The sequence below is a fragment of the Sceloporus undulatus genome, chromosome 5 (genome assembly GCF_019175285.1).
Source record: "Sceloporus undulatus isolate JIND9_A2432 ecotype Alabama chromosome 5, SceUnd_v1.1, whole genome shotgun sequence".
NCBI classification, from domain to species: Eukaryota; Metazoa; Chordata; class Lepidosauria; order Squamata; family Phrynosomatidae; genus Sceloporus; species Sceloporus undulatus.
In genome coordinates, this window is record NC_056526.1 from 41,223,915 (window position 1) to 41,296,003 (window position 72,089).

A 72,089-nucleotide genomic window follows, 5' to 3' on the forward strand; every position below is an offset into this window, starting at 1 on the left:
TTCCTTGGTTGAATCAACTGACTTGGATGCTGTGGTTAATACAGGCCCAGTGGATGTAATCTTAGCTCCCACTTATCCTGTGTTATTGGTGCAGACTGCTGTATTGGTACAGACTGCCGAAAAGCAGTGGCCTGCCAGTGACTGTTTTTCCTCTGGAGGGAAGCCACAGCTGCCAAACTGCGCAGCTTCCCTCCAGCGAAAAAAGAACCCGCAAAAAGCAGGTTCTTTTCAAGCTTCAGGGGCAGCGTTACGAGTGCGCCACTGCCGCACTCATTACATAAGTACCGCGCGGCAACATGCAGACACTGCATGGCACTTACGTAATAATGGAAGCACCTGTGTATACAGGGCGCCACCATTATTACACCACCGCCACATAATAGGGCTACAGGGCGTGCGGTCGCTCCGCCCCCACGCAACCCTAGTACATGGCCAGGCTGGCTGGCACAAAGTGTTGGTGTGGACCACACCATTGGATTCCTTTGCACAGCCTGAGGATATGGACAAGATCCTTGGAAAGATAAGAGCCACCACATGTGAACTAGGCCCATACACTTCCGGGCTTATAAAAGCAGCCAGAAAATGAGTAAGGAGAGTGATGATTGCCTCACTGCAGCAAGTCAGAGTGCTATCTTGTCTAAAAGAGGCCTTTATTGGGGGGGGGGGACTCCCCCTGAACTCAACTACACTAAATCATTACCAACTAGTCTCACAAAATCCCTTTTGGGGCAAGGTTCTAGAACATGTGTGGGTCTGTCAGCTTCAGGTTTTCTACACAAAATGGATTATCTAGATCTATTTCAATATGGCATTAGGCCAGGCTATAATGTTACAGGCCAGGTTTATTTGGTTGCCACCATGAAGCCTGGGAATATGCCTATGAAATACAGAAAGTAACCTGTAGAGTATAGCATACAGGGTATAATATATAATGTAGAAGGCTAGATGTATTAGAATGCATGTGTATGCATTATTGGAAACCTAGCAGCAGCCTAAATCTGGGCAAAGCATATATTCAAACATAAATAAGGGAAGAAATGAGAATATCTGCATTTCTAATAACACTGAGATGTGAACAGATGTAACCGATAATAACTTCCTAGCAGGTGTAATGGCTGATGCAGTTAGGATGGCAGCCAGCCAAAGACCCCAAGTGCCATCATATCTTTAAAAAATATTTGTTTTGACTAGCTATCATAAATGATATCTAGCACTTTTCTTTTGAATTATTTTGATTAGACACTGATAACCTGAGCAAGGCTAGAGAGAGAATGAAAGGACCAAGATAGAGCTTGCAATTAGACTGCTTTTGGCAGTCTGCAATACATGCAGCAGGCTGTTCATAACAGCTGATAACTTTTAAACTACCCAGACATGCTGAAAGACATACTGAGAGATTGTAGTAGTAAGAAAACATCTAAGCTATGCAAAAATAGATATATGTTCCATTATGATAGTAAAGGATGCCCATTAAGATGCTTATGGATATAACGGATGCTGTTAGCTTTAACAATGCTTAAGGAGATTAACCCATGCATGCCTGTATATTCACAGATGCCTGTGTAGAGATGTATAGTTTCTCAAAATAAGATATGTTATTCTTAGTGGATAAACTAGATTGTTTAAATTGATAGTAGTCTTCTATGGCTTCATCTGCACTGCAGAATTAATGCTTTTTGTCACCACTTTAACTGACATGGCTCCATACCAGAGCTGTCTGACAGAGAAGGCTGATTATCTCACAAAAACTGCAAACCCCAGAATTCCATAGCATTGAGATGTGGCAATTAAAGTGGTTGTTAAACTGCATTAATTCTGAAATGCAGATGAGGCCTTAGTGATCTATACAGAGACACCTGTTAAAGAGATGAGGAGAGATAAAAGGTTCAGTCCTTATGAAAGTGTAATATCCTAATGGCTCTATGATGTAATGTCATACAGTATAATACCTAACATTCAAGGTAATGTAACATGATGAAAGAAAGCACCCAAACATTGATATAGCTGTGTTTCTCCATAAGGGGAATGTATAATTTTGTATATTTATGATTGCATAAAATAGCCTTTAAAAATTACCAAAGAGCTGCTCATTATGCCTTACAAATATCCTGAGATCCTGATACATAAAAATGCTTAAGTAGAATGCTGGTGTTAACTCTGCCTGTTTGGTTTTAACCACCATCATGAACTGGTCTCCTAGATGGCTAGAAGATGTTAATGGGGCCCCAGACAGAATCCAGATTATCTGACAAGTGGCAAGGGCCTTCATTGTAAAGAGATAGCAATGGGGAACCACGCCTGTTTCAATGGGACTGAGACAGCTTTGGATGGCTTGGTGGATGAATTAAACAGAGAATTGGACAGGGGGGGTGTGCCCCTGTTGATTTTACTGGGTCTCTCAGCAGCTTTTGATACCAACAATCATGGTATCCCTCTAGGATGCTTCTGTGGGATGGTACCTGAGGGCATACAAAGTAATAGAGAGTATAGGGCAGGAATGTGACTGTTCTACTGTAGTTTCAGTCCTTTTTGGAGAACTCAGAAGGTAATGCTGGAGGATCCATGGTCTACCCCTGGATGCTGGCCTGTGAATTTTGCTATATGTTAAGTGTGACTAGTAAACTGATGACATCCAACTCTATCATTTCTTATCTTCTTAAATACTTGCTGAGATATATTTGTAAGAATACCTCAAGAAATGCTTGAATGTCAACCAAATGGAGAAAACACCCAGCATCTTTTCCAGAAGCCTGACAGCTTATGAATTACTAAGTGGTTTTCTATCTAAATGTGATGGGCTATTATTAAGCACCCATTTTTTTTTTAAAGAAAGCAGTGCTTCCTAAATTTGTATGGGTGTAACTGCTTCTATCATAAGTGTAACTTTGTGGAACAAACTCATAGCTTAGCTGTCGAAAATTATTGCCAAAGAGACAACTTGAAAAACTGAGGTGGCACACACATGCGTTCTATTGAAATGGGTGTTTACTGCTGGTAATTTAATTTTTATTTTATTTTATATTTTTCCTTTAATAATGTACTAAAAGGGAGTAGAAATACCAGTCGGACAGGCAAATGCACACATTCCCTATTCAAGGAACAGTCATGCATTTCAACCCAGAAGAAATGCAAAAGGTCCCTTTTGAGACATTGGCCTGTTACAGACTGCCAAAATAAAGCTGCTTCGGGTCTCTTTGGAGGTATACTGTTTAAATGATGCATGCATCCTAAGAATCCGGAAGCTGCACCAAAGCTGCACTCCAGTTCTTAGGAATGGATTGTGGCTTTGGTGTGACCTCCGGACTCTAAGGACCCATGTATCATTTAAATAGCATACCTCTACAGAGAACCGAAGCAGCTTTATTTTGGCAGTCTGTAACAGGCCATAATTTCAAGATGCAGGAAGACTGAACACACTCTGGTGTCTGCTGTTGTGTGTTAACTGCCTTCAGGTCAGCATGAATTATGGCCACCCTATAAATGAGACATCTCCAACACTCCCTGTCCTCAATAGCCCTGTTCAGGTCTAGCCGACCTGATGGAGTTTCTTAGCCTTAATGTCGTCTTCCTTTTTTTCTGATGCCTTCTACCTTATCTAGTATTGTTGTCTTTTCTATAAACCCTTCTCATGATATGCACAATGGACTCAATTTATTCATTTTGGCTTCTATGGAGAGTTCAGACTTGATTTGTTCTAGGACCCATTTATTTGTCTTTTTAACAGTCCATGGTATCCACAGAACTCTTCTCTAGCAGCACATCTAAGATGAACTGATTTTCTTCCTGTCAGCTTTCTTCAATATCAGCTCTCACATCCACGCATAGTGATGAGAAATACAATAGCATGTACAATCGTACCTTTAATATTCATTGAAATATCTTTGCAGTTCAAGATCTTGTCTAGTTATTTCATAGCTGCCCTTCCAAGTCCTAGTCTTCTTCTGATTTCTTGACTGCAAAATATGGGGGGGGGGATTAACTATTATAATGTCCTTATCATCTGCATTAAATTTAGGTATATCATCCATGGTTATTATTTTTGTTTTCTTCGTGTTCAGACTATAGGCCATAGTTTTGTTTTGTTTTCATATTTATTGACAGATTTTAGTCAGACCTAGAGTGGATTCTATTTACTGCATCATCTTCTAGCTCAGCAATCCTGCCCATCATCACCACCACTCTCCAGAGTAAATCTAACCCATGACTTCTATGTCACATTATCAGAATTATCTTCTACTTAGCTTCACTCTACTGCTGCACTTATGTTCAGTATTAGCTTTCCCCAGTCTGGTGCCTCCAGATATGCTGTGTTGCAGTTCCCATCATCCCCAGCCAGTAGCCATTGATGCTGACTGGGGATGATTGGGAATTGTAATTCAGTCCATGTAGTGAATGCCAATTTGGGAGTGACCATGGTCCAAAACACACTGCAGAACTCACATCCACATCACATTCATTATGCTCCCAATCGCCAGTGAGGTAGGACAAGACATTCATACCCAAAGATGTTGTTAAACCGTGATGGAATTGGGGGAGGGGGGTCATTAACAGATTATTTCAAGTGGGAAAAGAATTGATTTACAAATGACCCAATGTACAGCATGGTACAGCTTAGGGGAAGTTATGAAATCATGTGATAAACTCAGGCAAAGATACATTAATGCAGTGGAATTGCAGTGTAACAGTGTTGTGTGATAAGTTCCATTGTGCTGGAGGGGAGTTCTGTGGATATCATAAATTGCTGAAAAGACAAATAAATGTATCTGAAACAAATTAAGACCAATTTAGCCAAATTAGCTAAACTGAGGTGATTGTACTTTGGAACTATCATGAGACAACATGATCCACAGGAAAGGATGATAACACTTTAGTAAAGTTGAAGGCAGTGGATAAAGAATAAAGCTACACTACAGTTGGGTTGACTCAGTAAAGGGAGCCATGACCCTGAGTTTGCAATGCCTGAGCAAGGGCAATGATGACCAGGGTTTATGGAGTTCTCCCATTTGTAGAGTCACCATAAGTCAAAGCTGAATTCACAATATACTGTATAACAGCAACAATAATGCTCTGATCCAGGGTATAGGAGAGCCAGTGTGATGTAATGGTTTGAGCACTGGACTGTGATTCTGGAGACCAGGGGTCAAATCCCCGCTTAGCCATGGAAACTTACAGGATGACCTTGGGCAAATCACACTCACTTAAATTCAGAAGAAGACAAGGGCAAATCCCCCCTTTGAAGAAAGCTTGCCAAGAAAGCCCTGTGATAGGTTCACCTTAGGGGGTCCATAAGTCGGTGAAGGCACCCAGCAATGCACAGCCTATCAGTGCAGCACAAACATGCTGAAATGTTACTGGAACACACTTTAGTCTGAATCTTATTAGGTGTCTTAACTAGAGTAGATCTCTTCAATCAGTAGGACTGTCCATTAAGTACCATTCAGTAATTAAGTCAGTGAGTCTACTCTTGTTTTGTTCTCCATATCCTAGTGGTGTGTTACAACGCCAGACTGAAAATGCAGAAAACTTTAAGGTCAGTGATCTCTTCAAAGATCATCTTGTGTGAGAGAAAGAAAAGCACTGCTGCACAGCATGGTCACCTCAGCATCATCTTGACTTTCGTCCATGCTTGTTAACATGTATTGATTCCCCATACCCACACAAATATTAAAGGGCATGAGTTACCTGTGTACCACCTGTCCTTGGCTTAACAGAATAATTTGTCCTCTCTTGTTTGAAGACAAAAGATGGCAATTTAGTTGCAAAATAACACTGGCATTCTGTAGAGCTATTTGGCCTACTTAATTAGCACCTTTGTTCATTTTCTTAGCAAAAGAATAAATCTCTCCATTGTTCAAACACCTGTTTTAAACAGATATGTGCATCAGGCAAAAAGCCCAAAACAAAGAATTTATACTATGTACCACTAATTTACTAGATGTACTGTAGATTAAAGAAAAAGCCAGTCAGCCTTGCGCAGTTGCTATTGTCTTTTATTTAAAATTACATCCTATCTTTCTCTCTGGTGAGTTCAAAGCAGCCTGTGCCAAGTGGAGTGCCACAGATTTCTGTCCTGGGTCAGCATCATTCACAACATGGATGAACAAGTGGAGAGGATACTCAGCCAGTTCACATATGACAACAAGCCAGAAAAGGTAGCTAATATTTCAGAAGACCTCTCTTCCAGGATTCAAAGGATTCAAAATGACCTCTCTTCCAGACTGACTGAAAGAAGTAAAAAAATCCTTGTAATATAGCTTCTAAAGGTTTGCCAGGTTGTGTCGGTTGTCACCGACCTTGCATCTACTTTTGGGGAGCTGTTTGTAGCAATTCAGTGGGTCTGGACTAGAAATCTTCCAAATGTTTCTAAAAAATAGGGGCATGATTTCCTGAAGTGATCCTACTGTTTGAAGGGCAAATTTGCTCATGAGTTACAATGTTACTAATATATTGAAGCAATTTAATGCTAAGGGGGGGGGGAGATCTAAAGCAACAAATAACAGAACTTCCCAACACATTTGCTCCATCCGAGGCAAATCAGAGGTTGGATGGCTATCAGTCAGGGTTGCTTTGACTGTGTATTTCCTTCATTGGGAGTCACAGCAGATGACCCTTGAAGCGCCTTGCAGCTCTAAAATTCTCCCCACCATCACCACAAAAAAAAACCTCTCCCCAAATTTGATGAGCAGCATCACAGTGGCAAGTTCACTGTATATAACTATATAGATAGCATGTCTCAGTGAGGCAAAAGACTAAGCAAAACCCCATCTTCACATTAATGATAAAGGGATTTGAAGTGGTGGTAACTATCCTGGAAAAAGATGATGATGAGGATGATGAGGATGATGATGTATTTATATTCCACTTAATCACTTGGAATCCAAGCGGATTACAAGAATAAAACAAGATACAGTAAAAATTCCAAAAAACCTATCCTCCCCCCCCCCCCAGTATAAAAACATAGTAATACTAAAAGGAGATTAAACCAGAAGGACATTAAAACAATAGTATAAAATAACAGTTAAACTAGGTAGGAGATTTGTAGGAAGTTTATAGCAGGGTCCAGATAGGATGGAAATGAGGATGGAGAAAAGAGGATAAAAAGTGGAGGGGGGGAAGGCAGGTAAATTGAGGTGGTAAATGGAGATCTTGGCACTGTGGTGCTCAAGGAAAACATCAATGGACAGTTATGATGATAGTTGTGAAAAATGTAAATTCCAAGCCAAGGATGATTACTAAATAGGTATATAAATGAAGCACTGTAACACCTTTACACAAATCTATGATATAGCAACATTTAGAATTTTGTGGACAATTGTGATCAACATAGTTTTGAACAAACAAAAACAGATCCATCTCAGAAAGGATAGTGGAGAACTGGAGAGGTTTTGGAAAAGTGTAACCATTGAGCACTTTCTCTCTCTGGAAAATGAATGCCTTTAAAAAGGTTTATGGGGAAAGGCGACTAAAAAAGGACAAAAGAGGAACTTCTAAAATTGTGCATAGAAAGAGAAAGAGTGCTCCCCTCTCATAACAAAAAATAGGGGTTAGCACCTATCTAGATTGATTGGTAGAAAGGTCAGAACAAAGAAAAGGATGTGTTTCTTCTAACAATATACAGTTAACCTATGAAATTTATTGCCACAAGGTATGGTGATAGGCAGCAGCTTAGAGCTTGTTCCCACTAGGGGAAACCCCGTGTTCTGAATCGAATCCAAGGAGTGGCGTTCATATTAGGATCCGATTTAAACCTAGAACGGTTCTAGAGCAACCCGGAATCGTCCCCACTAGAAATCGAATCCAGAAGCGGGATAAAATTTAAATCCGTGTTTTCCTCATTTAACGCGTGTTAAAAAAACACTAGGGTCCTACCTAGTGTTTTTCCCTTGATTCGAGTTAGGAACCGGAGTATTTAGATGAGAACGATAGCATTGGAATCGGGCTAGAAGGATGGGAGGAGCTGACTGCGATGGGGGCTGTCATTGGGGGAGTTGCCCTTTCTGTCCCCATCCATCATGGCTGTCGCCATTTTTTCTTCCCTCACCCCTTTGTCCGCTGTGGTCTTTCAATAAGAGATAAGGATTATTTTTATTTTTTATTTTAATGGTTTACAGGCGCTTAATCTCTTCAGCGCTTTAAGCGCCTGAAGTCTCGGCTGCTCAAGCGCCTGCATCTGCAAAGGACTACAAGGCTTCTCCCGGTGGATTGCAACCTCCCCTCTGTGTGGGGAGAGCCCATTTCTAACGGAGGAGAGGCAGGAAGGGAAGGCTCCTCTCAAAGAGGCATTCCCTGCCCGCTTGGGCTCTGATCTCGCCCAGGCAGGGAAGGGAAGGCTCCTCGCGAGGAGGCATCTGATCTCGCCCAGACAGGGAAGGGCTCTGATCAATGGGGGGGGGGGGATAGAGCCTTTCTCCCTCTCTTTCTCAAACGGAATCTGCCTTCTCCTCCAACCCTGGAAAGAGAATCTTTGGGAAGAGTGCTCCCTCCCTGCTTTTCCAGCAGCCTCCTTCATTGATCTCTGTGCTCTCTGAAGGGATTCTGCCTGGCTGTCTTAGGAGACATGAAGCAGGGATGCTGCCCTGGAAAACCTATCCCATAGTTCCTCTGGAGAGAGCTTTGGTTTCCTACTAAATTCGCATTGCCAGAAGCATCCCCCATTGATTTCTGCCTGGCTGTCTTAGGAGACATGAACGGGGATGCCTGCCCCTGGAAAAACCTATCCCATAGTTCCTCTGGAGAGAGCTTTGGTTTCCTACTAATTCGCATTGCCAGAAGCATCCCCCATTGATTTCTGCCTGGCTTGTCTTAGGGAGACATGAAGCGGGGATGCTGCCCTGGAAAACTATCCCATGTCCTCTGGAGAGAGCTTTGGTTTCCTACTAAATTCGCATTGCCAGAAAATCCCCCATTGATTTCTGGCCTGTCTTAGAGAGACATGAAGCTGGGATGCTGCCCTGGAAAACCTATCCCATAGTTCCTCTGGAGAGAGCTTGGTTTCCTACTAAATTCGCATTGCCAGAAGCATCCCCATTGATTTTGCCTGGCTGTCTTAGGAGACATGAAGCAGGGATGCTGCCCTGGAAAACCTATCCCATAGTTCCTCTGGGAGAAGCTTGGTTTCCTACTAAATTCGCATTGCCAGAAGCATCCCCCATTGATTTCTGTGGGCTCTCTTAAGGAGACATGAGACGGGAGGCTGCCCTGGAAAACCTTCCCATAGTTCCTCTGGAGAGAGCTTTGGTTTTCCTACAAATTCGGAGGGAAAATGTATATAAGGCTGACAGCGCTTATGACGTTTGATCGTTTAAGCGCCTTGATTGGTTCATTTAAAAAAAAACCGCCAAAAATACATCATTTCACAAACGGTCATGAAATGGAAACGCTGACGAAAGTTAAATCGCTTCCAAATAATCCGGGTTAACGTTACGTCATTCTGACGTACTATTGATTGACAACTCCAAATAAGGTATGGAGGAGAAGAGTCGCTTTATTTTAACACCGATTTCATGCCAAGTGAGAACGCTTAATGAACGCTTGCAAGTAAAAAATTTGATTTAAATAAGCAGATGGGAACGATGAATAAAGCGATTCTGAAAGCGGGATAACAACTGTGTTATTTTAATTCGATTTTATTAAAAACGTTTTATTTTAATTCGTATCAAATCCTAAGTGGGAACAAGCTCTTAGACAACTATAAAAGGAAACAGTCCAATTCCTGGAGTATATAGGACAGCCAATGACAGAACATTAGCTATGATAGCTTAGTGACACTTTGGTAAATTCTCTCAAAACCAATGCTACCAATTAAATCCTAATGTGCAGCTACCTTGTCTTTTCTTCCTTAGCAGAATTTTTGATGGAAAGAAGAAAGGAAAATGGAGTGATGGTGGAAAAATCCAAAGCATTGCCAAAATAAGGTCATGATGACTGGGCATTCACACAGCTCAAACTGAGTGAATGAGTGAGGCAATTACATATTAAAAACTACATCTGGGAGCACTTATGGTTGCTTGCAGATAGGGTTTCTTTTTCAGTAAATTATCCAGGTGTATAAAATGCCCTCTCAGACACCCATCCATCTTCCACACAACAAAAGTCTGAATACAGAATGTGTTTGCTTTGTTCGTACCATCTATCAATAGCAGTTTCTTCACTGAAGTCAATAGTTCTTATTTAAAAGACACTAAGCATTTATTCATGAATCGGTCTTAGTTCAGTAACAAAGGTATCTATATTCCTGGTGGCTCATCAGACCTAGACTGCCCAAAACTGGTACCTCTCAAACGGAGTTTATTTCTCCCTAAATTAATGATAACTTTGGAATGCTTTTACAGCTTTTGCAAAGGTTACCTCATTCTTCTGCTGTTATAAATTTTCATTTCAGTCTCAAATTCATAACAGGTTTCCTTTTTTTCCTCTAACTGCACAACTATCAGCTTGCCATCTGTACAGTTTTTTGCAGCTGCAGATTTTGTACCCAACCTCACAGGAAAAAAATTGCAATAGCAAGTACATTTCCATACCACTTATCAGTGCACTTAAGCAGTCCCTAAGCAGTTTACAATGTGTAAGCTAATTGCCCCCCACAATCTGGGTACTCATTTTAGGACCTACAGAAGGATGCCAGGCTAAGTTGAGCTTGAGCTCTTGGCTGGGATTGATCTTGCAGCCTTGCGGTTTGAGTGAGTGGCTGCAGTACAGGCATTTAACCACTGCACCACCAGGGCTCTTTTAAAAAAATGGAAGGAGATTGCTGTCATCCTGCTCTGGTTGTGAACTTCCAGGAATCATCTGGTTTTCCACTGACAGAAAGAAGACGTTGGGATCAATGAAGCTTTAATCAGGTCCTGGAACTATTGCTTGATTATGTCCCTTTTTAAGTATATCTGCTAGAATCTGCCAACCAGGGCCAATAATGGCCATGTGACTATTCAAGAAGATAGTAGTTTCCATTTCCAAAGTCATGTGGTACCATTAATGATAACTTTTATTTAGCATGAACTTTAGCAGATTGAAATACAAGAAATCTCATGCTAAAATAAACCTATAAAAATTGCCATAAGATCTTTGGTTGCTTTTTTTGAACATACTAATATGGCCACCCTTTGAAAAATGGGTAAGGCAAAAAAAAAAAACTTTTCCAAGATCTATTAAGGCAGACTCTCTACTTAATTTTAATCTCCAGAAGGAATGAATTACCAAATTTAAGCCATGGCCTAGACATCATTCTAATGTGTGGTTAGATGCATTTAATGAATGTGGGAAAACTGTGCAGTAGGAAATTGCTGTGTGTGTGTGTGTGTGCGCGTGCAGTTGTCAATATGGGCTTTAATCAGGAATGATTACTTTTTCAAAGAAATAGATGAGAAAAATACAAAGAAACAAAACTAAAGAGAGTACTGTTCCCTCTTTTTAACCTTATATTAGTATATTATTGAGACTAACTAGGTAACAGTTCCATCTGTGACCATAAAGAACATAAGCATAAAACTATGTCCAACTGATTTGGATCTAACTGTTTTGCTGTAGGCACTGACACTCCTTTTACACCATGGCTATAATGTTCACTGAGACCCAGAAGGTGTTGGTATTCATCTCTACATTTTGCAATGACTTTTACTGTTACATAAATTTTGTCAGTTCTTTTTGGTCCAATCAGTTTAAGCAGTTCCTCCTCATAAATGGACAAGGGGAGTATTTGGGGAGATGTAATTGAAAATAAGAATACTATCCTTTAATTAATTAATTAATTAATTAATATCCTACTTTTCTCCTAGTACAGGATTCAAGGCAGCTTACAACACTTTAAAAACACAATATAGCTTTTTTTTAAAAAAAAACTATTAATCCAAAAGGTAATACACAATTAAACTAAAGTTCTTATTTTTAAAAAAAACATTTAAAACATAATAGACTAATGGTTTGATATGGTAAAAAGTAATTTCATATGAGTGAAGAATGGAAAGATCTGAAGTAAGCACAACTGGGTATCTACCCTTTTTGTCATGTGAGCAATTCTTAGGTTTTTCCCCACTGGTTGAAAAGGGGCAACAGCAGCTATATTTAGAGCCAGCTGTGTATAGAGCCAAGATTGACAGTAGTAAAGCTTTAGGGTTTTCCCCTGTACTTTAATACTTTAAAGAGGTGTGTCAGTATGTCCACCTATCAGAGAAGGAAGACATTTACATTCAGAGTTTAGAAGAACCCCAGTGTTCAAAAGAAGTCCATTGGTCTTGTTACTGAACAGACCAGCCAAATTGCCAGGATGCTCTATTCATTTTCATCCCCCATCAGTCATTGGGGTAAAGAGCAGCTGAGTAGATTTTGCGCCTGGACTGATCAATTTTCATGGTAACTTTGGAAGACTGCTGCAGGGGTTGCTGGACTGTAACCCAACTGTAGTTGTAAGTCACAGCAGTTCCTCCCCCCCCCCCTTTTTTTTTTTTTTTTTTTGGCAATAGGATTATCAAGTGCAATTGCTTGCTCTTCAGAAAGAGCATTTCAAGTACATCTATCTAAAAAGCATCAGTTCCAGGCTGTAAGTAGCCAGAGATGTATAACACCTACTCTAAAGCTGTTCAAAACTCTAATTTATTGTATCAGGATCATTGGTAACAACAGCGTCCTTGACAGAAATAGATGGAATGCTGCTGGTCTAGGTGCTCCATCTTTGCCGGTTGTTCACCCCAGCCACAAACCATATTTGGCAGCTCATTCATAACCTTTCTGCTTCTCTCTGAACAAAGTACATTGTGCTGAATGGGTCTTGTTATTGCTGAATTCTTGTTTCCTAATCTTTAGCTGTAAGCACAGATCAGCCTGTGCAAAAAATCTATTTGATTTTCAACAGCTTGTAAACATATTAATTTTTCTGTGTATGTATTATACTACTTAAATTTATCTATATTTAATTGCAGAGGCTGGAAACCTGTTGGTGATGTACACTGGTATAGTCTGAGATTATGGCAGTAAATATAATTGTAGGGATATTGTAAAAGAAGCTGTCCCAGCACCATGACCATTTAGAGGACAGGCAAGTTGCTGGCTGCATTTCCATAAATAGGATAAGGGAACAGACGTTGCTTTCCCAGATTTCCATCTATGCTAGCTGTCTCACTGGAGAGTAGCATCTGTTCTTGTCTTGCAGGTGCAGAATTCCACTTGGACACTGCCTGGACACTCACTTGCCCTTCCTGGAGGGAAAATGTTCCAGTGCTGGAAAGCTGCCTTCCCCTACAGGTAGAAGGAGGAGCCCAATGGAAGTGTGGAGTGGAATGTCATATCCTGCCTACATGATGTATAAACTTGGCGATTGTAATATATTATACTATTATGGTATATTATTCAGGAGTGGGGGAAATTACATTTTTGGACTATAGATCCTACAATTCCCCAGCCAACATGGCCACTGGATGGGAGATTTGTAGCCCCCCAAAAGTAACTTTTCCAAGTTCTGATTACATTTATTTATTATTTATTTATCCTGTACAAGATTTGGGGGATTTGTAGCCCTCAAAAGTAATTTTTCCAAGTTCTGATTGCATGTATTTATTATTTATTTATCCTGTACATTATTTGCATTACAGTATTTGTTTATATTACATTGATCACATTGTAATATTTACCACCATATTCCCCCCCAAACTTACTTGCATTTGAGGTTTCCTTTAAAGATTTTCAAAAGATCATCTCCCTACTACCAATGTGAAGCTGTTCCTAATCTTTAGTAGGAAAAAGGAATTGAAGCATCCTTTTATTGCATTGCTTTCTTCCTAATAAAAATATGGAATAGTTTCAATGATAGTAGGAAGAATGCCATTTCCCCTCAAGAAATATTGGCAGAGATTAAGTAACTGTTGCATGCTCTTTGTAGTGAGCTTGTTAAATCAACCTCTAATGGACAGCTGAAATCCTTTTCCAAAACATAATGTAATTTAACCAAAGTATAATTAAATGTTCAGTAAAGCCAACACAATTAGTCTAATGTGACATGATAGTGCAAATTTGTAATTTAAAAAAAAAATTCAAACATGGATGTGAAAAGCACCAAGAGCAATGGTTGTGGCAGTGATGCCGATTTATAATTCCTTTCTATTTCCTTTCATCTGAAATTAATACATTATTTATGTAACATAAAAGATGTAACTAAAGCACATGTTATCATGGCCAAGTCAGATGTCCCAAGGTATGGCCACAATTGGTTCACTAGTTTCAGTTGTGCAAATCCACTTGTTTACCCTCCATTCTGAAAGTGTCCTGTTTGGACAATGTACGGCCCAGACCACAATTCTGGAGGGAACAGTGTGGATGATATCATGTTCAGCACATGGACTGGGATATTCTGACCCTTAACATGAATCTTAAAAACCTACCTCTTACTCCAGATCTGTTGCTGCACCAGGGTGACTGTCTGCACAGGTGTCCCACTGAGCCACCCTTCACGTCTGCCATTGTCACCAGTCATTCACTCGGAGGTCAAAATGAGAATCATAGTCATGTGATCATTGCTGAATGCCTTATTCTGACTTCAGAAGTGAGTGACCAGTGGCAGCAGTCAATGCACCAGGCGGTTCAATGGGAGACACATGCAGATAGCCATCGTGGCACGGAAACAGTGAGCCAGGTAACATGGGAGCTTGGGGCAGCTCTGAGGCCAGAATGCTGGCTACCTCCAGAATATCCTGGCCAGTGTAGAAAAGGCTCTAGCCCACACTGAAACCTGAGCATCAAGGTTTAAAGCTAAGTCCAGCAGTACATCCAAACTGTGAACCTGTATTTTGAGATTGAGCACAACCCCATCCAGCACAGGTTCAGTCACTATTTTGATCTGCCTTGCAATTGACCAGAATCATGACCATTACTGTTGGCAGGCACCAGTTTAGAATCAAAACAATTTTCTTTGATTGAGATGGAGAAGAGAGATAGAGTTGGGTGTCATCAGCATAATGATGGCACTGGGCCCCAACACTCTGGACAGCCTCTATCAGCAGTTCCATGTATATGTTGAATAGCATGGGGAACAAAACACAACAAGGAGTCAAACAGGAATCCATCAATAAAACCATATAGATTTTCCAGGTAGAAACAGAACCATTGCAAAACTGTCCCTCCCCTAGTCCCATTTCATCAATGGGGCCCAGAAGGATACCATGGTTAAAAACTGCCAAGAGATCCAGGAAAACCAACAGGGACACACTCCCCATGTCCAGTTACCAGAGAAGATCATTTATCATGATGACCAAAGCTGTTTCTGTACCATAACCAGATCTGACACCAGACTGAATGTATCTAGATAATCTATCACATCCAGTAGTCCCTCAAGCTGTGGGGACACTATATGCTCCAGTACCTCATCCACAAATTGAATATTAGAGACTGGCTGATAATTATCTGATACTCAAGCCATTGTGGAGGCTGTAGTACAAAAAAAGTAATTTTTGTCAAAGCACAGAGGTGTTTCAGCCTGGCTTCCAAAGGTGTCCAGACTTTCCCTCCTCTGAATGAGTTTCAGTTGTGAACCCCTGGAAAAGCAGACAAAATCTTGAATTCAATTAGCCCCATATAGAATAGACCCAGTGAATTGATGAGATTTGTGTTGGCTCAATCAACAGTTTATCTAGGGCTCTGCTCTAGTTGGGACTAACTAGATTCAGGCCTACATCACCACATATTGGCTTTATAACACTGATCCTTTGCTGAGCTTGGAAAATAACTTTTTAAAGGTAAGCTAATCATGTTACTTCCAGTGTTTAAAAAAAACCAATATGATACTAGCCAAAACATTGCATCTTTCTTTCTTTCTACATGCATAGACTACAAATACTTATCTTGACTGGTGCAGATCTGTCAAAGGAAGCTGTTACCATCTATTTTGATCATCATTAAATGTGTCACTGTAGAGAAAAATAATGGCTCTCAAGGGAAAATAACTGCTCTCAATGAAGATTAAGTGTATGTATGTGCTTCAAGTTGCTCATTGACTTACGGTGACCCCATAAATTTCATAGAACATTCTTAGGCAAAGAATACTCAGCGGTGGTTTTGCCAATTCCCTGCTCTGAAATATAGCCTACAGCATTCAGTATTTGTTGGTGGTCTCCCATCCAGGTAGTAACCAGGGCTGACCCTGTTTGGCAACTGATGCTTTTTAGGTATCAAAAGCAGGTTTTCTAAATTAGGGTTTCCTTGATCTCCATGTTATAGGTAATGACACTCTTGGATCTTTGGCTCATAATCAAGAGAGCTTCTAGTACATTAGGATGAAACAAATACCCCTTTCAATCATGGTTGCAGCCAGTGTTTAGATTTACATTACACAATGGTACACATCTTGTATCAGAAAGGCTTTTTCATCCTATGGGAATTCTTTACAAATACACACTGTATTTATGGTGAACACCCCAATGTACATTCATGTTTTAAACATTAACATATAAATATACCTTGGGTGTTCACCATGAGTACAGCATGTGTTAAAATTTAAAGTGTGTGTTGTAGATAAATCATTTTTTAAAATCACAAAAATGAAAATGGTGAAAAATGTGCAATTAAAAATACATGACCAGACTATCAAGTAAAGGAATTTGTTTCTTCAAATGACCACATTGGCTGTGGTGGAACTAGAATAGGTGTGCCTTCTTTGATTTTTCAGCTACCTTGGGAGTGTGTTGGGTCCCCAGCAACTCAGAAGTAATACAACTCTAATAATAATGGTAGCATTTTTAGATTTGGTCCTTCTAAGAGCTGCTCAGGCAGGCTCATGACATTTGCAAGGACAGACAAGATCAAGGGCTGTTGGGACTTCTGTTTTCTCTCTTCCTGCTGGGCAGCTTTGTAAATTTCTGATTTTCCCATCAACAAAACCTCACTTTTCAACCAGATCACAACAAAGGTAAGCCAAAGATGTTAAGCCAGTGATCTTATTTCTTAAAATAGTGGAAGAGGGTTCAAGAAGGTTGCTTCCCTCCATGAATCATTTATATGGAAAATTCATATTTTCGAAACTCTGTCCACAATAATATGAAGAGAGAGTTTGCCTCTTTTAAGAACAAGTTTCTATCAACTCTACCTTCAGTTTCATAAATATGCTTATGGAGGGAAATGGACTTCTACAGAGAACAGAAGCAGCAAATGTGCTTTAAAAATCTGTGAGTGCATGTCACAAATAAAATGCATAATGTAATTTTTCTTATCTTGTTCCCTTCTGAAAACTGGTACTGTGATTTCAAGGGCTCTATTTAATAATAGTAGTAATTCATTTTATTTACCACATTGATATACTGTCTTTCCTTCAAGCAGCTCAGAGCAAGATAATCCCATGTTAGGTACATAACTAACAGTGTGAAGCTGCTTAGACTATAGAACAGTGATGTACCCAGAAAAATCTTGAGATTCACAGCACTTTAACTGCGTTTCACAGCTAAGGAGAAACTGGAATCCAGATATTCCTAATCCCATTACAACTACGATTTCTATCCTATTTAGGCTACATCAGCACTGCAGAAATAATCTAGTTTGACACCATTTTAACTCTATGGTTCAATGTTATGGAATTCTGGGAACTGTAGTTGTGTGAGACATTTAGCCTTCTCTGTCAGTGACGTCTGGTGTTATAACAAATGACAAATTCCAGCATTCAATAGCATTGAGACATGGCAGTTAAAGTGGTATCAAACTGGATTATTTTGGATGTCTAGATGCAGCCTCAGGAATGGTGTTACCATGTATCCAGACATATTCAATTAGCATTGCTAATAGCATGTGCTATTAAATGTTAAACAGGAGTCCAGTTGTACCATAGTTATTTAGCCCCCCAGAATCAACAAATGGATTGTTGAGATTGCATTGTTTTGATAGTGGAAATGGTGATTATTCGATTAATCCTTATTTTCTCTAGTTGCATTCATAGGACTTTATCACACGGGGGAAAGTGGGGGAAAGTGTTTTAAACCAACATTATCCCATGAAAATTGCTCAATCATGGTGAAAATTATCACACAATGTCGCGATTAAAGAGGACTTATCCTGGGAATAACCAGGTAATAACCAGCAACAAATCATGAATGGGGAAATCCCATGAATGATTTGTTGCTGGTTATTGCATGGTTATTGCCGGGATATATCCTTGCACAATTTGCATGGGATAATGTTAGTTTAAGCCCCCAATTTCCCCCCATGTGATAAGGTCTATAGTTTGCCTTTCTTCCAAAGAGCTCTTCCAACTTTATCCTCACAGCAAACATGTGAGGTAGGTCAGGCAGAAAGAATATAATTGGCCCAAGGTCACTAAGTGAGTTTCATAAACCTGAATCTCCCAAATCTCAGCCCAAAATTCTATTATTCCCACTGCTGTTCCTGTCACATTGTGGGGACATCACATGGTGGTTTTTGTTCTTTGTTTGTTTGTTTGTTTTTTAGTTCCTCACAGTATAGGGTGATCAGATGTCCTTCTTTTCCAGGGCATGTCCTACTATTCAATGTTCTGTCCAGGAGGAATTCCAAAATGTCTTCCATTTTGAGCATGACTAAAAAGCATGATTATACATTTCTATCAGCATTTTTAGCTTTTGTGTTGTACCGTCCTACATTTTTCTTGAAATGTTCTACGTTTTGCAGGGCCTTGTCCTCCTTTGTGGTTATGACATCTGGTCACCCTGTCACAGGATAAAATGCGTTGGGCCATTCTTGATTGAAACAGTGACCCCGAACTGAGTGAGGAGCCAGACGCTCATTGCCTCAGAGATTTGTCTATAATAAAAGCAAGAGCAGAATACCTTAAAACTATTGGGCATCATTTTCCTTGGGAGAGAAAGAAACAACATTAAAGTATAGTTTTCTTTTGAAAGTCACCCCATGTCAATGCTAATTTTAACCTACCAGTAAAATTAAGATTCATTTACCTGCCTGATAGCAGCATTACACATCAGTGTCAGTAATTGCACTCAGATTTGAGGATCACCGAATTCTATCACAATTTCTTTTTCTTTCCCAAAGTTACTCCCCTCAATTAGGGCAGCTGCATCATTTGTCATGGCTACCACGATGGCACCTCCTCCCCCTGGTTGTGGCAACATTGACCCTGATTATTATTTCCTCTGTGACATCTGTGAAGCCTGGGGCATTGGACTGGAGACTGTGGCCACTGCAGGCATCCTGGTCTCTCTGGTACTCCTACTGCTATTCACCATACTTGCTTGCAGGGTCAAAGACAAAAACAAGAAAAACATGGTGCCCATTCAATTCTTCTTCATCCTGGGCACCTTGGGAATCTTCAGCCTCACCTTTGCATTCATCGTCCGACTCAATAAGGCAACTGGCCCTGTCCGTTTTAGCTTACATGGGGTCCTATTTGCCCTCTGTTTCTCCTGCCTTTTGACCCATGCCTTCAACCTCATCAGGCTGGTGAGAGGAAAGGTCCCTTATTCACAACTATCACTGTGTGTCCATGCTGTTGGCCTCACATTTGTTCAGATTATCATAGCTGTCAAATATGTTGTCATTACAGTAGAAAGAGATGGCATTGACTTGGCTAGAATGGAGAGAGAACAACGCAACAAGGACTTTGTCATGCTGGTCATCTATGTGGTTGTTCTAATGGTCCTCGCTTTTGTGATCTCCATGTTCACCTTCTGTGGACCATATAAAGGCTGGAAGAAGCATGGGATACACATTTTTCTCACTCTGTTCTTCTCCATAGTCATTTGGACTGCATGGATCAGCCTATTGCTTATGGGCAGCATGTCTGATGAGGGTGCTCAAAGCAAGTGGGATGACCCACTCATTAGTGTTGCTCTCGTAGTAAATGGATGGGTTTTCCTGATGATATATACAGTGCCAGAGATCTGCTTTCTTGCTTCCCCATGCAAGCCCAGGGACTACCCACCAAAGAAATCCACAACCAGACAACAGAGTGTTGAAGTAGGAAGTACTCAAGGTATGTAGTATTATGTACTCTGTAGCTATTCTGATGTGCAAAAATAGATGAGTAAAAATTATCATAATGACAGATATTTTTAAACAGGGAAATCAGAAGAACAGAGAGTACATTACCATTTTTGCCTTATGAACACTCAAGAGAAAAATTACTCTGGCTTAGATCCAAACTAAGTTAGTTAGGCCTTAGTCCCATCGAAAACAACAGTGTGCTAGTCATGTCCCACTCAATTTAGTGGAGCTAAAATGTGACTAAATCTGGATCTAGCCTTTTAAAAAGTAACAAAAACACCCTGTAAAATAACTATATTCATTTTTAAAATGAAGGGGACAAGAAGTGTGCACATTTGTTTTTTTAAAGAAAATATGCATAGGATAATTCATACATCCTCATTAGTTAAAACATATCTGTTGTTAATGTAAGAAAATCAAGAGAGTGGAAAAAATAAAGTGCTATTGTTTATTTATCTAAAATGGTTATTTAAGTTTAAATTATGTTTAGAATGCTACCCAAATGTCTTGGTAAAATACAGTTTCTGGGTGGGGCACAATAAAGACTAGTCAGCTCTTGTCAGGTTGAGTACATCAACCTCATGTGGTTAAATGTGCATCATTCAGTGAATGAAAAGAATGAGTCAGAGAGCAGCCTCTTTGTTAAGTGTAGCCTCTTAACGAAGGATATTGTTCGACTTTTTGATCAGGAGCTACAGGATTATCCAGCAAAAGCTAAAATGCAGAAGTATCATGTTTCAAAATGATTGTTGGCATAAATCCTTGGTCTGGGGCCTGCACATTGATGCCAGCTCTGACATGGAAAGGAAACAGTCTTGTACCATCTGAAAATGCAAGAGAAAAATTACTTTGACTTAGATTCAGACGGAACTAGTCTATAGTTCCCTAAAATCAAGGATATGTTAGTCTTCATCAAGACTAGAAAAACATCCCCTTGGGTTCAGCCCAAAACTTGCTGGACTTTCCTATGTCAGTGCCCTACACCACTTCAATGACACTGCTTTGTCATCACTGCCAGTCAGAGGTGAGCAATTCTACAGCAACCACAACACTGCTGTTGGGAAATATGAGAGACCGTAATGGATCTCTCAAGTGAGAAGCTGAAGAAGAACCTGTCCCACACCTAACTACCCATATGTACTAGTAGAGAAAGAAACAAGCTTAGCCTTATTTGTAAAACATAAATGTAGCTTTACTTATAAATTACTTGTAAATACATAATCTAATGGACGGGAGAGGCGGAAAAAGAAAATAGCTACAGTGATTTAAGATGAGAGTAGGTATGGAAAAGCAAAACAAACAGGAAGTCAGCAAACATGTAAAGAAGCAATGAATTAGCAAAGTTTGCTAATTCTGAGTACTGCAAAGTCAACACACACATAAAAATAGGCTGTGTCTTACTGTCTTGTCTGGGAATTTCAGGTACATATTATCTTCATTCTTCCAAGAAACACATTTGGTTTGAGTCTAAATGAAGTTCTGTGGCCTGGCCACTGGTGTCAGTTCTCTCATGTATAATCCTCCTCTTATTTCTGCCCTATTTGTTAGCACCTGATAAAGAAGGTACTGAGGAAGATGTCTTGCTTTCCGCCAGTGAGAACTGTCTTCAGCCAAAGGTAAATCTCCTGCACTTCATAATAGACATGGGACAGATAAAATGATCTCATGATAGTGTCAGGTCAAGTATATTATATGAATAAAATATGTATGTTGAATCTTGAGGTGATTTTCAACCAAGGTTGATGGACTCGTTGCAAAAACTTGATTTAAAGTGGAGAAAAATCCACAAAAGCAGGTTGTTTGTCACACAACATTCAGGGTTTACCCAAACAGAAATTAGAAATAACCCAAAAAGTGGGTAGTTTTTCAGATGACGTTTGTTTCAATTAGAAATAACTCAACATTAATCCGAATGCAAAGTTGGCAAAACCTATTCCTTTTTACTTTTGGGAATTTTCCGAAAGTAAAAAAGGAGTATGTTTTGTCAACTTTGCATTCAGATTAATGTTGCGTTATTTCTCATTAACACCAATGTGTCTGAAAAACAACCTGCAAAAGTGGATTTTAAAATCCATTTCTGCATGGGATTTAACCAATTTGCCTCCGTATGATCAAGTCCTATGTATACTTTGCCCTCTTTGTCCATGGATTTTTTATCTATGGATTCAATCATCCATGGTTTGAATTTTTTTTTTAAATGTACGCATTCCAATAAGCAAACCTTTTGCCATTTCATATAAGTGACATCATTTTACTATGCCATTGAATGGGACTTGAGCATCTCCAGTTTTCATATCCATGGGGGGGGGGGGGTGTGTCCTGGAAGCAAACGCCAGTGGATACCAAGTGTCCACTGTTTACTGAAGTCCATGAAGTACAGCTCTCTGTAATTCTATTTACGGCTGGACAGGATGGCCTTCACTTAAATTCTGAGGAGAAAGGGCATTGTGTTCTTTATGGTATGCATTTGAGATGAACCTTGAGAATCCAATAAACAGCCACCTGAAACCTCAGTGACCTCTCCAGTCCCTAAATCTCCTGGTACCTGTCAGCTCCCTCATTTCTCTATTTTAGGATCTTCAGGCAAGAAGTGAAGTCTGTAACAAGCCATATTTCTTTATTTTTATGTACACACATACTGTATGCAGCATGCAAAAGCACTATTCACCAGCAGCTATGAGATTTTGAAGTCCCTTATCTTCTGCAGAGACAGACCCTGGATCAAGAGTCCCTGATGTTAACTCGGAAAAGCAAGGATGCCACCCATGTCCAATTGTTTTTGCTCAAATCCAGTAAGATAGTGGTTGTCAAAGTTTTGAACTCTGGAGCACAATTTTCTCTTCCTCCTCTTCCTCTCCACCACCATCCCCACCACTACCCCTATTTCAAATTATAGCCAAGCTTCAACCTTGTTTTACTCTCTATATCCTGTTCTTTGGCGGCATATAGGCATGCCTTCAAACAAGAATGGATGCAGATTTTCCTCCTGTAGGGCAAGCTCTTCTTTTCTTTGGGTCCTTTCACACTACCCAGTTAATGCACTCTGCTTCCGTTTTAACTGCCATGGGAGCATCCTATGTAATCCAAGGTTTTCAGGTTAGAAAGGAGCATTTAGACTTCTCAGCTAGAGAGCTCTAGTGCAACACCAAACTGCAAATCCCAGGATTCCATAGGAATTCTGCCATGGTTGTTAAAGTGGAATCAGAGCACTGTAACTGTGTAGTATGAATGGTTCCTTTGTCTTCACTCTTGTCTCCCTGGTAAATGCAGCACTATATTACCCATTTGTTTCCCATTATCTTTCAGACGGCTCTGTTTTTGGTGTGATTTCATGTTGGATATCCTGGGGTGGATATCTAGTGTTGTTTGTTAATGGCTTGCTCTTTAATTTCTTGGCCCATGACTTTGTTCATTTTTCACTTTCAATTAATGAAGTGAAATCCCACTTTCTTTCCAGAACCTAGAATGCAAAGCGTGCTTCTCAATCCCTCGGGCAACCCTACGTCCAGCCTACATGAAGGATATGACAGTGTGCTCTGAAGCCAAGATGGCACCAATCAAAGACATACACTGATCAATACCTCAATACACATAAAGTCCAGAAGAAGATGGTTGATGTTTTGTTCAATGATGACTGTTCATTTGTTGCCAGTTTCTGATTCTCACTGTGTGGACCTCTGCCCCAACTTAATCTCAGCCAAAGGCTTCTAAATGGAACATGAATTTATTCTAAACATATTCCTGGTATCTTTCTTTGTTCCCTCTTTTTAAAAAAATGACTTACCTTGTATTTCTGACAACTCTCAAAAATCTTTGAAGATTCCAGCTTGTCACTCTAGAGATCAAGCCAACAATTAGGAATGCTTTTAATAATATGTTTGGTAAGATTTTTAAATTTACTTTAATATTGTACAGTGACTGGAGGTGCTATGGGTCCCCTCACCCTGCTTTTCATGATATAACTTCCCATCCCTGACTATAGCTTCTTCAGCTCATAGTATTTCCCAAGCTTAAACAAGCCACATTGGAGAAATTGAGAGCCTATGTGGTGTAGTGGCTTGAGTGTTGGACTAGGAGGATCAGGGGTATATCCCTTATCACCCACAGAAACCTCACTGGTTGACCTTAGACACGTCACACTCCCTGATTTTAAGAGGAAAGCAATGGGAAACTCCCCCTGGATGAATCTTGCCCACAAATGCCCATGATAGGTTTTTCTTAGTCAGAAACAACTTGAAAGTACAGTGGATCCTTGTTATACGCTGGGGTTTGGTTCCAAGATCCCCCGTGTATAACAAAATCCGTGTATGCTCAAGTCCCATTAAGTATAATGACATAGCAAAATGGTGTCCCTAATAAAAAATGGAACATCAAGGTAAATTTATACTTTTTTGGAACATTTTCAAACCGTGTATGCTTGAATTTGTGTATAAAAAATCCGTGTATAAGAAGGGCCTACTGTATACAGCAGGAACAGCAGCAGCAACGATGTGATAGTTACTTTATGATATCTTTTCCTAATCTTTAACTGAAGCATAGAAAGGTGGATAGGGTGCAGTTCATTATAAAAACAACTCTTTAATGAAAAACTGGACATCCCCAAACACTCCTAGGCCACCTTGCACCTAAGGTAGGCACAAGAACCTGGCATTCCAAGCTTGAGTCAGGAAGAGGCATGAAGTAGATCCTGAACCATTTTGCCAATTACTTGCACCTATTCCACAAAGTATGCAGATCTGCATAGGAAAACTGAGTGGGAAGTGAAGGGCAAACAACGATGGCTCACCGGGGTAGTACAAGATGCTTCTCTGTGAATACCGTCATCAAATGTTATCTGAAAAAACCAATTGTGTACTCATTCATTTCCCTTAGTCTTTGCCTATTCCATTAGAAGTTTCAGGTGGAGTAAAGGTCTCAGTGCCCTAAAGCCACCAGGTCCCATCTGATCTTGGAAGCTAAGAAGAGACAGCCCTGCTTAGTAATTGGATGGGAGACTGCCAATGAATACTTAGTGTTGTCAACTATATTTCGGAGGAAGAAACTAGGAAAACCATCTCTTAGACATATCTTGTCTAAGAAAACCCTAATAAATTCATGTGGTCACTATAAGCTGACAGGTAATTTAAAGGCATATGCAGACATTTAAAGGCATATGCCACACTTACCACAGAGAGACTGGGAATCCTTGTGGATTTGTCAGAAAGGCCATTGGTGTAATAAAGCAGTTATTTGTTCCCTATGGAACAAATATTTGTTCCATATTTGTTATTTGTTCCCTATGGAGGGCCACTGAGCACTGAAAAACTGTAATGCACCAAGGACTAGCTCTTATGTATCCAAGAGACAGATCTGAGAGACAGATTTGTCATACTTAACAAGCCAGTTAGAGGAGAGGTTGTTGACCGTTCATCCATGTGTGCTTAAGCAAGGAGAACATTTGGTTTCATAACTTGGCTGCTTCATTGATGTCACTGTCTTGCCTCTGCAGATGCTGCTTCATTTTCCACGTCCATTATATCGCTAATGATTAATATGTGAAAAGAGGGCTGAGACATTACCAAAATAAAATGAAATGAAATCTATGTCAAGAGCTTCACTGGTGCAGGTGAAGGGGGTGGTCATTAAAACAGAGGCCTGTGCATCTGGCACTGTCCATTCCCTATGCCCTCTCTTCTGGTTGCATGTTCTGTTATAACATGGTTTATAATGTCCTTGATTCCAGTTCATATCCTTGTGTATGTGCAAACACATGCACATAGCTCAACAGCCTGCAAAGAGTTTTCTGAGCAATTTTTGCAAATAGGATGTATCAGCAGAGCAAAAATAATCCAGATTGACATTGCTTTAACTGCCATGGCTCAATGCTAGGGAACTCTGGGAATTATAGGAGGGGTGTGTGTGTGTGTGTGTGTGTGTGTGTGTGTTTCAGAGAGCTCTAATGCCACAACAAACTACAATTCCCAGAGCACAGGATTGGGACTCTGTTCTGGGTTTTATGCTTCACTTATCCAGAGAAACCCACTGGGTGACCTTGGACAAATCACCTGCTCTCAGCCCCATAAGGCCCCTTATGGCTTTCAGGTCACCATAAGATGGAAATTACTTGAAGGCACACAACAACAAATACACACAGAGAAAGAGAGAGAAAGCAATGCTTCCACCCTGCGATTCCTTCCCCTCACCCTGAGACTGGAGAAAAGTGGCCAGGCAATCAGTCTCCCTGAAATATGGGAACTCTGTGCCACAGTTCTTAACAAACAAAACGTGCAGACGGCAGCTGTGCTGTGATGGGCACCAGGGTTATAAGCCTATTTTAATTTCTTGCAAACCTCCAGACACAACAAGCATAATCCTGCATACTGAGAGAAATTAAGATGATGGGCTGCCCCCCAACTGAATCTGGGTAGCACCAGCACTACAATAGATGTCCAAGAGAGTGGCAGTTTGTGGCTTCCCTGTCAGTGAGCCAGTGAATCCACTCTGGGTTTTAGTTGGAAAGTGAAAGCAGCGAGATAAGATGCCAAAACTATTTTAAGGACAAGGGTCAGCAATAGGTTCCAGTTTTGGACTGAAACACAAAACTGATTCAATGAACCAGTGACATGGGAATTCCCAGCCACCACTGAACATGCCCAACAGTTGGCACCAGGCCTTGCCAAAAGCTTGTGTTTAGCACAATCTGCATTCCATACTGGTGTATTTCATAACACGCAAGAGCTAAGTGGCCATCCTCGTGCACCTCTTGGACCAATTTTCCCATCCAGAAGGTCTTTCTCCTTGTACAACTACCAAGCAATGGAAGTCTTGCTATTCTTGTTGATATTCCTGCTACTATTTCACCTTTTTGTTGTTGTTAACTGTCCTTGAGTTGATTTCAACCCATGGCAACCCTGTGGATGATCAACATGGATTTTTGAATTTTGTTTAATAGTCACTAGGGTTATCCCTGCATTTATGGGCTAAAACATTCAGTCACTTTTGTTGTTAGCTGCCTTCGAATTGATCCCGACTCATGGCAACCCTGTGAATGAGACGTCTTCATCTATCCTCTACCTCCCTGCTCAGATTCTGCAGGCTGAGGCCCATGGTCTCCCTGATTGAGTTTATCCATTTGGCGTGTGGTCTTCCTCTCTTTCTACTTCCCTCCACCTTCCCCGGCACCATTGTATTTTCTAATGAGTTGTGTCTTCTCATGATGTGGCTGACATCCCACCTTTTCCCAGAACTGGGATTCAAAGTGGCTTACAAAAATTACAACAATTGCAGACACACTTTGGGTTTTTATTAGCCTTTCCCAACTTCCAGACACACAGCCCCATTGAGGCCAATGTGGATCTTGGTTTAACATTCAGTCTTAAACTAAAAAATGGCAGTTGCTTCAAATGCAAAATCGAAAGCAACCAGAATCCTTCATATGCCTGAATGTCCCAGTGAGTATGACTGTCTTAGCCCACAAATGCAGGAATAACCCTAGTGGCCATTAAACATAATCCAAAAAATCCATATCGATGATGATGATGATGATGATGATGATGATGATGATGATGATTAGCTTATATCCCACTTTTCTCCCAATATGGGGACTCAAGGTGGCTAACAGCAAATTTAAAACAGTACAATTTAAAAACAATACAAAGCATTAAAATATAAATATAAAGTTTAAAAAAGAATTAATTTAAAAAGTTAAAACAGTTACACATTAAAAATACTAAAATATATTAAAAATGGTATAGAAACCTTGACATCTGAATTGCACAGCATTTAAAAGCCCAACCTTCATCAGTTTGAAAAAGCCTGACAGCACAAAAAACTTTTTACCTGCTGCAGAAAGGAGAGCAGGGATGGGACCATCCTGGCCTCTCTAGGGAGGGAGTTCCAGACCTTGGGAGCAGCCACCAAGAAGGCACTCTCCTTTGTTCCTACCTAAAGTGCCTGAGAGAGTAGTGGGACAGAGAGAAGGCCCACCAGAAAGCACAAAAACCACTAACTTAACACTGGCCTCTTCAAAGAGATATTGCTGGAGTCACAGGTTATCTCATGTGTTTTAGAAGAGAATGTTTAAAAGGAAGATCAAGTGGTGCCAAAAAGAGAGAGAAAGGGGGGGGTCAGAAAAATGAGAGGAATATAGCAATAAACTGAGCCATCTGTTGCCGCCATAAAGTTTCTCTTTCTTTGATAGCTGGTCTCTCTCTGTTTCATATATACCCCCAATCCCCTATGTTGGCAGGGTTGGCATTCCTTTCACCCAAGTCTTCCTCGTGGCTAAATATTTTTTAAAAAATTAAAAAGGCTTTCTATGGCAGGCAATTGTGCAAAGTGGACATCAAACTATATTGTTTGATTCAAGGATTATAATGAATGATAAGGCTGTGTAGATTAGTGTTTCTTAAACTATCTGATGTTTCAGACCAGCAGGTTTTATTCCCAGTGTCACAGAGACTGTTTGTGCCCTCTGACTGCAACTGTTGTCTTCTTCCTTGGAAACTTGCCATAGACCAGCAACCAATGGTTCATGGACTGATACAAGTTCATGGACCATGACTTGGAGTAGCACTGAAGTCACAATTTGGAAGTAACATGTTACACATAATATACCTACCTGCAACAAATTATTCCACACTCCAGTAATAAATGGAGGCCAAGTTGCTTTATTGGTGTAATGAGTAACAGTTTCTAGTTAATTTCTCAAATTGCTTTTCAAGGACATTCATCAGCACTTTTAGAAACAAGAATTTTAGACAGGATTTTTTTCCCCAGTTTTATGCCAATATCTAATGAAGACTAATAGGTTTTTTCCACAAAAGTTTTTTTTTAAAGTATTGAAAAATCAGTGACTAATGTAACAAGTAAAGCAACAAGTTACTTGTAATGATGATAAATTACCTTTAAACTGTGTGTGTAAAATGATCAACTAAACTGTAAAATGTAATTTTCCAAACTCAGCAAAGAGTCAGTCTTACAAGGCCAGAATGTGGTGATGTTGATCTGAAGCTAGATAGTCACAATCACAGCAGACTCTCTAAATCAAGAGTGGAATAGTGTCAACACATAAGTAAATCCAATTTATTCAATAGCTCTTCTCTACTTGGCACTCATGAGATTCAAGTCTTTTCCTATGAATGTTCTAAAATAGCTTTCCTCAATCTAGTGCTCTTAAATAAGGTTAAAATCCCATCATCCCCAACCAGCATAAGTGTTTAATTGTGCTGGCTGCAGATGTTGGAATTTGTAGCACAACAAATCTAGAGAGTATTTTTAATAAGATGGTGACCCAACTTCTCAAATAAGCTATCAAACATTTGTCCACTACACCGCATGCTGGAACATGTCATTTTAGGCATTTGTACACACTGTCTCACAAAAATCAAATGAATATTGTGATTTCACCAGTGCAGATGTCGGCTTCCAAAGAGTGATTTGATCAGTAGTAGCTGCTGGTTACTATGTGAGGCTCTGGGTTTTAGCCTGAACTTTGCAAGGGTCTGAACATATCTGAGCTAGGGAAAGGAGTCAACACCTCAAATAGCTTATTTAAAATTTGGGCTGCAACCCAGAGTAGATTCCATACCTGGTGCATACACAAATACATGGAAGCCTTCACAATTTCTTTTATTTGGCTAGTTCAGTTTTCAAACTGAATCTTTAAAGTGAATCTTAAAAAAAAAAAAACTAAAATGTAATCAAAAGTAATCTATGCTATAAACAACACACAAAATTGCCAGGCAAAGGCATAACCATTTTTATTGCTGTGCATCTGCATAATTCATTTGGGACTCCGTCAAAGCAGATCTGTCCTAGATCTGTGGCAATAAAATATTTTGCAATGTACTACATGTCAAAGTCATTTGCTTTTCTTTATTTGCCTCATGAGAAAATTAACAAGGCTGCCTTAATCTCAGAAAGTCACCAGAATAAAATAATAGTTTATAAGAATAAAAGATTTATTTTAAAATAAAGCCAAATGTCATATTGCTAAATGTCATTGAAAAACAGATGAACGGATCAAAAGAGGCTAACTTGGGACATGCTTGTTTAGCCTAAACAATAGGAGGGTGAATCCTTACTGTTCTATTTCAACATTTTCATTTCCTGGAGCTGCAATAAGTATGTAATTTGTAATCATGTTCTCAATGCTTGCTTAATCACATATCTTTACCAATAGAAGCTGTTAAGTATTTTTTAATTGACAAAAATATAATTTGATTTGTATGTTTTTGTTCTATCACTACCAAGTCCTGAACCCAAACTTCTGGTAGCTATTCTGGGATTTTCCTTGCTTTTGATAAATCTGATTATGAATCGTAGTTATATGAATTAGCACTCTTTTAAAAAAAATATCTGTGCTGTTAATGATACACACTCTTTGCACTTAATCACATTTCGACCTCTTTATACCAAACCAACTTCATATTTATTTATTTTATTTGCAATCCAGTACTTTTTCATCAGTCCATTCTCATGGAAATCATATCTAAGAGAACAAGATAGCCTATTGTGTTTAGGACTACAATACCCATGATGTAATCACTACACTGTATTGTGATGACTGGACAAAACATACATGTGTAAATGCCTCCAGATTCCTCAGCTGAGCTGAGCAAATAGAACCAATCAATACTGTAAAAGGATGACTAATTTACTTTGAATAGTTGGTGCTTAGGGATAAGAAAATAGAACTGAAGATGGAATTGGGCTTGCAGGTTTCACATATGCCATGTATTCAACCTGATCTAATAAACATTTTAATGCATGCACCATGGAAGATATTTCTCTAAAATTTCATTGTTACATTTTTTTTCAAATTAGTTGTAGTCATTCAAGCAACAGATGCAGACATGCCTCACTTATCAAAAGCCCTCTGAGAAAGAAGCTTCTTTTTACAGTCTTTTTATGCCCACTCAGCCCTGCTCCCTATTCCTCCTCATTCTCTGACTAGCTGGAATTTTTTTTTTTACTAGCATTAGCAGTGGGAGGATGGTCTCCTCTAGATAAATCTGCCATTGGGATTAACCTTCCATATTTCTAATCCAGGATAGAAATGGAGCTGGTAACGTATGGTGTCTTCATTGCTGGACAGTACTCACAGAGCATTGCAAATGCTGTCATAACTTGCTAAATAGCCAAAGGCTTTCACGGTCAGCATGCATAGATTTTTGTGGGTTTCTCAGGCTATGGTGGCTGTGTTCTAGAATAATTTGTTCCTGACATTTTGCCTGTATCACTGGCTGGCATCTTCAGAGAAGTAATGCTTCTCTGAAGATCCCAGCCACAGATGCAGGTGAAACATCAGAAATAAATTGTTCTAGAACACAGCCACATAGCCCCAAAAACCCACAAAAACTTTGCTAAATGGCCTTTCAGACATATTGGCTTAAAACCCCTGAGAAGCTCTGAACTGAAGCCATTTAGTTCTTGACTTTTAGTCTGCAGCTTGGCTGGCTTACTTGAGTCATCACCTGGCTTCAGCTATCTGCTGGATAGGTACCCAGATGTAGTATGCACTTAATCTGCATTTGCTCTTTATTAATGGCAAACTGGGTTATTGATCTATGTGGAAATATGGGTGGGGACTTTGGCTGTTTTCTCGCCAGCTTCAGGATTATGTGACACCAAGTGGCAGCTTGCATGAAAGGAGAACAAAACCACAGCTATTCATTCAGATTTTTTAAATTATTCTGATGCTGTACAGCTTTCACTGCAAACTAATTAGCATATCCTCCCATGATTCTAGCAGATTGCAAATTGGATCCGGAAGAACAGTCCAATAATTCATCCCATATATGAGCAGCAACGCTATGCCATTGTAAGGAAGGCTGGCAGTGGTAAGAATCAAAGGCAACTGTGCACCAATGCATACAGCTCCACAAATTTGACTTTTATACTAGCCAGATCCAGTTTAAGCACAGCCTACGTGGCAAAACCAGTGAGGCTTCTTGGTGCAAGGCTGCCATCAAGTGGCCAGTTGTGAACGTGGCATGATGTGCTATGCCACAACCCGGTTTTCCTCTCACTCACTTGCACAGCTCGGCAATCGGTATTTATTCAGATATCACCTGTTCAATTAGCAGGAGCTGGCAGCTTTATTACAAACCACCTGTTTCCAAATATAAACACTTATCAGGGCAGTAAAAACATGCATGAAGACAATGACAATTCTTTACAAGCAAGTTCTCATTAGCAATATTATGAAGTGAAAGGTATTCCAGTACGCTGGTTGCCTTTCTGGGTGCAGAAAGCAGTTAATGATTAAATTAATACTTGACATGAACTTTCAATTTAACACATTCAGTATCCAGCTGAGAAGCCAATTTGGTGTGGTATCAAGACTGCTGTACCATTTAAAGTTCACCATACAGAGGGATGCTTGGTATGTTCCTTTTGGGAATAGCAGTGTGTTCTTGATTCTTATGAACCCAGAGTCTTGTGGCACCTTAAAGTTGGCTTGGTTGTTTAAGCGGGATGAGCTGCCTGAGTCAAGGATAACCTACATCATGTTCACATGGTCCTTTCTATTGCTGAAAAGGACAGATAATCCAGAGAGGAAGGAGGAGAAAGGGAGCACAGGGAAGGCAGAGCACAACATATGCTTTGAGACCAGACCGTGTTCTCCAACTGTCCTGGTTTGACAGGGATAGACCTGGTTAATCTTTTGCCATCCCACTTTTTCAGCTGCTTTTAAAATGTCCTGGTTTCTTTTCCTCCTTCCAGTTTCCACCTTCATCCTTGGCTTACTCCAATTGCTGCAAACTGAGTTCAGATTGCAAAAGTATTTTCATCCGGTTAATTCAACAGAAATCTCATCCTTCCAGTACATAAATTTCATGGTTTATCTGCTTAAAATAGTAGGCTTGGGTGTTCTTCCTCTTTAATAACTTTTGCCATCTTGTTGCTTGGTCACATTCTTTTGACCAGACTCTGATGTGACTCAGGCACACATGCCTCAATTTCCATCTGAAATGTTAGAGGATATGCAGATTAGAGGGTATGCAGAACTCCTAGGCCCAGTTTGTAGGACCCCGAGTCCCTATATTGGAAGAAAGGCAGGATATATATAAAAAATAAAATAAATAAGAAGATCGGGGGTGAGGGGAAGCAATCATGCGTCTTGCCCTGGGCCCAGTACCATTCTCACCTGTTTTGATTCCAAAACTTGGAAAGATTTTTCCCACTACAACTCTAAATCCTCCATGCCATAATCTGTGAGTGGTATTCTCAAAAAGTAATTTTTCTGAACTCTTGAATCAGATGCAAAATGCAGGAGATATTCTTTGTTTATGGTAATGTAAATCAGGGTTTAGGGACTGTGCAAAGGAATGAAGCCATGACAAGTGAGACTGGAACAAAATCTGTCATACTAGCAGGCATCCACTAGCCCAGCGTTCAATTTAAGCTAGTATTTCCTGTAGCAGTGTGGATCTCTTTTTTTCCTGCCACCTCCATGGCATTTCTCAGGAAGTTACTTGTGCATTCCTCCTGTTCAGGCCCACAGCAGACTTGGGGGGAGGTGGCATCAAATTGATTTGTGCCGCTTAATGTTGCTTGACCTTTTCTCTTCCGAGCACAGATACATCTTCTCTTTGCTTTGTTGTTTATTCTTTCCACAATCTAAGGCAACCTGCAAGCCCACACTGGAAATTCAACAGAGACTATCCACTTAAACACAGACTGCCAGCTCCAAAATTCTCACTCCTCTGCCCACCATGCAATTTGGAGCCATTAGTGCCAGCTGAGGGTCAAACTATATGTGACATGAAATCCATCATTAGGAATCAGATTTGTTTCTGTTAATTGAATGTTGGGTGTATTTTGAAGCAGTTTTCACTGGTATCAGGGAAGATGTTTAACCCTTCCCTCCCCAGCCATGATCTGTGGGGGATCACTCCCACCCACCCTCATCCATGGTGCAAGTACCTAAAAGAAATTGCTTACATTAGAGAAGCAAAAAGTGGAGTCATATTATGCCTTTTCTTCCTTTTTCTTCTTGCTATCCAAAAATAACAATTTAGCCTTAATTCTAACATGAATATTTATAACTATATTTATATTCATTCCTAGTTACACTCAGTTATCAAAAAGTAGTTCAATGTACCTTTTGACCTATGCAAAAGCATTTTGAGGCATTTTTTTTTCTTCCTTCCTGGAACACATTTGAACCTTTCTCCTGAATGAGCCCCCACTGGGTGAAAGATGTTATGGAGTGCCATTAAGGGAGACTAAAAATCTGACAAAGTGGATTATAATCCACAAAAGGTCACACTAAAATAAATCTGCTGTCATAAAAGGTGACAGGAGACTCCTTTGTTATTATGTTGGAACTGCTCCTTGTCTGAAAATGGGACTTCTCCCCTCACACCATGAGATGTAAATGCCACACCTCTGTTGAAAAAGAAATTAACCACATGGAAATGCTGTGGAACAACACAGCACTGAACTTTCCAAATAAGTTTTGGTGAAACACTAGAAGCAGGCTGTACTAATGAATGTGGGCCATAGAAGAACAGAGAGGACTGAACAAAATGGAGAGAAGTCTCAGATGGTGTCTGCACAGACCAAAATACTCCAGAAACAGCCCAGAATATTCTGGCCCTGAAGTTGACCCAACTTGGGTCCCTTACTTGGACGCTTTAGAGCAGGGGTAGGCAACCTTTTTGAGCCGTGGGCCGGGTTGCTGTCCCTCAGACAACTGGGGAGCCGAAGCCGGGGGGTGGAGCTTCCACCTTCCGGGGGTGTGGCCGTGTGCCAGGGGCGGAGCTTCCACCCTTCGGGGGCCAGGCCTCCTCCTTTTTGCCGGCCCCTGATGGGGCTCCAGGCCCTGTCAGAGGCTGGGAAAGAGCCGGCGGGGGCCGCCAGCGCTGGAGGCCTCCCCCTCTTTGCTGGCCCCTGACGGGGCTTCAGGCCCTGTCAGAGGCCGGGAAAGAGCCGGTGGGGGCTGCCAGCGCTGGAGGCCTAACCCTCTTTGCCGGCCCCTGACGTCAGAAGCCGGTAAAAAAGCCAGTGGGGGCCGCCAGTGCTGGAGGCCTCCTCTGGCAAAAAAGCCAGCGGGGGCCACCAGCACTGGAGGCCTCCTCCTCTTTGCCGGCCCCGTCAGAGGCCAGCAAAAAAGTCGTAGAGGCCTGCTGCCGCCGCCGGAACCCTGTTGGAGGGCCCCAGCAACGGCATCAGGGATCCCAGAGGCCCACTGCCACTGCCAGAGCCCTGTTGGAGGGCCCCAGCAATGGCAACAGGCCTCCCAGAGGCCCGCTGCTGCTGCCAGAACCCTGTTGGAGGGCCCCAGCGACGGCATCGGGGATCCCAGAGGCCCGCTGGCGCCGCCAGAGACCTGTTGGAGGGCCCCAGCGACAGCATCGGGGATCCCAGAGGCCCGCTGCCGCTGCCGGAGCCCTGTTGCAGGGCCCCGGCCACTGCAACGGGCCTCCCAGAGGCCCGCTGCCGCCGCTGGAGCCCTGTAGCAGGGCCCCGGCAACCACAGTGGGCCTGCAGTCTCGCATGACCTTTCCCGTGGTCGTGCAAGACTTCGCCTCTAGGCTGCCGCCATTTTGTTTCTCAAAATCACGGCGAAGTCTCACGTGACCACAGGAAAGGTCACGCGAGACTTCGCCACCATTTTGAGAAACAAAATGGCGGCGCCCGGAGCGGCGAAAAGCTGCAATTGACGGTGGCGGCGGCGGCAGGAGTGCGCAGGGGCCGGCTGAAAGGCCTCCGCGGGCCAGATCCGGCCTACAGGCTGGAGGTTGCCAACCCCTGCTTTACAGTGATGTTGGGTTTGGGGATTGGACATTGTGTTGTCCAGACTGATCATCATGAAGACAAGGGGAGGACACATTATTTGGTCTGTGCAGACACAACCTCAGTTTCAGCTGCACTGGAACCACTCCTGATTTATCCCTCCAGCACTATTTGAAGTGAAGATTGTGAAAGGATTTTATTTGTTCTGCACTGGGGTGGACAACCTGTTGCCTTCCAGATGTTGCTGGACTACAGCTCCCATCAAAGTGAGTCAGCACAGCTAATGATGATTAATCCAAGGAATTACAGTTCCTCCACATCTGTGATTTCTGCTATACATTTTTTGGGGATACATATCAGGTCTGTGTACACCCTAGGATTTGATGGTGAAATCACTAGCTGACAGATAATTATACTTATCAGAGAAGAAATATACTGCTGTGGGTTAGGGTGCTGGACTGAAATTTGAGAACATTGAGCCATGGAATTTACTGCATAACTTGGGCCACACACTCTCTCTTGACCTGATCTACCTCTTGGGATTGTTGAGGGGTTGAAGTGGGGAGAAGAGGACAGATATGTATACCACTTGGACCTCATAGAAAGAAAAGCACAATATAGATGTATTATGTACATGATAGCTCTATTTACTGTGGAATTTAAGAAGTTATGTTCTTGTTTTATCAAAACTAACACCCTAATATCCAGAATTCCCTCCCTCCCTTCCTTAATGGCATTATGTTCAATGCTCTAAAGATGATCCCTATATTTTATTTTGTGACTTTCAGTACAGTATATACAATAAGAATGCAATTTCCTGTTCTTAATTCCCTAAGATTTGGAGCAGAAATCTTCCCCATCTCAGCTGCATGTGATCCCTTTAACTCAAAAGTGGGTAGCTTGAGCCATTCAGATGTTTGTGCTCTACAATGTAGATGAGCTCTGGCCGGCACAACCTATGAAGAAGTATTATGAGGACTGTACTCTTAAAAACTGCAGTTGTCCACTCCTGTCTCTATAGCACTGGGTGGGAACCAACGGAACCTGGAATCATATATACAGGGCTGTACGAAGGGTGGGGATAATAGGTGCGCTGCCTCACTGGGAACACCGATCCACTCCACCTAACCATATTTCTCTCAAAACAAAACCAATAAGCTCTTAAAATCTTAGCCTGACAACTTCTATTTAAAGAATGAAAGCACACCCCGAAGGCCTCTGTAATTGCATACCAGAGCACATCCTTTCCTTTCAGTATTGTGATGAGTCATGTGTGCTGCAAAGCACCACCCAAGGCCTTGCTTTTGAAATATCCAGTGGTTATGCTGTGTAAATGTTCCTGGAATTTTGTGGAGCTTAGTACTCACTTGGGGTCAAAGCGACCTCTTCCCACAGTGTTTTGCTGCACTTGAGGTGACATTTTGCCAACAACTGGGCACCCAAAGACCTAAAGAAGGGATGACTAAGGGGAGTAGGCACAGCTGTCAAGAAATTTTATTAATTACAATTGACAAGATATAGATCTGGTTAAAATTTGCAATAATGGGTAAGAACAAGCTTATTATTATTATTATTATTATTATTATATTAAATATATTTATTTTAGTATAAAATGTTGTTGTGTGTCTTCAAGTTGTTTCCAACTTATGAAAATTAAGGGGTTAAACAGACTGCCCCTTTGGAGCAGCCTGCTGCTGCCCCTTTCAGCACTGAATTGGGGTCATGACAATTACATGCTGCAGACCCAATCCAACCTTTCCCCAGTGCTAAAAGGAACAATAATATGCTGTTTCTTTTCACACAGGGCAAAATGCGCCTTTGCCGCCTCCGCAGCACTTTCTTACACTCCTTTTGATGCTGTGTCATCTGGATGCAATGCCAAAGGAGCACCGTGATGTGGCCTGCCATGCATTCAGGTGCACTACATGACAGTGGCATCAGGGGAGTGTCAGGGCATGTCCCCATACTGCCCTGAGGCTGGTGTATAACGCTGGTCTAATAAGCATCTAAGTTTCCATAAGTTCGAACTAACTAAGTTCCAACTTATGGAAACTAAGGCGACCCTATCATGGAGTTTTCTTAGCAAGTTTTTTCAGAGAGGGTTTGCCACTGCCATCTTTTGATGGTGAGAGAGTGTGACATGCCCAAGGTCACCCAGTGGGTTTACCTGGCCAAGCAAAGATTTGAGCCCTGGTCTCCAGAGTCATAGTCCAATACTCAAACCACTATACCATGCTGGCTGTCTATTAAATATTAAGAAATACAATGTCCCAACAACCACTAAGAATTACCTAATTGTTATTTGAGTATAATTATATATTGCAATGCTTTAAAAATGCAAATTGGTATAGGACTGAGATTAATTTATAATGGAATGTTTTAAATTCATTATAGAAGGATTTTCATTCATTATAGAATATTTTTATATTCTAAAACAATTTTGAAAATGATGAATGTTACATTAACTTACTGAGCTAAAGTAGCACAGACAGAAACAGTATGAGCAGAAGCGGCAATTACAGGCTTCCTTGACTGAGGAAATGCTTTGAAATGTTTACAAAGCCATAGGTTTTACTTGTCTGGTAACTGAGAAAGTAATTTACTGTGTTCGTCAATTACATTGTATTAGGGTATTTAACAGTTTGCATTTAGTTGGATAATTCTAATTGATCCTGCAAGTCAACTGCACTGTGTTACTGCACTGTGTTACTGCACTTCACTGTGTGCTGCCAATTTTCAGTATTCAAAGGGATCTTGTAGCAGTTTTGAGATGAAGAGGCTCTACAGATCACCCCTAAGGGGCAGTGGGCCACCGCCTTTTTCCTGTCCGGATCATGGGTGCTGCAACCTCATGCCATGGCCCCGGTCTGGCCTTTGGAGGGCGCAAAAAGGAGGCACAAAAAGTGGCTCCTTTTTTGCACTCTCCAAAGGGTGCCATAGCCACAGCAGCATGGCTGTATGGTGCCCCTTCGGCTCTGCGTCATTTGGATGCAGCACCAGAGGACAGCAGTGATGCCATGCTGTCTGAAGCATCAAGCAGCATCATGGTGCCCTGGGGGCAGAGTCAGGGCATGCGTCATCAGGATGCTGTGCCTGACTCCACCCAAAGGCCAGCCTTTCGGGCAAGTCAGTATAGGGCCTAACTGTGCGAACAAAAATGTTGTATCATAAGCTTTCATAGACCTGGTCTACTTCCTCAGATGCATGGGAAGTAGACTCAGTCAACAAAAGCTTGTGCTACAACGTATTTTGCACAGTTAGTTTCAAAGGTATACAAGATCCCATTGCATACTGGTATTCCAGACTAAAAGTTATGTCTCTGAATTCTAACAATTTGCAGTGAAGGACTAGGGAGTTTTAAGTTAATTTTCTTCAGGTACTGGGGAAGTTTATGTGCAATATTTTTGAGGCCAGTTTGAGGCTTCGTGTGGTTTTCGAGATGCATTCTGTCCACCTCTGGCCTAAGAGAAGCCAGTAAGCTGGACATGAGTGAAATAGTACATGCATCCTTCTCATATTCCCCTGCAAGGAAAGGCAAGGTGGCGCAGTGGTTAAATGCTTGTACTGCAGCCAGTCACAACCATAAAGTTGTGAGTTCAATCCCAGCCAGGGGCTCCAAGGTCCACTCAGCCTTGCATCCTTCTGTAGGTCATTAAAATCAGTATCCAGCTTGTTGGGGACAATTGGCTTACACATTGTAAACCACTTAGGGAGTGCTTAACTGCACAAATAAATGGTATAGAAATGTACTTGATATTGCTATTGTCAGGGCCACCTTTCATCTTATTTCCAACCACTCCTTATCTTTCTCTCTCTCAATCTGCAGATTCCTTCTGACACAGGCATGCTGTACCAGAGGCAATACACCATCAGTTTTGTCTGTCTGTTCCTCCCACCTCTCTCTATATATATCTCTCTATTCCATTCTTTGTTGTTCATTGTATTTTGCACTGCTTGCACTACTGCTATTTGCCATGGAGTGAAAAACTATAGTGAGCATGGCAAGGGAGGCATCAAAGAGAGCAGGAGAAAACAACATGCCATATGAAAATGCCACTCTCCACATTCTTCCCTGGAAAATTCCCTCAAATTTACACTGAATTCCTCTGGTTTAACATTTTTAATATTTAAAAAAAGGATCATTATTGTTAAGCAACACATTCCATTCTGATATCTGGGCAGGAAAACTATGTGCTTTCCCTCAAGTTCACTCAAGGCTAATAATATTCATAGAGTGATTGTTCAGTATTAATATCTTCCTTTCTCATCAAGCGAGCGATACAATCATTTAGTTCTAGGTGTTCATAATTAATTTTCCACAAAGTTTGTCTTTCACATAGCCTGTATAAACTGACACAAAGAAGTTTATCGCACCGGGTTCTCGGCCCGGCCCAGCAGGAAACGGAAATGAGTGGGGGACGGATTTTACCGCACACACCCGTCCCTCACTCGTTCTGTTCCCCCTCTCTTCCCTGCCCCTTCCGTTCCAGAGGGGACGCTTTTTGAGAACTGTTCAGAACAGTTCTAAAAAATTTCCCCCTCTGGAACGGATTAAGAACGGAAGAGAGGGGGAACGGAACGAATGAAGGACGGGTGCGTGTGGTAAAATCCGTCCCCCACTCGTTCTGCACTCGACCCTGCTCCTTCCGTTCCGTTCTCAGAACGTGTGGAAGGAACACAGTGCGATAAAGTTCAAAGTGTAGATTCATCGAAGGTGTTCATTTTGGGAAAAGTGAAAAGCTTCTGAAGTTAAAAACAGCTATACTGTATTCTCCTTCCACCTAAACATTGCTGACATGAAGAATTCATAGACACTGAATACATACTGATGTTGAGGGTTTTGTAAAAGAAATGGCTGTCAGCTGGGGAAAAATCACAACTCTGGCCCCCATTATTTTCTCTGAAGTCCCATCTAGGAATGCAGCTTTCTCAAGGACGATGGCAGCCCAAAAGTTTCTGCCACCTGAGGCAAAAATTAATATGCTACAGCCACCCATACATTTTGGTACCTTCTTCCTCTTCCCCCCATTGCCATTGTTGTTGCCTTTGCTTAATTTTCCTGACCTACTCCCCTTCCATAAACATCTGCCTAGAAAAAAAATACTAGCCATGGTCAGTACATGTTAGGGTATTTAGGCCTTGTCTTAAAGTCCATATCCTCCAACATTTCACGGATGAAAACCAGGGCACATGTAGCCAGGCAACATCAGAATGTGGCCTGGGTGGCAAAACTTTGTTAATCTGGAAGCTAGGAGAGACTACTGTACAGTCATTTGCTTCTAATTGAAATTACAGGAAAGGGCAAAAATCCACCTCTTTCTTGTCCTTTTCCTCTTGCTGTGTTAATTCATTTCAAACTACATTTGCTTTTAGAACTCAGTATGCTCTAATGGAAGAAAGTCAAGAACAAAGAGGGAAAGTGGGAGGATGAGAATGAAACCAGGACAGTTTAGAAAGCTGAAAAAGTGGGTCAACAGATTAATAAGTACTGTCTTTGCCAAAAAGGGACACTTGAAGGGTATTGAAATAATCTTACCAAACTATTGGGTTGACCATAACAGCCCTGCCTGTGCGTGCAAAACATGTACTCTGCTATTCAGCTGTCCATCGCTGAAACACTTCCACATTTATATATGAAAGAAATCACACCCATCTTCTCACTGTACATTTTGTGAGAAATGTACTCTGCTATGCAACAATTTGCTATATTTAAACCTTTTAGAAGAGAATAGACTTTAGAAACGTGTACAAGAGCTCCTACAGCCCAAGTTTCAGTACCCTAGGAGGGTGCAGTGATGAAATCTTTTCATAGAGAGCCTACGTCTAAACTGTTTGAAAAGTCAATCCTTGAGACCACTTGAGATAAGATCCTGTGGTGACTGACATTGTTCCTTGCAGTTAGCCAGCTAATGCTGGATATTTTGAGTTGGATGGAAAGGATTTTAAAAACAGCAACATCCCTATGCGCCAGTTGCGCTCATGCACTCTAACATGGGAAGGGTGTATTCTTCATTACATAATGCATTACTGTGTGCAATCACCATAGTAAAAAGAAAAGCAAACACCAGTTTCCTTCGAAACTTTTGATCACTGCATAGCAACGTGTTGACTTTCAGGGTGGGGAGAGATGCAGGGTGACTTGAGAACACTGTTTATGGGAACAGAGGAAGGCACGTTGAAGACAAGTGGAAGCCTGCAAAGACAAGGGGAATGAAATGAGAAGCAAGAGAGGTCATGCGTAGGGCAAAGCAGTGGGAAATCCTTGGGGATTGGCTCCAAAAGGAAGAAAAATGAAGAAGTAAATAGGCAACAGAATATCTGCAAAGAAAAAGATCTAAGGCTTAGCCCTGAAAACTAACACTATGTCATTGCTGCTGCTGCACTTATAGTAGGATGTGCAAATAGATTAAGTGTGTGTGATTCCAGCTTAGTTGGCTAGCCATATGTACTCAGAGGTAAGCCTTTCTATATTCAAAGGGTGTCTTTCATATTAAGAATATTTAGGATCAGTGGCTCAGTTCTTCTAATGTCATATTGACATAAATGGGACTAAGGATGCATCTACACTTTAGAAACAATGCACTTTGACACCACTTCACATACTGTAGCTCCATCCTATGGAATCCTGGGATCCTTAGTGTTCCTTGCCAAAGTGTGCTTGTGCACCACAAAACTACAGGATTCTGTAGGATGGAGACATGGCAGTTAAAGTGGTGTCAAATTGCACTAATTTTGTAGTGCGCCCTTATACTGTTTCAGTGTAAGTGAGCCAATGTAGACTGTGTTTGTTTCGAGATATCATGGGATCTCCTTAAGAAAATACATTAACTGAATGTCATATCCCTCAACATTTTATAGATGAAAACTGGGAAACATGTGGCCAAACAACATGGGAGTATGGTCGGGATGACAAACATTATTAATGAAGAAGAACAGACAACCTAAGAAAAACTGTGTAAGTTTGCTATTGTCAGAACCTACTGGGGAGGACAAGATTCTCCTTTTCTCTTCTCTCCTCTCCCCACTGCTGTGTTAACTGAGTACACAATACTTTTGCACTTTGAACACAGCTTGCAGCAAGTAAAGCAAAAGGAAGACAAAGAGGAAAAGTGGGAGGAAGAGAGAGAAATGGAGACATTTTTAAAGCACTGAAAAAGCGAGACATCAATGGTGGGAGTGTCCCAGCCAAGCTAGGACAGTGAGTAGTATGGATGTGTGGCATTTACAACAGCAGTTTGTCATTTCCCTCTTTCTTCAAATGATATGAAAGAACGGGACAAATTTGTAATTAGCTTTTCTTGTATGTGTGCCTTGCCCACACAACTAATATATGCTAAGGAGCATTTTCCAAGAGGTTTGTTGAATCAGAAAGAGGCAGGGACAACTATAAATCTTCTAGAAGCTGGCCCCAAGGATACAACTGTCTCACCCATATTCTGTGCAAGGGCATTTACAACACTGTAATTATAATGGTGTTGGAAACAGTACTTGAAGCAGAGCTTGGGAAATTTATATCTATGGACTACATTTGCCAGAATCTCCTAGCCACTGGCCATGCTGGTTGAGGGATTCTTTGAATTGTTGTCCCAAAATAAATTTTCTATGTTTTGAGGCATAATAATAACATGTTAGGCATAGTGAAAAGGTGAAGTGAAGATAAGTTGCCTCCTTTTCCTACCACTAGCAGTACTGTTAGCAAGAGCTTCTGAGTGACTAAGTCCAAACAGAAGGCTTGTCAAAACAGAAATTTCCTTCTCTATGAAGACAGACAAAAACACAGAGAGAAGAGAAAGAGAGACCTATACAAGTCTGAAGGAACAGAATTCTTAACTCTTACATAGAAAGCAGAAGTTAGGGAGAAACATCTTAGACTCATTGTAGTTGTTAGGCAACATGTCCCAGCCACAATTCTGTCAGTGGCATGTGCAGATATAATATAACTTGCCTTTTTGTGGACATTGTGGATATAGAGTTAACCAGCACGTCTTTCCACAGTGAGCCCCTTGCCCCATATCTGCTCCTAACCCACCACCCACCAAAGCCATAGCTATTTAATGGCCAAGAGAAGAGAAGGCCACTAGGTAGTGGTCAGCTAGGTTCCAACAGTTGCCTAAAGGAAGAAAAAGGTTTCCCTCTGGATTTTCCAGGAGTTCCCTATATTTCCAGAAGAATTACACTGTCATGGAATGAGTTGTGCAAAAACAAATTTCCTATCTACACAAACATACACACACATATATATTTTCTGAACAGTAAAACAGGATTATTATTTTTCTGAGCAGAAAACAGGATTTTTGCTGGGGAGAAAAAACACATTTTTATCCACAGATTAATTCTTATGTAACACTATGGAATGTTCAAATGTAAGGAGATTACTGGAAAGGAGTACTGTATTCATTTTCTCCCTAAGTGGGGAGAATACTATCGTAATTACTAATTCTTGCATGCTAGGATGAAGTAGTTGAGGATTTACATCCCTAAAGGACACTGAGACAATGTATGTGCCATTTTCTGGATATCTTCATGCAAGGTAGATGCAAGTCAAGTTGCTTCTAATGTTGAATTTGTAAAATCGGGTTTTAAATGCAGTGGGTGGGAATCAAATGCATCAGGCAAGGATCATCCAGAGCTGGATTTGTCAAGGTGATATTCCCAGTGTACATGGCCAGTTCCCATCATTCTCAATCAAGAATGCAAAAAATGTATACTCCCACTACCATCTGGGGGGGGGGGATATCAGTGCAAGATGCCAGCCAAGTAGATAGCACAAACTGAGGCAACATGGGTTAAAATACCCCACATATTATCACTGCATGTTTTGGAAATTTTCAAACAGTAAATCCACTTCATTAAATTAGGGGCCCAGTCTTGCAGTAGATAAAAGGGCCTAAATATCCAAAAGGCACCAGATCCCCTCTGATCTTGAAAACTAAGAAGGGTCAGCTTTGGTTGATACTTGGATGGGTGACCACAAACAAAGCTATATTTCAGAGAAAGGAACTTGCAAAATCACCTCTGAGTATTCTTTGCCAAAGAAAACCCTATAAAATTAATGGGGTCACCATAAGTTGACAAATGACTTGAAGGCACAATATTCACACAAACATACAGCTGGTCATCTCAATGGAAGGACTGAAGTAGCAAGCTGAGAACAGAAGAGCGAGAAGGCACAGTTTAAAAAGTGCCATCACGTTCAGATTTATGCTAACCATGGGGCTCAACCACCCAAAAGGGTGGTGTGGAGCTGCTCGTTTTTCCTCCAGAGGGAGCCTGCAGCAGCCAAACCACGCAGGCTCCTGCCGCTCTAGAAAGAAACAGCTAAAAGTGGGTTCTTTTGGGCATGCACAGGCACTGCCATCAGTGTGTCATTGGCACACCATGTTGTGTCAATGATACAAGTGCAGCACTCGACATGTGGATGTGGTGCCATGCTTGTGTCATCAGGGTGGCCCCCATGTGGACCGAAGGCTGCCATGATGGTGGTGCCACTCCATATTAAGATTTGGGAGCATGCGGTTGTTGCACGCTCCCAAACCCTAATTTTGGCCCAAGGATGGCGCTCCTGCCCATCTGTCTCCGGCCTATGTTATTATTCAGTATCACAGATTGTAAACCGTTTAGAGACTGCATAGTTCAATATGAAGCGGAATAGAAATGTAAATGCTATTGCTATTGCTATAACTGTCAAGAGATATAGTTCCTTACTTCAGCTGGTCGCTATCACTGGGATAAACAAATTTTTCTTTGCCTCCTCTATCCCACTTTATCACTCTGCTGTTTTCATATCTTGGCTATGTTTGGTGGTGGTTTGTTTGTAGTGCCTCTTTTGACATATTTCCTCAACCTCTGTACCCAGTACACTATCATCACTCCCCATAATCTATGACTTTCTTAAGAACCACAAGTGCATACACACACACCAGAAACACAATAAGCATTCAAGATGTGCTGACAGTGTTACAATGATATACTTGTATTATATGTATATTGAGTGACACGGGAAGAAAGAGGTCTGAAGAAACAACTAAAAGGTTCTGAGCAATGCAACAGTGCGTTAGCTATGGATGGCTTTGTCTGTATATATACAGTGCAAAACAATGAAATCTTGTTATTTTTTCTGTATGAAGATATGGAGAGGAATTGTTGAGTATATTCATACAAACAAATTAAGCAAAAAAAACCCACAAATTATTGACACATTCTCTGTTATAATTATTTATTTAGTGTTAACCATTGTGTTCAGTATAGTATGTGAAATAAACAAATAAATATTATAGTTATAAGCACAAAAAGAAAACTTTAATACTCCTTTCTCATGTATTTAAGGAGAATCTCCCGCCCAAATTGCAATTGTGTTTCCAAGTAATTTCAGTGGGAGAAATATAAGCACAGGCCTCATTCTCCCATTAAAAAGAATGAGGTGTAAATGAACTTAAACTTTGTTGGATCGTGTTTACTTTTCTTCAGCTAGCTGTCAATATTATTCTTTTCTCTAAGATATGAACAAATTTTCTGGAAGCACTCTTGCTGCCCAGTGTTTTTACCAACGACAATTTATCCTGAAATGGATCTAAATGAATGCTGGGACTTTTTTTACATTGCAATATCACATGTGTCTACTCAGAAAAAGTCCCACTGAGTTCAATGGGGCTCACTCTCAGATAAATAAGCATAAGACTGATGTACCTGAGGTTTCCACTACCCCTATTTCTCCCAGCCATCCACCCTATCATGCACCCCAAATTTCTTTCTCTAATTGTACCTTATTGTTCCACTACACCATTTTGTTAATGATGACATTAACCATTCTATGCCTCAGAAGAATTCCATGTCACAGATTACAAATTTCACTCCATTCATCTCATGTTTTCCTCCAACAAGCCATTGTTTCAACTGTTAAAATGTCACACTCATTCTTGAAGCTCTTAATATTTGTCTTTATGTATTACACAGTCACAGCAGTCTAGATATTCCATACAAAATGTTTACAAAGGGTTTACCAAGGGTCACTTCTGCTCCACAGGCATCAATGGCTGGTGAGAAGAAATCTGAGCGCTCTGTGTTCTTTTGGCAAAGAAGTGCATGAATAAATACTGACTAGAGTAGTCAGTAATAGCAATGAGGGGCAGAAATCAGTGCTCAAGAGACCTGCGAGTAATCCCCCCCAGTAGATCCAGTTGTGTCTCCTCTGTAAAGGGTTGTTGCCATATTAGTACCAGAGAGCTCCATCAAGTATGTCCAAATCTTCTTCCAAAATCAACACGCAATGCAGTGGCTGGCTTTTAAAAGGAAGGAACCACAAAGCATGGTTTCATTACAAGTATCAAGCAAGTATACAACTGAGACATACCAGAATCCTTCATGGCTCTTTGACCAGAGTTTATGGAGAAAGAGAGAACATGATGCTTAAATAAAAACTGGGCTAAAAGTACTCCAGATTCTAGTATGCTAGAATGGCCAGGAAAGCATGAAGTGGACCTAAAGACTACAGTTTACATTGAATATTCTTGCTGATTCCAGTGCTTTGGAAGGCAAAGAGAGAGAGAAAACATACAAGTTAATGCAGTCAGTTCAGGCATTGTCCGGTCAAAGATGGATTAGTCATTTGGGGAGTAAAGCACCATAAGTGTGCTGAATGTCTTTTTCCTGCTTGTTACATATTGTAAAATAATCTTGGACAAAATGCTGAGGTGAATACGTAAATGCAATAGAACTGAGAAAAGTCACAACCCTATTTGGGCAATCACCCCATTATACAATTACGAACACATTCTCTAGTCTTCCTTGAAAGATGGCACCATCCTTCTCATTACCCACACATTGTTGGAGGGAAGTCTGAAATAGGTAACCTGCTTCACATATACAATCTCTACAAGTGATTTAGAATGCTGTACAATTGTGATTCCAAATCGCATAATGAGTCTATGTATGTAGAGCAGGGAACTTGCTTTAGGCTTACCACCACAACTTGCAGGCATGAGAGGGGACTAATGTGGATGTGGCAAAAGAGAGCAGGGTAATTTTTGAGGGGAGAACATCTGAGAAGGTTTATAGAAGTTCATTAAATGAAGGAATCTGATGAATGAAGAAGCTTAAAGTGCCATATGTGCAGAAACAATAAAAAGGTGAGCCGGAGAAGAAGAAGAAATCTTCCTTCATCCACCGTAGTGCTGAACTATGTCCCTGATTTCATAAAACTGAAGTACTGCCATATGGCTCCTAGCACCTCAGTCAATTGAATATTGCTTTTCATGTGTTTTTTGTGGAGTTGTTACTAGACACCTTTCCCTCCGGAGTACCCTTGGTAAGGGCTGGTCCGTGTTTTAGGCCTTGGAATGGAGAAATCTTGTTGGGACTCCAGATTCTGGGGAGAAAAAGAAGGAATTATCACATTTTATAATATACACTAAGCCAGACTTTTTCATTAATTGTGTATTTCAGTTGCATGCTTCTTCTTTTTTTTTGCAGTAGAATTGCCTTTCCTGTATGGGGGTGGGGGGTGGGAGGGGACTTTGAATAATCTGTAAACCTGCACAATTTAGGGTTGCCAGATTGGGTCTAAAATGGTTTTTGTAACTTTAATGCAAACAATTGTCTTTTTCTCTGCCTGTACAAAGAGACAACAAGTCTTTGATTTGCTACGATGAGGTGGGAATTATGCAGCCTTCCAGTTGTTACTAGGGTGCATGTCCCAGCAGTCCTAGCCAGCTAATAGTGAAGAATGCTGGGAGTTGTATTCCAACAATGTCTAGAGGACCATGATTCCCATGCTAAATATAAGAGCATGCTTGTTACCACAAGGCATACACTCCAGCTGTCCGGCTTTGATAGGCACAGTCTCTATTAATCCTCTGATGTTCTACTTTTTCAGCTGCTTTTAAAATGTCCCAGTTTGTCTCTCCTTCTGCCACTTTTCCTCTTTGTCATCATCTGACTTCAATTGCTGCAAAGTGCATGAGTAGTTCATACTCAGTTGACTCAGCAGGGGGAAAGGAGAAGAAGTGGTGGAATCACACTCTTCCAAGTAGACTCAGGCAAAAGCAAACTGCAACTGCTGTAGCCTCTTGCAGCTTGCATATTCTTCCTCATTAACAACTGTTCCCAACTTGGCCACACTATGCTATTGCTTGGCCACATGTGCCCTGGTTTTCATTTATGGAAGTTGGAAGGTATGACATGGGAACATTGCTCTCGCTGGCCTCTTTTTGGTGCCCTTGGGTCACCAGTGACATTATGATGCATGCTATATACATTGAATACACTGGAGAACATGACATCAATAGATACAATAGGGAAGGAAACCATTATAAAATGCCTACCCCCCCCCCAATGCAATCACATTCACAGATGAACACTCAGTATATCATAGTCCTAAACTCAGTCTGATGTTGAATTGTCTACTTTTCAACCACATTAAGCATTCTACAACTCAGACTCTTCTATAGCCAGTTCAGCTGTTATGAACCTTTAAACTCTTCTTTTGCACATACAAAATATGTACACCCAGTTACACAGACCACATTTATCAAAAGCAACTTGTTAGTTGGGTTTCCTGCATCCAACACAGCCCCAAGCATTCTTTCATGAATTATCTGCTCGCTTTTCTTCCTCCCAAATGTCTAATTATCCAAGTGTTTTGAAATTCCCTTCTAGGCCAGTTGATTAAAGAGGCTGCATTGTAACAAATTATACCAGTACTAAAAATATAAGACCGTTTATTTACCTCCAGCTGGAAATGAGTGGTATAAGGAGCATACGGGCGATCTCTGTTTTCAGCTGCAATGAGAAAAAGAAAATGCAGGTGGTTGGAGGGAGAGGCAGTGGATTGGTATCTTCAGAATTACTAAATTAAAAATACAAGCTCAATTTGGTTCCAGGAAATTATCTGTAGTAAAAATGTTGATGATTCTCATACACTCTTTGGCTGGGACCCTTTGGTCAGTCCCAGCTAGAGTACATCCATTCAAACAGTTGCTGACTAGCCTCCAGTGAGTCAGCTGAACATAGAATGAATATCTTTATGTGGTTTCATCACCCATGCTAGGAGATAGTTGTGGCCAAATGTTCACCATAGATCCAATTACTGCACATTTGGCATTGTAGTAAATAATGCTTATCTCTTCACATGACAAAACTTGTGCTTACTCAAGCTCAATAGTTGGATGTACTTTCACAAAATAACTCCAGTTATAACCCTAAATAAACTTTACATTTCTGGAAACTGAGTCCCATGAATAAAAAGGTATTTATTTCCAAATAGACATGCACAGGATTGAGCTACAGAACACATACTACAAATAGCTGGCTCTTCACATGGGCTGGTTATTTTATATAGATAGCAGTAATCTATGATGAATGCTTGCCATGAAAATTTTAGCCATTCCAGTACAGTACCTTTAATGAGAGTTATGGGATCCTTTAAAAGACTAGAATGAACATCTTGGCATCTTCTGCTATTAAATAGTTTCATATCTGCTCTGGCCTCTTTACCATATACTCACAGTACAGAGTTATTTTTTGTACACTATAAATGGACCTACTAAAATTGTATGATTATGACATGATTTGATTAGTTATTTTAAAATCAATAAATTTTAATTTAGATTGACTGTGGCAAAGGGTTGCTTGATAAGAAAGGTTTTACAATAAAAAGTAGATTATTCAGCCAAAGCCATAAATCAGTGAAGGGAGGTGTAATTAATCAATGAAGATAAACTTTATTTTTCAGAACTGCGAGGTAAAGGTATGTATTTATTTAGGTGTGCTACTTTTGTTTTTCTGTGTTGTAACAAGGAATAAAAAAGAAATCTTAAATATGGCATTTCTTTCAGAAAAAAAACTTGTAGCTTTGGGGTTGTTTTGAAACTGTAAATCAACAAGCAGTTCTTTTGACAGATCAAAAATCCATTGTTTGGGCCCTATGTAAAGGTACTTAATTAATTAATCCATTTATCTTTCCTACTACTTGGTTTTGGTTCCCATGATACTTTGACATCACCACATAGCTATGCCTGACTGGACATGTAGCATTGCCAGGCAAATGATGGATTTTAGAAAGAAGTAAATAAAAAATTGATAATTTTAAAGCATTTTCATGCCACTTTCATTGTGGCTAACAATGCAGCAGTTTAAGCAAAACCATTGTGAATCTGGCCACCTATCTATAGCTCAGGGGCATCTAATGTTTTTCTGTGTTTTATCTGTTCACACTCCACAACTCCAAACAGGAGCATGGAACCCTGCCATGTAGAAGTGGCTCCAGCTTCTTTTATTCTGTTCTGTTCTTGAAAGAGTCCAATTATTTTTCCAGTTTACCAAAGCACCCTTTCTCTCACAGAGAAAACGTTTGCCAATCTATCAGCTCAGCTAAAGATGGCACAAATAACTGCTTTGTCATACCTTGTATGTTATCTTCTTGCGCATAGGCTCGGTTCTCTACTCCGTAGGCTTTTTTCATGACTTTAGGTTGGCAGAAATTATTTTCTGGTGGGTAGTCACCAGGCTTCTGTGGATCCGTGAGGAAACAGAGTTCAGGCACGGCATAGAATATCAGGAAAACCCACCCATTCGCAAGCAGAGCAATACTGATGACAGGATCATCCCATTCTGGTCGTTTTTTCAAATCTGGGTTGCCTCTCATAAGCATGCTGATCCATGCCACCCAGATGCCGATGGAGACCAAGATAGTGAGGAATATGTGCACACCATGCCTCTTCCATCTTTTGTATGACCCACAGAAAACAAACATGGAAACAACAAAGAGGAGAGCCATCAGGAAAAGAACATAGATGAGAAGTAAAATAAAATCTTCACGTCTTTTTTCATCCATGCTGTGGTTTTCCTCTAATTTCTTCAATGCTTCAATGTTGATGGCCACATACTGTATGGCTATAATAATTTGCACGATGGTCAAGCTGATAGTGATCACCAGCAACACCCATCCTGAAAATGGGCTTCTTCCTCGCACCAGCTTGATGAGGTCAAACGCATGGGCAAGGAGACAGGCAAAGCACAGGGCAAAAAGGACCCCAAAAAGGAAGAAGCGGGTGGGGGCTGTTCTTTCATTGAGCCTGATGATGAAGGCAAAAGTGAGACCAAAGATGCCTAGAGTGCCCAGAAGGTAGAGGAACTGGATGGGGACCAGGCTTCGCTTTGTATTGTCTTGGACTTTACAGATCAGAAAAAGAAGCACAAGCAAGAGGATGATTGTGATAACAATACCAGCTGTAGCCAAGGATTCTACAACAATCCCCCAATCAGCTTCAGTGTTGCAGAGGAAGTAATAGTCACTGCTTATGTTGCCACAGCCCCTAGGAGGTCCTGAGGTCGCCATGGAGCCCCAGGCTCTATAGCAGATGGCTTGTCTTAAAACCTGTCGGAGTAAGAAGACAAGCATAAGATTAGAAGTGTGCACCAAATTCATGAAAACCAGATCAGGCCAATAAACTCCCAAATTTATTTCTTTGTTTATTTGCATTATTTATTATGTGACCTTTTCCTGAGTCAAACCACGCCAGCTATTCCAGATTGTCTACTCAGCTGAGTACTATTGTAGAGATACAACAACGAGATGGATCATGGCCAATGAAGTGAGATTCACAGAGGTACTGTGAGTGGGTGGTCTCCTTTGTAGAGTGATATTCAGCCTCTTCTAAAAGATGTTGCATTCCCCAGTAAAAGATCAGACTCAGAGTTTGGGAGAGCCTGTGTGGCGTACTGGTTTGAGTATTAGACTATGATTTTGGAGACCACGGTTAACTTCCCAGCTCAGTCATGAAACCCATTGAGTGATCTTGGGCAAGTCACGTGTTCTCAGCCTCAGGGGAAGGCAATAGCAAACCTTCTCTGAACAAATATTGCCAGGAAAACCCCATGGCCTTAGGGTCGTCATAAATCAGAAACAACTTGAAGGCACACAGCAACAAACAACAGCAGCAGAATCTGTACATGCCCTTCCATTAGTCGTCCTCAAAGATCAATATAAGAAGATCCTATTTGTGGACAGATTGTGTCCCTGTGATTCTGGGCAAGTAGAAACAACAGAGCACATTCTACTATAGTGCTCATTCTATAGATATATCCAATCAAGACTTATCCTACCTTTATTGCACAAATACCAAGGACACACTGTTTTTTCTATACTTCCTTATTGCTCTCAGAATACCAACTTTAATATAACATGTAAAGTAGCCAGATTTTGTGCAACAATAGTTAAAATCCGGCAGACAATTATTACAGCTGCGGGATACTAATATCAAACTGGTCTAGATGTATTGAGGCCCTGCAACCTGAAGGGTTTATTTTAAACATTTTTAGGTTACTTTACCTTTTATACTGTACCTTTTTATTTATTCACTCCTCTGAACAAATCTTGCCTCGGAATACCCCATGATAAGATCACCTTAGAGTTGCTATAAGTCAAAAAAGACTTGAAGACGCACAACAACAACTCAGAATTTGGAACTGCTCTCAAATCCAGTGTTATCACTATAGACACAAGTAGCCTCTGTGGCAAAAACAGCAACCTAGCAGAGTCTTTTAGCTTCTTGGGAGGATACAGAATTTATGGCCCTATCTAGAAAGAAATAACTTTATTTTGTAGAATTTGGAGACATAGTTGTGATAGTCTGGAATATCAGTATGCAAACAGATCTTGTACTACCTTTGAGACTAGCTTTGTAGAAGATGTTTTAGCATATGCTTTTGTAGACTTGTCTACTTCCCCATATGTAAATGTAGTTTATGCTACACCTTATTCTAGACAGTTGAGGGTTAGTCTATGCAAATAATCTCACTCGTGCATTCCAGTTTTGTTGTTCACACTATGTTTTTTAACAAAACTGCATCTATGTGCAGCCCTGCGAGTGCTGTTGTTCACGCATGTCAACACTGCAAATAAAGATGGAGTTGATGATGCAGATGTATTCAAAACATGTTCAAGGCATGCATAGTTTTATCCCGGTTTATCCCAGTCTATTCGCATTGGTTATTCACACAGATGACAATGAGAACCTTTTAGGAAAAGTCATGGAAGAAACCTGAGACTTTGTACATTGACTATTGGAAATCCTGCACAAAATCTCTTCTGCCCACCCAAATAGTGAACTCAAAATTAGATCAACTATTAGATGTATACTGGAGGTAGTATGATGTAATTGATCAGAGTGTTGAACCAAGAAGATGTGAATGAAAACCACCACAGGTTTCTTTGCCCTGCTCCTTGTTGCCTACTTGGATTAACAACAACGAAATGAATAAGCAATTCTATTTGTTAGAATGACTAAGAATCTGATAAAACATACTTTCATTATCAGGATGGATTCAAAGAATCATTTCAGTGGAAGAATGTGGATCAAATAAAGGTTCTGATATGATCATCCTGAGGCTGTTCTTCGATAAACTAACACATCACAATATCTTGCTGTATTTTTATGGCCAAGATAACAATTTCTTGAGCTCCATTCACTGAACCTTCTTTTTCAAATTACTTGTTCAAACATGGAATATGAGACGTAGGCTTATGGTGAATGGCTCTACTACTTTTAAAATATTATTCATTAAAGTGAAAGCCAAGAGATCAAAGAACTACACCAACAAACAGCTAAAAGAGCTAAAATCCTGGTTTGGATGCTCGAATCCTGCCTTGCTAAACCTTATTTTAACAATCAGAAAAACTGCAATAAAACTAGGACTTGTGTTAGTTTGTAGAACTCATGTTAGTTTGTAGAAATAGACTGAAGTCTATGAAAGTGCATGCTACCAATTAGTTTCTTTCAGTTAGTCTCAAAGGTGCTACAAGTTCTCTCTATGTACTAGGTCAAGGACTATACATGGCCCTAGGGCTACTACTTGTCCATCATTTTTTTGTTATCGTGTGTCTTCAAGTCATTTCACAGTTATGGAGACTCTAAGGCAAACCTATCACAGGGTTGTCTTGGCAAGATTTGTGCAGAGGTGGTTTACCATTGCCTTCCCCTGAGACTGAGAGCATGTGACTTGCCCAAGGTGACCCAATGGATTTACATGGCCAGGTTGAGAATCAAACCCTGGTCTCCAGAGTCATAGTCCAATGCTCAAACTACTACACCACCATCATTGCATGTACATAATAAGAAAGAAATGTTTTGATCCACTGTTAACCTGTGACCCCACAAACTGTGGAACCAATGGGTTCATCTCAGATTTAGTCATACATTGATCAGACCCACTGAAAAGGTATGAAAGTCACATTGATCCCAATAACTCTACTCTAAATATGAATCTGGACCCAAACCACTGTAATTATCTGCAGCTGTCAACATTGCATCAAGTAGAAACAGATTTCTCCACCTACTATGCAGTGACAGATATGCCTTCAGGGCACTGAAACCAAAGAAATTAACATGGTCCTTGAATGCTAAATATACTGCTTTTCCAGTGAGAATTTTCCTATGAGGGCTGTTCTAGCATCTGCCTGGTCACTTAGATATTCATGAACAGCTATGAACTTCACCATTATTGAAGGAAAAAAGAAAGAAAATGTATTTTATACACAAAAGCTGCAGTTCTGAATTTATTGTTACTGTTGCTGTTGCGGTTATTGCTGCTGTTGTTGTTGTTGTGTGCCTTCAAGTCATTTCTGATTTATGGTGACCCTAAGGTGACCCTATCACAGGGTTTTCTTGACAGTGTTTGGCTATTGCCATCCTCTGAGGCTGAGAGAGTGTGATTTACCCAAGGTCACCCATTGCATTTTATGGCTCAGCAAGGATTTGAATCCTGGTTTCCAGAGTTATAGTCCAATACACAAACAAATACGCCATGCTGGCTCAGTTCTAAACTTACTTCCAAGTAAATTTTTGGAATTTGTGCCCTTAGTGTCGGGTGATGCTGCCTAACTTGCCCTCTCCAAACCCCCAAATCCTTCCACGTTTAAAATACTAAAAATTCACATTAAAATTTCTATTTATATTTGTTAATAAAACTCTATGAAATTCATAAAATCACATTAAGTTTGAAAGCACATACCAAACGCATTTGCTAAATAGCTGTTCTTCAGTTTCAGCAGAATAAGTCTCACGGAAGCCAATGAGACACATTTTTTAAAAAAAGGTCACTAAATCAGCATAAAGTCAAGAACTCTATTTCAAACTTTTCTGAGATGAAAACACATAACAAATTTACAGACTGTATACAGTACTGTGTGCTTATATGAACAAGGAACTCAGAGATTACAACAATCCTACACTTTTCATACCCCAGGGAATAGCAACAAAATGGATGCATGCTGGCACCTTGCCAAGAGTAAAAACCTGATAAGAGAATGCCACTCTCTATGCCAACCAGCAGTCAAGGAATGCAAGTCACAAACTATGCATTGACCATATTTTGCTCCATTGACCGTATTTTGTGTGACTTGCTAGATATATTGTTTTTGACTTATGGTGACCCTTAGACAAATGCATCACAGTCTTTTCTTGGCAAGATTTGTTCAGAGGAGTTTGCCATTGCCTTCCTCTGAGGCTGAGAAAGTGTGATTTGCCCAAAGTCACCCAGTGGGTTTACATGACCAAGAGGAATTTCCCAGTCCAACACTCAACTACAGTGTTTCTCAGCTAGTTACACATTTGACTATTGATTTTGTTCAGATCTGTTATTCACCATTACATTCTTTCTATCCTTACATTAAATAAATGGTTATGTCTCGTTTTGTGGCTGCCACTATTTGATTACCCATTTCTAACCCTGGCAAGTTAAAGCCAAGCTAACTGTGAAGTCAGTAGACTCTGTCTTTCTGGTTTTCTATAAAGTGGAGATAAAATGTGGACAAAGATTTAGAGAACTCTGTGAATAACTGGAAAGGAAGAGAAGAATACTTTCCCTGGCCATATATACACATGCATGCACACAGCAGCAGAAAAAAATGGCGTCTCTTCACCAGCTTTTCTCCAAGGTCAGTGTTAGATGAGAAGTAAACAGATCAGTAAAAAAATTAATCTGATTCTAAGTTTAAATATTTTAACTGATATGCATATTTTGCATTTTATTGTCTGTTTTAGTTTCTTGGTTTTATGCTACAGATTGCTTCAAAAAATTTTCCCCCAGAAAGGTAAGCAGCCTATGAGTCAAATAAATAAATAAATAAATAATCATATATTAGTAGGCTGGGGAAAGGAAGTTTTGTGGAAGAAAGTCAGGAATTGGAAGTGCGTGAGATTTTCCCCTTCTTACCTATGCCAACTATAATATAAATTTCTACTTGGAGAGTAGGGTGATATTACAGAGCTTTGGCACATCCTGGGCTGGGTTAGGCTGCCAGCATACATACTCATGATCTCTCTCAGTTATGACTTTTCTCCTGTAAATCGCTTTCTGTATAATTTTTAAGAAAAAAATGACTGAAATGTATTTCATGAATGTACAAAACTACATAAGTAAAGTGACAATGAAATACATGCCCTGTGATCATCAAGTCATATGAATGTAAAGAAGACATCAAATGGAAAGTCCATCCAATTTTACCTTCTTCTTTTCTTCTTTTCTTTTTTTTTTTTTCATTCTGTCTTTTTGCTTTCTCTATCACTTCACCCAAGCTGCTTGGAGAAGTGTACCTGAAGTTATCTTATTTTACCTTCACAACAATACTTTGAAGTGGGTGAGTCTGAGATTAAGAGAATGTTTGGCTGAAGCTGGATTGAATCCTTGTCTCTATACCAGCTCTCTACCTACAACACATCATGGCATTCTGAGATGCTTCCCCAGAGGTTCGTAACCTGGGAAGATCTTGGAAGCCGTTCAAGATATGCATTTAGAACTCATATTTCATTCCTCTGGCATTACACCCAAAATCTAAACTAACTTGAAATCTGCAGCACTTCAGTATGTTCCTGTTTGAAAAAGATCTACACACCTTAACTCATTGGTCAAAAGCTAGTGCTCTAAAGGCACCATACTGATAGCTTTGGTATCAATTTACCTTGATTCTGTTCTTCTTCAAAAGTAGGAGAGGAACTTTCTTCAGCAGCAGAGACTACAGCAAGGAAATACCTGGACTGCTCCAGTCAGCAAATAATCTCCACTCCTGTCGTTATTTTCTTGCCCTGGGAAGACAAGCAGCAAAATTGCTCTCATACACTCCTAAGGGGAGTTTTAAAAGCAAATGAAGAAAAAAAGAGGGGATGAAGGAGATGGGCACGCCTATTCCAGTTTCACTGCTACTGGTGCTGTTATAAATATAACGTCTCGGTGCCAGGAGATGAAGTAAAAATTTCTGACGTCAACTGGACAGTCACCCGAGCAGCTGGGTGGGGAAGGAACCTTTACATGTCTCAAGCCCACAATTGAATCCACTACCATTCATCAAGTCAGCTGTGAAATCATACCTCCCTGGACATGAAAAAACCAAGAGGGTGTGGGACCCTAGGGACCCCAGGCCAAAAATACTGGTCTTGTTTTCCTCCTCTCCATGATATCTTGATAAGCTTACTTAACACTGAGTTCAACCAATGGACTGAAGAATTATAAGAACCACAAAAAACACACATACACTTTTTCAATTCTTTAGAAGAAATTGTTCATGCGTCCACATCCTACTCAGATCAAATGTGATATTTTTCAGCTTTCATGTCTCCTAAAACAAAATAAACAATGGACATGTTCAAAGACAAACCCCATACTTCCTACTCAGCTATACTTTACCATGGCCAAAACTGGCACCATATCAACACGACATTCTGCGTTGCTTTGACAGTGCAGAAATCATTCAGACATGAGACAGATGGTTAAATTATTCTATGTTACCTCTTCCTATGGTGTGGACCCTACAAAACTGACCGCCCCCCCCCCCTTGATTAAACAGTTCTAGGTCATGGCCATAGGCATTATCTTATTTAGAGAAGCTAAATGGAATAGCACATATCCATTCCTATAGTCATTCTTGAAGGGAACACACCTACACTACTGATTTTGCAAAGCAATTATCAATGAGTTGCTCTCTGTTTGATCCAGCTAAAACTGAAGGGGTTCTAGATTTCATTACAACCCTCCACTATTCAAGAATTCACCTCAGACCACATATTTGCATGGATGGTGTGATGGTCAGGCATTGGGTCAGCTTAAGGCATTTTACTACCTGGGGCAAAGGAAATGCATTTTCCACCATTCTGTTTACAGATGTTGTTCAAGATGACAAGGTAGAATTCAGTGTCCACTGGAGATACTAGAAAAATGCAGGGAGGGGATCTCAGATTTTCAAAATCATTTTTCTCATGCTGACCCAATTCTAGATATTCTTAGTATCTCCTCCTTCTCAAACCTAGCACCACCAGGTCAGAACTGCTCTAAGAACCCAAGTATCAAAACCTGAGATTTAAGGATGATCCTTTGCAATATTATGGGGAGGGGGTTGTTTCTTGGTGATGGTACAACAGGGAGGACCCAGTTATATTAGTAAACATGATGCATTAAGCATCGACCACATTTGCACAGGGAATGTCATTCAATTTTTAAAAAACACCAGGGAGACACACACATACACACACACACACACACACACACACACACACATGGCAATGCTGTGGCCTTGAGATTCCTCTACCTCACTCTACAGACCAGAGAAGAGCCCCCAGGTTCTGATATCTAGGAACACTACTCAAACATCTATCCTTGGAGATCGGGCATCTTCGCTTGTACCTGAGCTGATGTGGCAAATTTATTTTGCAACTGTTTGTAAAGTGTCATGTACCTGGTTGACACTATATAAATAAACAACAACAATAACAACAGTTCAGAAGCTGTGAGGCATATACACAAGAATCAGAACAAAAGAGTGGCCTGTCTTGTCCCAGAACATTTTCTTGCCACAGCTGTTTTCCAGCATTCTGACTAATGGGAGAGGAGGCCTTGGAAGGGCAAATGGTCCAGTGAGCAACAAGGGCAAATCCCTGGCAATTAAACTAGACCAGCCTCTCACAAACAGAGTTTCTGGAGAGCCATGGAGGTAGGAAAGGCAGCAAAGCAGTCAGTGATCCCAGCAGACTTGACTGCAGCATGGGGCTGCACACAGCCAAATAAATAGCTAAGCATGAGGAGGGCTTGCCAGTGCAATGAACCAAAGGATGAGTGGGAACATGGCTTCACCTAAACTATCCAAAAGCCTGAAGCTAGTCCTGAGGGTTAAGCAGCAACAGGTGCAACCACACCCTGGCTAATCCAGAGTACCCTATATTTGGGCAATGTGACAGAAACTTTGAGCAGCTTTTGCAGAACTGTGTTCAGATCATTTCAATATTTTTCTTAACCAACTTAAATATAATTAAACTGTCTAGAAATGTGGCTATTCAATTTATATGACATGGGAGGAGGAGGGGCATATTATTTATTTTGTATGTGGTTGATTGCTGATTAGTGTCTTGAACCCAAGGAAACATAGGCCCCATTCTCACTGGAGAAATAACCTGGTGTGCGAACCGGATTATTTCCCTGGAATGCCATGACTGAATCTCTCCGTGGCATTTATTGCCAGGCTTGATTCTATCCGTGGCATTGATTTGCGACGATTGTGGCATTTTACCCTGGGATTTCGTTCACATTTGGCAATGGGGTAAAATGCCACGATCCTGGCAGAAGGGGGGGAGAAGGAAGGGGAGGAAGAGTGGAGGGAGCTGAGGGAGAGGAAGAGGAGGAAGGGGAAGGACGGAGGGGGTGAACACAGGCTAGATCAGGGTGACAGAGGAGGAAGGAAGAGGAAGAGGAGGAAGGAGAAGGAAGGAGGGGGCGAACACAGGCAAGATCAGGGTGGTGAACAGAGGTGGCTGGAGGGAGGCAAGAACAAGGGTGACTGAGGGAGAGGAGAAGGAAGGAAGGAATCAGATGAGAACAATTTTCAAGTTCCCATTGGCAGAAAACCAGTTCTTTTCAAAAGAACCGCAAGAAAATCCATGGCAAAAAGCCTCGGGTTAAGGGGGATTAACACCGCCCCCCCCCCCAAAATCGGGTAGAAAAACCCTGGTGCAAGTATGAATGACCCCCCGATTCGGGTCAGGAAACCCTGGCGCAAGTATGAATGAACCTCATGTAAATCAGATTGGCGCCCAGGTTAAAATGCAGTGTGAATGGACCCATAGGCTTTAAGCCCATTTCCAAAAGGGTGGGCCATGACAAGAGTCCTCCTGTAGCACCTTAAAGAGACAGATTTACCATAGTATGGGTTTTCATGGACTGCTTCATCAGAAACACCAAGTCTTATTTGAAACTTCAGTTATATGTAAAAACTGAGCTTTCCTCCCAAGGGCACAAACTGTCCCACTTTAGCATGATGGGCATAATGCTTGCAGAAACAACTTGGCAAGTTTTTAAAAGATGGTTTGGTTTGGGTTTTTTGTTGTTTTTTTTAAATTGCTCTAGGCAAGCTCTGTGACTCTTTTGAACCTAGTCAATAAAACTAAGTACAAGAAACAAATACTTTCAGTCCAGCTTTCCATGTTAAAGAAAAAAATATATATGATCTGCTATTATTGCTTCAATTTCACTTGCAGAGAGAGAAAGTTCTTAAAACTGGTAGTGTCTCTGGACCCCCCTAGAAAAGGGGAGGTTGCAATATAGTTCTGAGGTGTTTAAAAATATTTGAACAACATTTCTGTTGTCCTAGATATTTACTGGTAATTCCTAGCAACAGCTGCAACATTTTATTCCATCCCTTGAGCGGCTTTTTTTTAATTCTGAAATAAATAAGAAGAAAATATGTATACTTCTCTTCCTTTCTCTCTTTTTATTTTATTTTTTTTAATTAAAGTGCTATAGTGCATCAATGGAGTGGTACCTTTGCACAATAGCATTATAACCCTAAAGAATATTTTTTTAAAAAACAATTCAAAGAGGGGGAAATTGCCCTCCAAACCATCAGACCACACTTCAGTTTTTCTAAATCTTTGGATTTTACCCCATTTGGAGTAGGTTTAAACCTCAGCTTTATCTGACACACTTTTGATTGCTGTTCTTACTTCTTGGGGTTTTTAAATTCTTGTTTTGAGTCTTGCTCCTACTACCACTGATGTTATTCTTATAACTCTGTTTCTTTTATCTAGAGGTTAGTTTATAAAGGGGCTTATTTTAAATAAAGAAAAAACAGTGGATACAGAGGTACTACTAGGAACTGAAGGGATATACTTTAGTATTTCCTTGTTCCTGCATCACTGGTATATAAAAGATTGTAACTTGAAGGCAGACAGTTGTCTTACTCACGTCCACTCTCTGTCCTGATTTAGATTAGTTTTTTCATAATAAACACCTAGCACTCTCTCTTAAAATAGGCACTACTCAGTGCCTTAACTAGGAGTTAGAGAATTGCTGCTTTGATTATTAAAAAGCAAACATAATTATGACACTAAGCTCAGTGACAAATATCCTTCTGTATACTCTGGGTTTGGCTATGGCTACAGGTAGAGATAATATTCCTAAAAGTAAATAGCCTCATTTGAGTAATAGGATATAGGGTGTTAGATCCAGACTTAGTCATACGGAGAGGAAACTCATTGAAATCAATAAGACAAGTGACCAAATATGTTAGCTAGTTATTATGTATGACTAAGTTTGGATTCTTCCTTGCGTATTTAAGTTCTTAACAGAATGCTGTTGACAGAAGGATTTGAAAAAACCTGTTTTCTGTTTTTAAACTAATATTTGTTAGTATTATTCATATGCATTTTTACTATTGTTGGTAATTTATTCACCAAGTTTAAGTGCAAGAGTGTTTTTGTTTTTATCTTTTGCTTTCAGTACAGTGCTGTGTGGAGCAGTTTTCCTTCAACAGACAAGAGATTTGATGTGGGGAGGGACATCTTTTGTTCAAGCACATTGCATTTAGTAAACTAAACAGAACAGGGTTGCGAATCATGTGGCTCTTCAAGAAGATGTCAGACTGCAACTGTCAGCATCCATCACCATTGGTTAGGCTAACTAGGGATGCTGGGACTTGCTGTCTAACAACATCTGAAAGGTTACATGTATCCCAGATAGAATTCTCTGGGTCTGGACCCTTTTCTCCAGTCCTCAGCATGAACAGGAAGAATTTCAGGGTAAGAGTGTTGCCTTGAAAAATGTGTGTCTTTTTCTCATTTGTTAGACTTGGGCGGGTTACAAACCGCCATAAAATACGTATTGACTACGTATTAGGGTTAGGAAGGGGCGGTGCTTCCGCACCCCCCTAACCCTAGTACGTAGTCAATATGTATAATATGGTGGCGGCTGTTCCACACGGCCGCCGCCATATTGACGTAGCGGACGCTGTGCATCCGCACGTCGCGCGGCGCTTATGACGTCGTGAGTGCACCATTGGCACCTCACGGCGTCATAACCACACTGCAGGAATAAGCTCCATTTTTGAGCTTCTTTTTTGCTCCGCGTGGGAGTCGTGCGGTTTGGCTGCTGCAGCTCCCTCGTGGAGCAAACAGCAGCGCCGGCAGACCGCTGCAAAGCGGCAGTCTGTAACGCTCCTTGGTGTTTTTTTTAATTGAATGGTGTACTCCATCATATAATCATAGAGTTGGAAGAGACCATAAAATCCATCCAGTCCAACCCCCTGCCATGCAGGAATACATGATCAAAGCACACCTGACAGATAGCCATCCAGACTCTGTTTAAAATCCTCTAAAGAAGGAGACTCCACCACACTCTGAGGCAGCGTGTTCTACTATCAAACCATCAGGAAGTTCCTCCTAATGTTCCATGTCCTAATTTCTGGAGTAGCAGAAAGGCATGCTCCAAGTTTGCTATCGTTGATGCTTAATATATCATGTTTAATGATATTACCGGGACCCACCTCATAAAATCACAAGGTGACATCCCTAAGATTCAGGTTTTGCCACAGAAATCTCAGAGCTTGAGACAGTGGCAACTTCATTTCCACTCCAGGCCTCAGGCATTCCTTGACACTAGACTCAGACTTTCCTTGACATCGTACAGAATTTCCATGTCCTGAAAATCCTGCTTCTACAGGAGGTATCCACCTAGTCTCCAGGTATTCTGCAATAAGAAGAAAACTTCACTTCAAACATTATGGTACAAAGCACCCTTTTTCCTCCCCACTTCCCCTTGTTAAGTAATTTGTGTCTTTGGTCTCTTTCACACTATACAGTTATACAGTGATACTACTTTAGCTGCCATGCAGTTTCACGAAGTATTTCGAATTTTCTGCCACAAAGCTCCAGTGCTATTTCAAGCTACCAGTCCCAGGATTCCATAGGATAGGTCCATAGGAGTTAAAGTGCTATCAAATCAGTGTAACTGTGTTGTGTGGAATAGACCTTTGTCACAAATAGACAATGCAGCAGGAGTTCCATGGTCACATCTATAAGTTCTTTGAAAAAGCAGCCACAAGGGAGCCTAAACCAGATTGGCTTTGTGTGGCTTTTCAGCATAGAAGCACAGCAGTGAAAGGAGCAGCTTTCTCTATGAGTGGTTTCCAATGAAACATGACTTACATGGTAAGGTCATTCTGGAAACACAATCACTCAGTACACTCTGTGCAAGCAAACAGGTTAAGCGCAAGGTTAAGTTTGGTGAGAAACCATTTTGCAAGTTTCCTGTAGAAGCTGGTGGAGTATCACACTGAGTGGCTGGTGCCTATGGCATGACAAAAACACCTACCTTTTGCCGGGACCAGTTTCCAGAAGTGTTGTTGATGTTTTTTAAAAGTCAACAAATGAAATTTTAATTGCATAAACGTACAAACAAGATTTGGGTGGGGAAAGAGAAGTAGACAGTCTTCCTCAAACATGGGGGAAAGGCAAAACTAATAATAACCAAATGAGCATGTGAAATGCAAATAGGTACACCTGTCAGTATTTCTGCAAAATAAAAGGAAAGGGGTGGGGGAACATTACGGAAGATGTCTACACAACTAAATTGCTGTCTTGCTCCACTCTCATTCCAGTTACCATCTCTTCTGCAGGGACTGTGTGGATGCATGCACACTTACAGAGGCACAGACATGCAGGCAACAGGCCAAAAAGATATATCCTTGGGAGAAGGCCTTCTTTCAGTCCAATCTATCGTGGTGAAGTTTTGGTCAAGACATGGGACAGGGTCCTCTTGCAGGCTGCTCCCAGGCTCTGAAATTCCCTCCTGCAAAAGATTAGGCTTGGCCCCTCTCTGCTTTCCTTCCTCTGGCAGGAAAACCTTTTTATTTTGACATACCATTATTGCTACAGAACTGTACTGCTTTTTCCATCTGTTTTTTTAAATATATATATTCAGTGCTGTTTCTATTATCGTGTATATTTTGGGGGCTTTTTAAACTGATTTTAATTGTAAACTACCATGGATCTTGCATAGGAGAAAAGGTGGGGTATCAATCAATCAATTAAAAAAAAGATTTATATCATTTACAAACCTCAAAACAAACACTCTTAGCCCTGATTAAAACAACCCAGTCTGGTTAGTTCTTACATATAAGGTGTAATACGGATGTTTTTGTTATTTTAGTATGACTCCTACATTTTTAGCCAGACCTAAAAGGTGAAGTTTTCAAAATTCATTGGCCACTATTTCTGGATTTGTGTGATCATCATCACCTTTAGAAATAGATGCTAAAATTACATGTAATTATAAGATTTCTGCCACACCAAAAATGTGCTGCCAGATTTCATGAAGCAGTGAAATGATGATGGATGACATTTTCCAAAATTTAAGAGAAGTTATTAATAAGGAAATCAGCTACTGACAGACACAAAATTCACTGCTTCCAAATCCCTGATAATGAGACTGTAATTCCCAAGCCAAATAGCCACTGTGGCAGAGCTGAGAAAATTCTAGGACATTTTAAATTACCTATCCTCCTGAATTCCCCAACCAGCATGAGAAATAGCCAGGACAGCTAGGAGATTATAAGAACTGTAGCATTTCCAGAAGTTCTCTGCACTGTGTTGTTTAGATCACAATTCAAAAGGAAAAACTGCGGGGTGGCTTCCTTCACACTGTGATCCCAGTCCTGAATAGGACTTCCACAACTGATATTCTCATTTTTAAAATACAGCAACATTAACAGAACTTCACGTGACATGTTTAGCATCAAGTGTTGCTTGGGATAAACTCTAACCAAAATAAAACAAGCAAGAATGATGACAAAGGGCCGATACATACCGCCAATAAGGGGCATACCAGGGCCGATTCTAGAGTTAGGGACCATGCGGCCACCCCACGGTCCCTAACCCTAGAACATATGGATGGCGTAACAATGGTGGTGCCCTGTGTACACAGGCACCGCCATTGTTACGTAAGTGCCATGTGGCATCTGCACATTACTGCAGGTGCTACCCCTGCGGCTTTAAAATAACTGGCTTTTTGTGGGTTCTTTTTTCACCAGAAGGAAGCCACGTGGTTTGGCAGCTGTGCCTTCCCTCCAGAGGAAAAACAGGCACCAGCAGGCCACCATTTTTTGGTAGTCTGTACTGCGTCTATGAAATTCCACATGATTCAAGACAGAGATCCTGACAAAAATAAGATATAATCTATTTGCACAAAGAGTTTAGTGTTCATGGAGCTGCAGGGTGTGAAGAAAAGAGAAAAGGAGAAGATATAGGAGGTTAGTGCACAGTGTTTTCCTAATGGTCTGGGCATGGGATGTAACCTGAACAGAACAAATGTTATGGCACAGCCACGTTCTCATTCAGTTCTTATCCCGCACCCAGTCCAGCCTTCTCCTGTTCCTGGTCAAAAATGGGAATCACTTTCAGGCCATTCCAGATGATGTGTGTGCGATAATCCTACTGGTCTCAATCCGTCCTTGTGTTCTGATTGGTTGGGACTACCTCCTCCACTGCAATCCTAGAACATCCCCAAACTCTACTCTACTTCTGGTGGTGACACAAGGAGGGTGATACAAGTAATTTTATTTGTGTTTTATTTATTTTTTAATTTATAGCCATCATTGTGCTATGTTAATGAGAAAAAACAATGCATGCTCGCAAACAAAACATTTTATTGGCATTCTTTCAAATACCAACATTGGAGGGGGGGTTGCAGAACTACAAACCTCACAGGAACAGTATGCATGCACAAAAAAGGGGCATATTATGAATGACCCGAGCGCCATTACTGCTAGAACAGCAAAAGGTGTGTAATAGTATTTGTTGTCATCATGTTAATATCGCGTGATTACGAGTCAAATGCAGTAACATCTATCCCCATATTATTGGGTTTACAGAGTGTTTCTGGGATGCACTTGTAACATTATGGATGTTACTGTGATAATCTCCGTAGAGATCTATACCCTTCACTATCCTAGTTTGGAAGGGACAACCCTGTTTAATCCTTTGCTATTCCACTTTCTGAGCTGCTTTTAAAATGGTCTGGCTTCTGTCATAGCAAAGCAAAACATACTTCATCAGATATATGACAGCCAAGGCCTGGGGAGCAATATTCTTTTAGGAAAATGGCTGCACAGTTTCCACTGCCAGCAGATTTGCTGGTGGATTCTGGGAGCTTCAGTGGGAAAAGTAAAATATTCAAGCTCTGGTCACATATGACTGCCCAATGGGGACCAAAAGAGCCCCATCATCACCCTCTCCTGTCTTTGTTTTCCCAAAAATTAGGGAGTGGTGACAGGCAGTGATGGCTGCTGGCCAAGATTAGACTTGGTGGGTCATAAATTGCACAATCGTTGTTTAAATATACATGGGGAGAGACAGAGTTACTCATAGTTATGGAATGTCTCTGAATGTATTTTTTGGCCTATTGGCTGCCTACCTAATTTACCTACTTCATTCCGGCTTCCTGGCTACATGCAAAGCATGTTCAGTTTTCCTAGGATTCTTTCTTTTAAAAAAGAAAACAACATTGTGACAAATTTACACTGCCTTTACTATTTTTTCTTTACATCTTCCAGTGGTTTTTGCATACCACGTTTTCAAAGTGCTCCTTTCATCCCCCATGGCCCAAGGTGAGATCACTGACTGTATAATTCCTTGGCCTTTCTCCTAGCTGCTTCTCTACCATAGGATTTACCCCAAAAAATAATACCTTAAAGCTAAAGCAAGTGAGAACCAAATGAATCATTGTAATAAATAAGGACTGAGAAGAAAAGGTGAGGCCTCCATGCACTACATTTCTTTCTGTTGCATATAATAATGTTCCATAGAATCACTGAGATACTTGTTATAAAAACAAAACAAAAATGGTGTTGAGATAAAGAGTGGGAGAGGCTCATCACAGACCAATCTATAATTATTATTATGATTGATTGATTAATTGATTGATTGATTGATTGATTTCCCAACTTTCCCTTTCGAGCATCTAGGCATTCTTTCTGCAGCCCTGACACTGGGGTTGTCACTGCCATGGACCTCCTCAAGAGAAGAAAACATCTCAGAAGAAAATATGAGGGGCATCAGGAAAGACCCCCAAACACCAGCCCCAACTGCTTCTGTATTGGTGGTTCCCTGGTCCCACTCCTGCACCTGCCCAAGCTGAAAGTGCAGAAGGGTGAAGGACACCCAATGGAAATCTGAGGGGCTGAGGACCACAGGCACCCCAAGCCCACTCAAAATCCTCAACTTATGAGCTTCAGGGCAACAACCTGGAGCTCTGCCCCCCCCCCCCCCCGAGGGAAAATGGAAGAGGGCAATACAGTTGAAGAAAGATGGCCATGAGGGCAACTGGGAGGAAAACTGGAGTGACTTGAGGGAAGGGAGAGGGGGATCTGCATATATTAAAATAAAGGAGAAACTCCTGTCACTCCATGGAAAGGAGGAGCTAGAGGCAGAAGGAAGGCAGAATTCTTATTTGCAGGAAAAATGTCCTCATTTTGTCCCTCTCCTCTGTAGCTACACTTTGATTAGGACCAAAACATCTTTCATTTTGTTTCAGTTGCTTTTTAAGCTGGTTGCTATTATTCAAATGGGAGAGAAATGAACAGTTCCCCAAATCATGGGCCCTTCCTTCCTGCAACCTTGAAATTCACTATCTATTTCCTCAACCCTCCCATTTTTAATTATTCCATCTTGTCCCAGACCCTTTCATTTCTTCTGTCAGAAACTTATGGTCCTCCAGATGCTGGACTCCAGTTCCCATCTTCCCTAATCATTGACTAGATTGGCTAGGCCTGATGGGAGGTACAGGTTCCTCAGCCCTGCTGGAGGAGTAGCAATATACTCACAGCCCTTAACCACACACAATTAATGAGGATGTCAGAATAGTTCATCACACTTGGCCAATTGACTAGCCATAACTATAAGAGATGATGCTCCATTTAAAGCACTGAGCAACACAGCTCCACTGTTCACTGCCATAGGAACATAAGGAGTGCTTGGCTAAATGTGGGTCTAAATGCCCTAAAGCAGTTGTTCCCAACCTTCCTAATGCTGCGACCCTTTAATACAGTTCCTCATGTTGTGGTGACCCAAACTCATGAAATTATTTTTGTTGCTACTTTATAACTGTAAAATAGGTGTTTTCCAATGGTCTTAGGCGACCCCCATGAAAGGGTCATTCAACCCCCAAAGGGGTCCCAACCCACAGGTTGGGGACCACTGCCCTAAAGGCACCAGATCCTGTATGATCTTGGAAGCTGAGCAGAGAAATGTTTAGTACTTGGAGGCAAGATCTCCAAGAAATACCAGATGCTGTAGGCTATATTACAGAGAAAGGAATTACTTCCCTCGGAGTATTCCTTGCCTATGAAATTCATGGGATCACCATAACATTGACAGGAGATTTGAAAGCAAATATACAAACATGCCTTTAAAATTCAGGCTAAAAAAACCAGAGTGGATTCACCAACCCACAGAAGTGGAAGCTTGTTGTTAGCTGCCCTCAAGTCAGTTCCGACTCATGGCAACCCTATGGATGAGACATCTCCAAGAATTCCTATCCTCCGCTGCCTTGCCCAGATCCTGCAAGCACTTGCCCATAATCCCCCTAATTGAGTCTGTCCATCTGGATTGTTGTCTTCCTCTCTTTCTTCTACCCTCTACCTTTCCTAGCATTATTGTTGTTTCTAGCGAGCCATGCCGTCTTATTATGTGGCCAAAGTACAATAGTCTCAACTTGATTATCTTAGCTTCCAAGGAGAGCCCTGGGAATCACTGACTGGGTTCCTGGTGCTTCTTTGTTCTGCCACAGAGAATAACTTCTCATGCACCTGTTTCACTCCATTTTTCAGAGTCAGATGCTATAATGTCCACCAGTATAATTATATTATCTTTTGTTCAACACATTCTTGGCTGAAGCAACTGGGACAATGGCTTCACAGTTGTTAATGTTATTTCATGATTCAAGCAATGAGAAGCATCTGAGCTTCCGCAGACTGAAGGCAGTAAAATAACCATAGCAGAGATTGGCAGTTTTAACACCTATTATTAATGTATGTGTCATACGTGCAAAAACAAGAAGCCTTCCAGGAATCAAGCAGTAAGAAAGACTTGTTAAAAATGATTTCTATTAGCACAAGTAATCAAGCATGTAAGCTTGCCTGCAGAGGACAAGTGTCAGAGACAAGAAGATATTTGGAATAAAGAAGACGTATAAGGGCTCTGTAATCATCCATCTCATAATCTAGAGATTTTTGTCAAGAGCATATTGTGATCAATTTGAAATGGAAGATTTTACTGCTTTCTGGGACAGCCTGTTCCACACTGAAGAGATGCCATGTTTTCTCATCTTCACCCTACATCTTCAGTTTTATTCCATTGGTCCTCTTGATGATGACCATTAATGCATGAACTGAGCACCTCCTTGTGCAGATTTATTACATGCTTCCTAGCACTCAGCTCAGGCTCTCACCACTGATGCCTGTGAAGAAATTAGGACAGAACAGAAGGTTGGGGAGTTTTGAAACTGTACATTTCTCTCCCCTTTGAATAATAGCAACCAGCTTAAAACCAATTGGAATGAAGGGAAAGATCCTAATCAGGGGTGTAGCTACAGAGGAGAGGGACAAAATGAGGACATTGTTCCCACAAATGAGAATTCTGACCTCTCCCATGAATCTTCCCTTCAGTCCCCACATTTGTAACGTTGAAGTGATTTAAAACTTGAGTTGAGCATTTTAAAACGCAGTTTAGAGAAAAGCGACAGCAAAGTTGCCAACAAAATGCAAACAGAGCAAATGTAAGAATTCTAGAGGGGAATGGTTTTCTTTCCTCACTCTCTGCAATGCCAGAAATTTGGGGAATGTTGAAAAATTTCATGGGAGGGGCAAATTCTTATTAGGGAGCAGTGAGTTCAAGTTTCTTCAGAGGAGATTTGTCATTGCCATCCTCTGAGGCTGAAAGAGTGTGACTTACCCAGGCTCACCCAGTGGATTTCATGGCTGAGTGGAAATCAAACCCTGGTCTCCAGTCATCATTCAGCACGCAAACCACTACACCACTTAAACACTACACTGCCTCAACTACAGGCAGATAAATTGGTTGAGAAAGAGATTAAGCCCCCTCCTAATCAATATTTTACTGATAAAATACACTATCCCATGCTTCATATGGCAACGGGGACAACCTGAGAATGATGACTTTGCTCCGTCTAGTTTGGTTCTGAGAGAAGAACAACATGGAAGTATCACAGTACCATCTTGCTGATATTTCTTCTTATATATAAATAGATGGGACTCAGCTTCTCCTGTTGCACAATAATGTAAGTGGACAAAACGTATATAGAATACAGACCTATAAATCAAGTCAGCCAGTCCTCACCAAGGTCAGCACTCAGTTTCCAGTAACACTTTAGAAGTATACTGGAGATAAGTATTGTTTGCTCTGTACATACTAGCTGCCACACAATGTGATCCCTGTGCACATTCAGGAAGCCTAGTAGCTTTCATATATTCAGGAAGAGCAGCTTAGCAAACAGGGCCAGCTACTTTAGTACATAAGTCAGAAATCCCACAAGTACCACTCCCTATCCCTGGAAATAAAAGTACCGTAATAACTAAGAATTTGCTGTCCTTTTATGATGTCTAAAATGTGTTGCCCGATGCTTCACTCTACCTAACAGCTGATTCCCTATAAAAAGTAGAGGGGAATTATAATGAAAGCCAGCTTAAATGACATGTAATGAATGTTCCCACCTTCATCACCAGAATTAAGCTCGCAATAGAATAGCCCAATGGATTGCTAACTGCCACCACCACCAATGGATTTCAGAGTTTGAGGGTTCAACAACAGCTTGGCTAAGAGGCTGAAAATAGAGATGTGGGATAGGAAGAGCTTGGAAAAGTTACTTTTTTGTACTGTAGCTCCCACAATCCATCAACAACTGAGTTGCTAGCTGGGGAATTTGGGGAACTGGAGTTCAAAATAATTCTTCCATGCTTTGGTTTTATAGTAGCCTTCCCTAACTGGGTGACCACTAAATGTGTTAGACTGCAATTCCCATTATCTCTCACCAACATGGCTAATGGTTCCAGGATGATGGATGCTGTTCCATCTAGAATATGGAACAGACTGGAATAT

At 40.8% G+C, this 72,089-nt stretch overlaps 2 protein-coding genes and 1 long non-coding RNA gene across 4 annotated transcripts; 1 reads left to right on the forward strand and 2 right to left on the reverse strand.

Moving 5' to 3' along the window:
• Positions 1 to 5,185: 5,185 nt before the first annotated feature.
• On the forward strand, positions 5,186 to 24,203 carry LOC121931053 (retinoic acid-induced protein 3-like). The gene is made up of 4 exons (XM_042468266.1): positions 5,186 to 6,152; positions 13,145 to 19,930; positions 21,490 to 21,557; positions 23,399 to 24,203. Exons 2-4 carry the CDS (start codon positions 19,027 to 19,029, stop codon positions 23,513 to 23,515), a joined length of 1,089 nt encoding a protein of 362 aa, XP_042324200.1. The 5' UTR covers positions 5,186 to 6,152; positions 13,145 to 19,026; the 3' UTR covers positions 23,516 to 24,203.
• LOC121931055 lies at positions 20,265 to 25,179 on the reverse strand. The gene is made up of 3 exons (XR_006104063.1): positions 25,107 to 25,179; positions 23,726 to 23,776; positions 20,265 to 20,765 (listed from the first exon to the last, which is right to left on the reverse strand). It is a non-coding gene; the product is annotated as an uncharacterized LOC121931055 (long non-coding RNA).
• A 20,695-nt stretch (positions 25,180 to 45,874) lies between these two features.
• On the reverse strand, positions 45,875 to 58,249 carry LOC121930323 (retinoic acid-induced protein 3-like). Of its 2 annotated transcripts, XM_042466497.1 has the most exons (5): positions 58,193 to 58,249; positions 57,623 to 57,746; positions 51,067 to 52,039; positions 49,391 to 49,443; positions 45,875 to 48,031 (listed from the first exon to the last, which is right to left on the reverse strand). In XM_042466497.1, the coding sequence occupies exons 3-5, from the start codon at positions 51,998 to 52,000 to the stop codon at positions 47,942 to 47,944; spliced, it is 1,077 nt and encodes a 358-aa protein (XP_042322431.1). In that variant the 5' UTR covers positions 52,001 to 52,039; positions 57,623 to 57,746; positions 58,193 to 58,249; the 3' UTR covers positions 45,875 to 47,941. The 2 variants fall into 2 exon arrangements, with proteins under 2 accessions (XP_042322431.1, XP_042322429.1); XM_042466495.1 differs by lacking the exon at positions 58,193 to 58,249 and having other exon boundaries at positions 57,623 to 57,852.
• Between the last annotated feature and the right edge of the window lie 13,840 nt (positions 58,250 to 72,089).

Excerpts from the sequence above, each read along its gene's own strand:
- LOC121931053 (XM_042468266.1), top strand. The coding sequence starts at position 19,027 with ATGGCTACCACGATGGCACCTCCTCCCCCTGGTTGTGGCAACATTGAC. Across the intron at positions 19,931-21,489 it reads TGAAGTAGGAAGTACTCAAG|CACCTGATAAAGAAGGTACT; the intron begins GTATGTAGTATT and ends CCTATTTGTTAG. Across the intron at positions 21,558-23,398 it reads AGAACTGTCTTCAGCCAAAG|AACCTAGAATGCAAAGCGTG; the intron begins GTAAATCTCCTG and ends CTTTCTTTCCAG.
- LOC121930323 (XM_042466497.1), bottom strand. The coding sequence starts at position 52,000 with ATGGCGACCTCAGGACCTCCTAGGGGCTGTGGCAACATAAGCAGTGAC. Across the intron at positions 49,444-51,066 it reads GCAAGAAGATAACATACAAG|CTGAAAACAGAGATCGCCCG; the intron begins GTATGACAAAGC and ends TTCTCATTGCAG. Across the intron at positions 48,032-49,390 it reads CCACTCATTTCCAGCTGGAG|AATCTGGAGTCCCAACAAGA; the intron begins GTAAATAAACGG and ends TTTTCTCCCCAG.